The 71,593-nt window shown below is 37.2% G+C and overlaps 5 protein-coding genes, 2 non-coding genes and 1 pseudogene across 7 annotated transcripts; 6 read left to right on the top strand and 2 right to left on the bottom strand.

The window, feature by feature from the left end:
• The first annotated feature begins 8,493 nt into the window (after nucleotides 1-8,493).
• Nucleotides 8,494-10,425, top strand: LOC145143831 (uncharacterized). The gene is made up of 4 exons (XM_079074826.1): nucleotides 8,494-8,640; nucleotides 8,756-8,811; nucleotides 9,996-10,037; nucleotides 10,116-10,425. Exons 1-4 carry the CDS (start codon nucleotides 8,625-8,627, stop codon nucleotides 10,191-10,193), a joined length of 192 nt encoding a protein of 63 aa, XP_078930952.1. The 5' UTR covers nucleotides 8,494-8,624; the 3' UTR covers nucleotides 10,194-10,425.
• A 3,285-nt stretch (nucleotides 10,426-13,710) lies between these two features.
• On the top strand, nucleotides 13,711-16,115 carry LOC145104994 (mitochondrial arginine transporter BAC2-like). Its single transcript, XM_079042142.1, has 3 exons — nucleotides 13,711-13,849; nucleotides 13,941-14,189; nucleotides 15,201-16,115. The coding sequence occupies exons 2-3, from the start codon at nucleotides 13,953-13,955 to the stop codon at nucleotides 15,861-15,863; spliced, it is 900 nt and encodes a 299-aa protein (XP_078898268.1). The 5' UTR covers nucleotides 13,711-13,849; nucleotides 13,941-13,952; the 3' UTR covers nucleotides 15,864-16,115.
• Nucleotides 16,116-16,304: 189 nt separating this feature from the next.
• On the top strand, nucleotides 16,305-16,386 carry TRNAS-CGA (transfer RNA serine (anticodon CGA)). Its single transcript has one exon. It is a non-coding gene; the product is annotated as a tRNA-Ser (tRNA).
• Nucleotides 16,387-21,523: 5,137 nt separating this feature from the next.
• Nucleotides 21,524-24,006, top strand: LOC145104997 (rop guanine nucleotide exchange factor 12-like). Its single transcript, XM_079042147.1, has 7 exons — nucleotides 21,524-21,760; nucleotides 21,849-21,965; nucleotides 22,089-22,240; nucleotides 22,310-22,384; nucleotides 22,599-22,868; nucleotides 22,972-23,292; nucleotides 23,378-24,006. The coding sequence occupies exons 1-7, from the start codon at nucleotides 21,697-21,699 to the stop codon at nucleotides 23,792-23,794; spliced, it is 1,416 nt and encodes a 471-aa protein (XP_078898273.1). The 5' UTR covers nucleotides 21,524-21,696; the 3' UTR covers nucleotides 23,795-24,006.
• Nucleotides 24,007-25,459: 1,453 nt separating this feature from the next.
• Nucleotides 25,460-26,509, bottom strand: LOC145143847 (photosystem I reaction center subunit VI, chloroplastic-like). Its single transcript, XM_079074827.1, has 3 exons — nucleotides 26,267-26,509; nucleotides 26,000-26,126; nucleotides 25,460-25,843 (listed from the first exon to the last, which is right to left on the bottom strand). The coding sequence occupies exons 1-3, from the start codon at nucleotides 26,389-26,391 to the stop codon at nucleotides 25,664-25,666; spliced, it is 432 nt and encodes a 143-aa protein (XP_078930953.1). The 5' UTR covers nucleotides 26,392-26,509; the 3' UTR covers nucleotides 25,460-25,663.
• Nucleotides 26,510-27,099: 590 nt separating this feature from the next.
• On the bottom strand, nucleotides 27,100-27,172 carry TRNAA-UGC (transfer RNA alanine (anticodon UGC)). The gene has a single exon. It is a non-coding gene; the product is annotated as a tRNA-Ala (tRNA).
• Nucleotides 27,173-27,254: 82 nt separating this feature from the next.
• On the top strand, nucleotides 27,255-29,571 carry LOC145143863 (CURVATURE THYLAKOID protein). The gene is made up of 7 exons (XM_079074828.1): nucleotides 27,255-27,388; nucleotides 27,486-27,594; nucleotides 28,554-28,648; nucleotides 28,783-28,869; nucleotides 29,025-29,087; nucleotides 29,170-29,207; nucleotides 29,401-29,571. Exons 2-7 carry the CDS (start codon nucleotides 27,492-27,494, stop codon nucleotides 29,453-29,455), a joined length of 441 nt encoding a protein of 146 aa, XP_078930954.1. The 5' UTR covers nucleotides 27,255-27,388; nucleotides 27,486-27,491; the 3' UTR covers nucleotides 29,456-29,571.
• Nucleotides 29,572-31,512: 1,941 nt separating this feature from the next.
• Nucleotides 31,513-33,669, top strand: LOC145143879 (pentatricopeptide repeat-containing protein At2g01510, mitochondrial pseudogene; annotated as a pseudogene).
• Nucleotides 33,670-71,593: the final 37,924 nt, after the last annotated feature.

The following is a 71,593-nucleotide window of genomic DNA, read 5'->3' on the forward strand; positions in this document are numbered from 1 at the left end:
TGGGGGAGAATTGTAACGCCCCATTCCTGGTACGCATCAGCTCATTTAATATATTAATTTTGTAAAAGCTACTTGACGAGTTGGTAGCCCTACCTCGTTGAGTAGATTCCAGATTGGACGCGAGGATTTAAATGGTCTACTCGGCGAGTCGAAGCCTTGACTCGACGAGTAGGTCTGTTAGGAGGAAACCCTATTTTCGGGGTTTTGCACCCTATTTAAGCCACTTAACCCTTTTGGGCCTCCCTTACCAGCCTCCATGTCCTCCAAAACCCTAATTCATTGTGAGCTTCATCCTTGACAGATTATTGAGGTTTTGAGTGTGTTTTTGTGATATAGAAGAGAGTTGGAAGAGCTTGGAGCCATCAAGCTTATGCAGAAGATCAAGATCCAGGATTTCATCCATCTTTGGAAACCTTCTGAGGTAAAAAGCTCTTAGCTTGATAACCCATAGCTTAGATCTCTTTTAGTGTTAATTTATGGGACTTTTTGATCCATTTGAGAAGGATAAGTTACTCTCCATGGGTTGTATGCCAAGCAATCCCTTTTTCCTGTGATATTTAGCCTCTAGAACCATAAAAGAGGTCGTGAACCCGTTTTTGTCCAAGCAATGGTCATGTTCATGGAAGTAGGTTGCTATAACTTGAGTTTGGGTCCATTTGAGGTGTGCAAAGCCGTCAAGTCTCCAACTTTATAGAAATGGACCATGGAAACGATCTGGATCTGTATTTTGGAGCCTTAGAAGTGTGAAATTAGTTGTTTAGGTTAGATCTGCAAGGGACTCGACGAGTTCATATGGGAACTCGGCGAGTCCGATCAAGGATCCTCGATGATGTTCATGAAACTCGACGACTTGTCAAGGAACTCGTCGAGTTGGATCATCTTGTCCCTTTTCTGACTATGCTAGGACTCGGCAAGTCAGGGGACGACTCAACGAGTCAGTTCGTCTAGTCGCGATGATGGGTAGCCTGGGAACTCGACGAGTCATAGGGTGACACGGCGAGCCGAGTCGCGATTTTGGGGTTTCTGAGTTCTAGAACTCGACGAGTCAATAGGCTGGCTCGACGAGTTAGGTCAACCTGGAAGGTTGACTTTGACCAAAACATTGACTTTGACCAGGGGTAAAATGATCATTTTACCCTAAGTAAGATTTGTCAGATTTCTGACTAAGTATTATTATATAGTGTAGCCGAGGAGTTGTGGGAGCAGCCAACAGAGATTCCTCACGCTCGAGTTCAACATTCAGTTTGAGAGGTGAGTCTTCTCCTATAGGAACGAGTCTAAGGCACCAAGGTTGGACCGTTTATGTGTGATTGTATGTGTCGGGGTTAGCCCGATGTAGATTTTTTATGTTTCGGACTTCGGTCTGATGTCGGGGCAAACCCGAGGAAGTTAGTATGCTTGATATCTTTGTGATTCTTGCATGTGTGTGATTATGTGTTTCGGACTTTGGTCCGATGTCGGGGCAAGCCCGAGGAATGTTAGCTTTCATGTTATGTTTATGTTTATGTTTATGTTATGCTTGTTGATATGATATGTATACCAGACTTCGGTCCGATGCAGGGGCTAGGCCCAAGTTATGTCGAACTTCGGTCCAATGCCGGGCGGGGCCCGATGTCGGATTCGTCCGATGCCGGATGAGGCCCGATGTAGTGGGCTATGCGCAGTATGTGATTATGTGTATTGTATGTGGTAGCTTGGGGAACTCACTAAGCTTCGTGTTTACAGTTTTCAGTTTTGGTTTCAGGTACTTCCACTAGCAAAGGGAAGGGCCCGGGATGATCGCAAGGCACACACCACAACTTCAACCTGGGATGTTGAGACGATGATATTTTTCTTATATGGTTTTGATATAGAATTTTGACACGATGTTTTGAGATACACGACTTATGGTTTTCTTTATGATGATGGATGACTTATGCTTTTATTATAAATGATTTTAAAAAGAAATTTTTGGTTTGTATTTTTGGGATATTACATATATGGTCACTAACCTTACCCACTCCTTTAAGTCCTCAACCTCCTTTCTGATAGTGTGATAGATTGCCAAATCCCAACCCATTCCTTTCCCTTTCTACATGTATAATCTCTCCATCACAAACACCCTTATGTCCTCTAGCATAGTGATAAGTGGTTTGTGTCTAGCTTCTTCAATAACAACATTGAAGCTCTCATAAACAACATTTTCCATTGCATCACATCCTATGGGTTTTGTATACTACAACATCCTATGGTGCACATACAACCCTAAATGCTTTGGATCTATGTTTTCTCTAATTATACATGCAATATTGTTTCCAAAGCATAAAGCCTACAACTAGCATACAATTGACATAAACAACATAAAAGTGAGTTATAGAATTACCTCTTTGTTGTAGCTTGTAGTTTTTGGCCTTTAAGAACTTAGCACCCCAAGTGTGATGCCTCAAACGGTTCACAACACACCTTAGACAAAGGAGAACTTGAGAGAAATGTTGCTAACTCCAAAATCGGCTCTAATGAACTCCAAGAACTCTAGTGCCCGATTTTGGGTGCTAAGGGAGTCCTTTTATAGTGTGGTAAAGTTTAGGGTTACATCCATCCAAACCCTAATGCCCATGACCTTTCATATTACTTAGGCTCCATGGGTTAAACCTCCATGGACTATCTATGGACTACCATATTGGTTTAGCCCATCCTAAATAACAATTGGCCCACACTATAAGAATCACTGATTTACCAAATCAATCCCCCATATATTTAATTAGTCTCTTTTGATCACATAATTAATTCCAAATTAATTCTTGATCAATACTAATTAAATAATATGATTTCATATTAATATATTAGAACTTATAATATATTAACAAATCATAAGTAACTTCTTACTCAAGTATCCATCCTATCAAATTGTCCTGGTGATATGCAACCCGAAATGGACCATGCTACTCTCGGGTCAAATACATACCAATTATAGTTATGGGCTTAGACACCTAATCCAACAATTCCCACATTAAAAAATGCCTTTGACCAATAGTTGGGGTCCCTTTAAATGATATAATCATATGCCCTCACATCAAAGCTCTTGATCTCTTCCATTGCAAGCTCTTGATCTCTTCCATTGCTAATTGGGTATATTGTTTGGTAGTGACAGCTCGGGAAGCTGGCGGGGCAACAACTAAGGATTTCTTGCGGGAAGCTTCTGCAGTGCGAGGTGAGTCTCCTCACCATACCAATGGGTCTAAGGCACCAAGGCCGGCCCATTATGCATTTTGTGATATGCTAGTTGATTTCGTGTTATGTGGTATGCTATTTGGACTATTTGATATGCAATGTGCTAGTTGTTTTTGTGTATTGTGTATGGAAGACCTCGGGGGGTTCCCGAGGCACTTGGGTGTAAGACCTTATATGTTTGTATGCATGGCTTGTGTGATTGATAAGGTTTATGTAGTTGTTACAGCTGGTATGGATTATGTGATTATGTGGATTATGTAGGGTATGCTCTGGGGAACTCACTAATCTTCGTGCTTATAGTTTTGTTTATTGGTTTCAGGTATCATCGATTTGGAAAAGAAGGGCTCGGGTTGATCGCAGTGCACACACCTATGTTTTCCGCATTGAATGATTTTGGGATGAACTCTGATAAATGTTATTAATTAAAAATGTTTTGGAATGATTGGAATAAATGATATCTATGTTTGGGTTATATTAAAAATGAAATTTTTACCCCTGATTTTTGGGTCGTTACACTACACCCATCTAACCAGCCATTAACCACTCATTTAATACTCATATAAAACCTTTCAAACACCACATTTGAATCATTTTGAGGCTGCACATACACTTCAACATGAGATCCTGGTTTGGACCTTCTAATTTAAGTTTCATAATCCTACAACTTGAAATAATGATCCTTCAAGCTACCCTCAATTTCAGACAATGCAAATCTTTTTTCATTCCTACACAGTCCAACACTAACATTTTTGTTGAATAACTTGGATACCATGTTGGATCTATATGCCCAAGAATCATTATTGAGTGACATTGCTAATAACATATGATCCTATAGGGTCACACCTTAATCAAGTTGGTACTTATTGAATATTTATTATATATTTGATATTAATAAATAAATTCAACTCTTGTATTTAATTAGAGAAAATTATTGTTCTATGAAAACAATAATTTAAGAAGTAGAAAAATAGTCTTAATATGATAAGGTATCATAAAATAAGTGATGTACAAAGTTTTGGACATTTTGGTTAACCATGATTAAATCAAAGGCTTACTCTACCATAGTTAAAAGTCTAGTAGACAATTTTTGTTCTCTTTAGGGGACATGGCCGAAAATCAAGGCAAGGAGGTTGAAAAGTCAACCTCCAACATTCTTGTCCCCCATGCTTAGATTATGTCCATTGTTGATTTATGCTTTATAATACTTTAGAGTATTATAATCAAAATGGCTTACTTTACATGGGTTATAAATAGAAGGGTCTTTACATGGAGAGCATATAAGTTTTTGGTCTTCTTTCTTCTCTTGAAGCTCATGGCCGAAACTCTCTCTTCTTTTCTTCATCTCTCTCTCTTTTGAAGTTAGTGTGGTGGCTTAGAAGACCTCTTGATTTGTTCCCTTTAGTGCTTAATTGAGTTAAGCACTTAAAGGCTTTAGACACTCAAGAATATAAGAAGGAACTAGCATTCCAAGTGCTTTACTCTTGATGGTGGATACTTGTAGAGAAAATCATGCACTTTAATCTTTTGTTATCTTCATCAACACCCCAAAACCAAGTGGGTTCAAAGGCTTCAAAGGTTATCTCTAAAACATCCTATGGTTGGTTTTATTTCATTCTAACCTCTATAAATGGATCCATGATGGTGCGGTTTTGTTATGAACTAAAAATAAACTTGTTATTTTTAAAGTCTTCCGTTGCCAGTTTTTATGAAAAACAAACTTTTATTTCATATCATGAGAAATTTCAAACCTTACAACAGTACTATTCGTCTAGCAGATGGTAAAATTTTGAAGATCACTGTTATTGGAGATGTAGCTTTAAAAACTTCAGTGAGTACTACCTGGATTTTGAAGGATGTGAAATACATTCCTGACCTGAAGAAAATGTTGGTATTAGTAGGACAGATGGATGAAGAGGGACATGATGTAAAGTTTAGAAAAGGTAATTGAAGGTTATCAAAGGGAACTTGGCCATTGCTCAAGGAAAGAAGAATGGAACTCTATATATGTTGGAGGTGACCTCAAGAGAAACAAATACAACTGTTGGAGATGGGGAGTCATCTACTTTATGGCACCAAATACTTAGCCATATGAGTAAGGAGGGAATGAAGATGCTTGTTTCAAAGGGAAAAATCCCACAGCTGAAGAATGTGACAACCGACTTATGTGAACCATGTATACTCGGTAAACAGAAAAGAGTTACTTTCGTGAAGACGGGTCAACCACCAAAATCAGAAAAGCTTAAGCTGATACATTCTGATGTCTTCGGTCCCACATCAGTTTCATCAACAGGAGGTTCCTGGTATTAAGTTCCCTTTATAGATGATGCTACAAGAAAGGTATGGTTTTACTTTCTGAAAAATAAATCTGACGTTTTCTGTACTTTTAAAAGGTTCAAAGCTGCTATAGAGAATGAGACAAATCTAAAGATAAAATGTCTAAAGTAAGATAATTAGGGCAAATACAGCAGCAAGGAGTTTACCGATTATTGTGTAGAACGCGGAATCAGAATGTTGAAGGATGTTCTAGAAACACCTCAGGAAAACGATGTTGCGGAGAGGATGAACAAAACATTAAACGAGAGAGCTAAAAGCATGAGGTTACATGCAGGGATGCAAAAAATGTTATGGGCAGATGCAGTGAGCATAACTGCTTACCTTATAACTTGTGGACCCTCAGTACCCATTGGGTTTAAAATTCCAAAAAAGGAATGGGAGAAAAGAGAAGTATCTCTATCTCTCACCTTAAAGTATTTGGTTCTAATGCTTATATCAAGGTTAAAGATGCAGAAAAAGACAAGCTTGAAGCCAAAGCTAAGAAATGTATCTTTATCTGGTATGGGCTGGATGATATGGGCTATAGATGTTGGGATAACCAAACCATGAAAATGATCAGGAGCAAAGATGTCACTTTTAATGAAAATGCCCTATATAAAGATGATCTAGCTACAACTCCAAGAAAAAGAAAAAAAGTCAGAAGGCGGTGTTCGAAGAATTAACAGATGCTGATGTTTTACAACCTGAAACATGTGAAGGCTCACAAAATAGTGGGAGTACTAAAGAGACAGTAAATACTGAAGTCAGTAGGAGTTCTGAAGAAGATAAAGACTCAAAAACTGAAATCCCAAATCAGTCAGGAAACGAAGCCCCAAATCAAACAGATGTTGAAACTCCTAATCTCAGAAAATCGACCTGAGATCGAAGACCCACTAGCAAATATTCTTCATTAGTTAACTAGCTGTTACCGACAGAGAATGGAGAGTTGGAGTCTTATCCAGAGGTACTAAAACTGAATGACTCTATAAAATGGAAGAAAACCATGAAGAAGGAGTTGGATTCACATGACAAGAACCATACCTGGTCCTTGGTCAAATTACCAGCAGGAAATAGAGCTTTGCAAAATAACTGGGTGTTTCAGAATCAATGATGAAGCTGATGGCAACAAGAGGTATAAATCCAGACTAGTTGTAAAGGTTTCCAACATAAATGAAATCTTCTCACTAGTTGTGAATATGACTACTATTCGACTGGTCTTGAGTATTGTGGTTGCTAAAAATTTACATTTGGAATAGTTGGATGTTAAGACTGCATTCTAACATGGTGACCTCGAGGAAGATATTTGCATGTCCCAACTAGAAGGTTTCTTGGTGAATGGTAAGGAGAATTTGGTATGTAAACAGAAGAAGAGTTTATATGGACTAACACAAGCCCCAACGCAGTGGTATTTAAAATTCGACAGCTTCATGCAGAAAAATGGGTACAAGAGGTGTGAGATGGATCATTATTGTTATTTGAAGAAGGTCAGGTCCTATTACATTATTCTTTTATTATATGTTGATTATATGTTGGTTGTTGGATTAGACATATAGGAAATCAACAAACTGAAGCAACAACTCTCCAGAGAGTTCGAGATGAAGGACTTGGGAGCTGCTAAATAAATTCTCAGTATGATCATAGTCATAGATAGAGTTGCTGGAACTTTGAAGCTTTCACAACAGAAGTACACCCGAAAGGTTCTAAAGAAGTTCAACTTAACTGATGCAAAACTAAGAAGTACACCTTTGGGAAGTTAGATAAAACTTCCTAAGAAACAGTCCTCAAAGACGGATGAAGACAGAAAAGAAATGGCCAAAATCCCGTATGCATCAGCAGTTGGCAGCTTGATGTATGCTATGGTGTACACCAGACCAGACATTGCACATGTAGTGGGAGTTGTGAGCAGATTTATGTTAAATTCAGGTAAAAAGCATTGGGAAGGAGTCAAGTGGCTGCTGCGTTACTTGAAAGGTACTTCTGAAGCCGCTTTATGTTTCAGCAGAAATAAAGTGATTTTGGAAGGATTCGATGATCAAGCCTCCAAGTGGGAGATTGTTAGACATGGAGACTTATCATCAGATCTGAAATTTAAAGACTAAAATTTTGGGCGGGTCAATTTTTTCTAGGGCTTCTTTTCTTTGTGTTTTTCAGTCGGACTTGGCCTTTTAGATGTTTAGGTCAGATCTTGTCGTTTATATACTTATGAACGGTCGTATCTGTAGCATGGTAGCAGAAAAAACGTGTGTGGAATAAAATCTCTCTCTTTCTCTCTCTCTCTCTGGTTCGACAGTGGATGTAGTCTACCACAAGATAGTGGGAACCACTTAAATCTTTGTGTTTTGTGTGCTTTGATTTTGATGTTCGTTTCTGTTTTTTCTCGTATTACTCTGATCTGTTTTATTTATCGTTTCTTAACCTAACATTAGGCACAAAAGTACCATTGAAGTGTACATCGACTATTGGAAATTCTTGATTTTCATACATGGAATTAGAGTGATGTTTTGAGAGAACGGGAGGGTGAGTAATAAGATAGTGATCGAGAAGGGTGGGTGAGTAATTGGACCCTAATTGTTGTTCTTCTTAAATGGGGGGGGGGGGGGGGTGAAAGAGGGTAATTCCATGTAATAGCCATGTAAGTAATTTGATTTTTCTTAAACTCCCATAAAATACGAAATGACCGGCTCAACCGGTGTCAACCAATAATAAAGATTAAATTTACACACGAAAGCAAGTTTAAGGAGTAAATATAGAAAAAAAAAGTCAAAAAATAAATATGTACAAATCCAATAATATCTTGTCTTTTTAACTTATTATTCCTTTTTAAAATTTATGAGTGTAACCCTAGTCAAAATATATTTGTATTAATAATTTTAAAACGAGAAAAACAAACCCACAGGCCAAATCTGTCAAGTTCCTCTTATTTTTAAAATGTTTTTTTTTTTTTTTTATTCAGACTACTGGGGTAAATGTGCGAAATCGTACCTGTCTCGACTATAAATATGGTCGAGGGGTTTTCGAACGCATCAGAAGTTAGCGTTCAGGTTAGGTTATTTCATTTCCCAGTCTGCGTGTTTCTTTACAGCATCAAACCCTAACCGATCATGTCGTCCAAGCAAGGTACTCCGTAGTTTACCTTCTTCGTAATCTTAGTTTTCGCAAGCCAGGATGATTCGATCTGCCAGTTTCTTGCAATAACTGCAACCTCTAATTCAAAACTTGTTGTTTTGGGCAGGAGGAAAAGCAAAGCCATTGAAGCAACCCAAGTCTGAGAAGAAAGAATACGACGAGGTATTTTTTACCAACTTTATTGATTGATTCTTTCGTCCCTATATTTGTTTTGTATTTCTGTATCGTAAGTTGATTCTTGTTGATTGATGTTTTTACTTGTGATAGACAATTGTTGATTTGATAAATTGCTAGATCGTAGTCCAACTTTATGGTCTTCCTCTTCTTTCTATACTGCTTTTTTGGGTGAATTTTTTTATCTATCTTTTTTTTTTTTTTTTTTTTTTTTTTTTTTCTAATAGACATGCTCAATTGTACTGAACTCCTTGCAGAAGCCTTTTTCTTAAAGTTTTACTTTTCTTTTTCTTGTTCATTTACCATAGATCTTCATTATTAGACTATTAGCTGATATTGAGGTTCAGCTGACTTGATTTTCTTGCAACATATATAATCAAAGTTTAAAGCTGTGAACGTCAATATAATCTTTTGCTGTAATTGGTTCATTATCTGGAAAGGAGACCAAAAGCTATATATCTTAAATCCAATATATTGATTTAAAAACATGGGACTCAAATTAAACAAGAAGAGCACCTTTACTCTCTAATGCCACAATCACTCGTCTGTGCAAAAGACTCCTAATTCTCATCATCCAGACTAGCCCTAAGAAAGCTGTACATTTTGTTGGGGAATCTAAACGAAATAGGGTTATTGAAATCTGGATAACAAACAGGAATCGTGTAAACACTTTCCTTGTTTGATATTTCGACCCTAAATGCCTTGGGTGTCACGAAATCCAAACTGGGATAATTCCTGATGTAACAATTCTGATTTTAGGCACAAAATCAGAATCAATTTTGAGAAGAAGATGAAGAAGAAAGCGTTTCCAGTTTTCTGTGTTTCAAAGGAGTCGTTATTTTCCCGGATTTATCCACTCAACGGATAAACGAGAACAGTTTGCATCTTTCAGAAAGACAAATTAGTCCTTGAATTTGCATCTTTAAAGAATGACAGATTAGTCCTTGTACTGTTCTAACAATGTTTAGTAAATACAAGTGTGCACTCCCACACCTCCTAACTTGACACAGAAGATTAGGGTTCGGTACTAACAATGTTTAGTAAATACAAGTGTGCACTCCCACACCTCCTAACTTGTATTATAACTAAAACATTATTCTTGAAACACTTGTTAAGTCCATTACACTAAAATATATTTGGTAATAAAATCACCAACACATTTTGGGTTGCAGGTAGATAAGGCCAACATTCAAAAGAAGAAGGACGAGGAAAAGGTGAGATTATTATGTATTCTATATGTTTTATTTGAAGTGCTGAAAAGTAGGTTGCTAAACTTTTAATGTGCACTGTAGGCACTTAAGGAGCTTAGAGCCAAAGCTCAAAAGGGAGCACTGGGAGGTACTGGTCTGAAGAAAAGTGGGAAGAAATGAGCTGAAGTTGCTGCATATACTACTACTACTACTACTATGTTGTGATTTGTGAATCCTGCTTCTAATATCTTAGCTGAATGTGTTTGGTAAATTCAGTATAAACCTTTTGCAGTTTGCTTGTAATAATCATGGTGATATTTGGTCTAGATGTTGTTTAGGTTGTATGCTGAATCTGTCATAATCTGGATCTGGTTATGTTTTGTTTGGTTATGAGTTCTAATTTTTTTAAAAAGGCAGGCTTTTGGGTGAAGGTTAAAAAGTTAAGTTCTTTTAAAACTCAATCCCATGGTTAAACCTAACTGGAATTGTGTTGTCTTCATGTGTAAATCATGAAAACATCATTTTCCAGGTGTTAGAATGTCCATCTAAAGTGTTTATCGTATGCTGTAGTCACAATGAGGAAAACATCATGTTTTTGGTGTTAGAACAAGAATTATCTGTAGTCGCAATGAGGAAAACATCATGTTTTTGGTGTTAGAACAAGAATTATGTATCTAAAGTGTTTATTATATATGTGAGACTCATGTATTACATGGGTTAAATAAAAAAATTAAATATCAAAGTGTAAGCATAAGTATTTTTTGAAATTAAATTTTAAAATAAGGAAGGAAAAAACATATTTATTGTAGTTTGTGATCATATTTATTATATTTAATACTGTAACTATATGCATTATGTGACTTTTTAATTTTAAAATTTAAAAAACCTAGAAATTGACATGTGAATATTATTTATTTCAAAAATACTACAAAATGACAAGTATCAAAACTTATAATAGATTGAATTCTTCAAGGATTTTTTGGTCATAATAATCAGTTTTGAGTGCTTATTAGTAAAAAATGACTGAATTCTTCAAGGATCTTAGAGCCAAAGCTCAAAACGTATACAGAAAGTTCGATATTGAAAATTACTTCAACGTGCTTATTAGTAAAAAATTACTTGAGGCGAAAATAATCAGATTTGGAAAATTGTATAAAAACGTATACAGAAAGTTCGATATTGAAATGAATGTTAAATTACCAAATAATATATAACATTAGTTAACTATTTGATTTAATTTTAATTCTTCAAGTTGTACCAAATACTTAAAAGCCACATGTCCAAATTTACTAATAACATTTATAGTATTTGAAAATAAGATAAATGTTACTAAAGACAGTTACGTTTTTTTTTTTTTTTTTTTTTTTTTTTTTTTTTTTTTTTTTGTGTGTCAAAAGACCTTTTATGCTGCAAACATTTCTTCTTGCACTTTAGAAAACTACAAACTTGCATGCGACATGCCAACTTTTTTTGGAACAGACATGGTCCAATCACCTCTCACATCTTCTAGGCTTAAAAAACATGGTTAGGTTGAGAAAAAAACACACAACGTTAAATTTTGAAAGTTATCACTTTTTAGTGTGGTTTCTTCGAAAGTTTGGATGATTTTATTAAAGACACAATATTTTAAGTATTTTTTAATTAGATCCACAAAAAGTTATAATCGTTATTCCTTGCTATGTTATAAACTTAGAAAAAACTAGTTTTATGAATGTTTTTTATCAAATTTTGCAAGTTATACTTTTTATAATTTTTCTAGAAAATCCTTTTACAAAGAAATATTATCATTACATGTTTTGTATTTCATAATTTTATAAGGAAAGATGGTTTGAATGATGAGTTCTTTATTCAGTATTATAAAACTATAATTATTTAAATTTTAGTGTTAATTTTTTTAAGTTTAAAAAACCAGTTTTTTTAAATTTCATTATATTTTAAGAACGTGCAAACTTTAAAATCAAACAATCTTCTTCTTGCAGAGTACAGACGTTTGACTGACCTCTTTTTCTGTAGATATCTGCAGATGTGGTCCGCAATCTGTAGATCTTTTACCTTTTAAAAAACAAATAACACCTTATTTTTTCCAAAAAGCAAATACCGGGAAAATTATCTCTTAAGTAAGAGCTCGTTTTGAATTAAAAGTCAGTCTTGGAGTACATAAAATACAATTCTCATCATTATATATACCTACTATATTTTTTTTCTCATAATTAAATAATAATTAAACCAAAAAAAACACAGGTCAACACAACTCATTTTAATGTGTGTCAACCCACATCTCAGTTAAGGCCATCAGGTATACCTATACCTAAAGTCTCGTGGTTATGAGCTAGAGAAGGACAACGAATGTTCACATTACCCTGGGGGTGGCGTTGTGCTTACATGGCACCACAACCATTGGTTGTTGTGGTTTGCACTATGAGAGGCGACAGTGTACACACACACACACACACACTCTCTCTATCTATATCTTGCGTCTCACTCATTTCTTCTCTCTACGTTTGTGTTAGGAGTACACCAAAGCTGGTATGGTGCTTCCCTTATTAGATGCTAGATCCGCTAATGCATGTGTACTTCACGACTAGAGATGTTATTCGGGTCGGAACCGGACCGAACCGACCCGAACCCGAATAAACTGAAAACCAAATAAGGGTAATTGCATGAACCGAAAACCGAACCGATTAACCAATACGGGTTCGGTTCGGTTCGAGTATTAATCAGTTCGGTTCGGTTATTACCCGAATAACCCGAATAACACTTACAAGATGATTAAGGACCTAATATAACCGAAAAAACTAAATACACCGTATTAGGATTCTATAACCCGAATAATAGAATAACAATGTACTTTTATAAATCAACGTAAAATATTCAAAGACTAACATAACACAATAACATATTGAAAGAATAGCATTTACATAGTAGATTAAAATAATGATAATTAATTTCTTACTTGAGTTTCTTGAGTTGGAGCCTAATTTTTCATGACTAGACAAAGTAAGAATTTGTGAATCCTTAAAGACAATAGGAAGTGTCGATTTTTGAAAGTCTGAAACAAGAGAAAGGATCGACAAAAGTGATTTCGAGTTTGGAAATAGTTGAGAAGATTGGTCGATTTTAAAACGACGAGAACAAACATAGGGTTTTTTTTTGTTATGAACGACGAGGACAGAAGTGTAAATCATGATTTTGATTTCTGTTGATAAGAGAAAGGGGACGAGGAATGCTTATTCGGGTCGGGTATTTAGAACCAAATAAACTCTTATTTGGGTAACCCGAGAACCGAATAAACATAATATAGATACCCGAAACCTGAATCGAATTGCTTATTCGGGCCTAATACGGTTCGGTTCGGTTCGGGTTTTTGGGCCAATTTCTCATCCCTCATCCCTACTCACGACCTAATAAGTTTCGCCTCTTATTAAAGCCTATTCACTTCAACTCAAAATTATTTGAACTCGTTACAGAAGTAATCGAAATTTACAACCTAATCCAAAACCTCATGCTATGACCCAAGTTTGCAACCATTTTGACTTATTTTTATTTCCTTTTTACCTTATGTTTATTACAATTTACAAGCCACTTCTTGGTGTATGGGCAGGCTTTTCTTTCGGAGTCCCCCACATCTACAAACACCCACTTTCTTAGCTTCTCTCTCTTTATTTCATAACATAAAGCAAACAAATTGTGCCCATAATTCAATTTCTAATATATTTCTTACATTTTTCATATAAAAAAGTTCCTAAATGCTCGGAAAACCACACCAAGCTATATAGTTTCCACATCGTCCTTCCATTAGGATTCGCATTAGTTGAGCAGGGCAAACCCGAATGGAGGTTTATTGATTACATACATCGTTGACATTTTTTGTGTTGTATAATCGAGCCTGATTTCTTGAATGTATGTGTATATATATTGTACCTATAGAAGATTCGGTAGATGGATTTTTGGCCGGAGTTTCTTGCAAGCAGTTGGGGCAAAGAGTTTCTGGCCGGTGGATTTGGGGGAATCGCCGGAATTATCGCCGGATACCCTCTTGACACCGTTAGAGTCAGACAACAAAACTGTCAAGAGGTGGGTTCTGCGTTTAGCATCCTCAAAAATATTGCAGCTAAAGAAGGCCCACTTGCCCTTTTTAGAGGCATGGGTGCGCCTCTTGCCACTGTTACCTTTCAGGTTTTGTATTTCCATTTCCATTTCCCCCATTTTCATATTTCATGAGCTATTTCATATGTAGTCTGTTAAATACCATGAGACAATGTTTGTTTGTTTGTTTATTTCTTTCAATTCTAGCAACAAAATGGTGTTTTAAACGAAATATACAACCACGTTTCGTTCTAGTACCATTCTACCAACCAAGATATGCAACATTGTAATTTGGAACCCGTTACCAGATGAAATTATATTGATTAAATGTTTTATATATTTACCATTTACATGGATTATGTAATCATGTGTTAACCTATTTAAGTAGAACGTTTATTGCATATGTTGTATAAAAAGCAACTTTGTTGCATAAATTTAAGAAAGTACAATATTGTTGCATAAATACACATCTAATCTAATCTTTTCAATAAAAGATTCGGAAACAACATCTACAATGTTCTTGCAAAATCTCAAACACGTGAACAAGTTGAAAATCCATAAGTGGATTCACCATCTTTACTAATTTCATGCTTTGGGGGAGTTCTAAACTTCTAATTAAAGGGTGCTTAAATGTGTGTCTAAACTCTAAAGTGAGTTATAATTAGTTTTAAGTGTTTGATAAAAGTGATTAAGATTCACAAATTTTTCCAAAAGCATCAAGTTTTAATAACATATACGAAGTTATGTTAGATTATCTACTTATTCTAAGATTGAATAAACTAATTATGTGAATAACATATACGAAGTTATTTTTCCAACAATCACTTTGAAGTTTGAACACACATTGAAACATTCGTGACCTTATTGATACAAATATTTTAGATTCATAACGAAAGTGGATTAGTACCTTTTTGGGTGAACTTTCTTTTTGCAATCCCATTTACATCAAATTAGTCCCAATTTAGTTTTAATGTGTTGTACTTTCATGTCATATCATGTCATGTCATGTACTGTCTCACATATAAGAAATGCAGTCTAACCGATCATACTTGTCATATTTGACGACTTGAAAATTTTCGAATAACAATCTTTAAAATGCAGAATGCAGTGGTCTTTCAAAGCAATGCCACCCTGTCGCGAGCATTGGACTCCTATAGATCCCCCGCAGTACCTCCTTCATATGGAAGTGTTGCATTAGGAGGCACTGGAGCCGGTGCCATACAAAGCTTCGTGGTAACTCCTATTGAACTAGTAAAAATCCGACTACAACTACACGAACAATCAGAAAGTGGTCCACTAAGCGTCGCTAAAAACATCATGAGAACCGAAGGCTGGAAAGGTCTATTCCGAGGGTTAACCATCACGATCATAAGAGACTCACCTTCATACGGTGTCTATTTTTGGTCATACGAATACGCGAGAGAGAAATTCCACCCGGGCTGCCGGAAAAGTAGTCAAGAGAGCTTCAAAACAATGATTTTTGCCGGAGGTCTCGCCGGAGTTGCTAGTTGGCTATGTTGTTATCCCGTAGATGTGGTTAAAACTAGACTTCAAGCTCAAACACCGAGTTCTCCGGTGAAGTATAATGGAATTGTAGATTGTTTTCGGAAGAGTGTAAGAAAAGATGGTATGGGTGTGTTGATTCGTGGATTTGGAAGTACGGTATGTCGAGCTTTTATTGTGAACGGGGCTATTTTCACGGCTTATGAATCGGCTTTGCGAGTCTTGAATACTACTGATGATAACATTAACAACAATAACTAAGCGGTTTTTTAGAAATACACGGAAACCCGCATTCGAATGATGGAAATTTGACACCTGAAATTGAAATCCTAGAGCATAAGAAGCTCTAGTCATCAGGAGGATTAGTTGTTGTTCATTGCAAGTTAGTGTGTAACATATGTATATATAGATAACAAATGTAAAGAAATGTTAACTTGAGATAATTGTGGTAAGGTCATAGTTATACCCAAGTTATGATTGATCCAAGAATTTTACTATATGTTCATTGATCAATGAATTGAAGTCAAGATTCGGGAGATGATGGCCCCCATATATCACAATTTTGATTTTTCAGATTTTCATTATTTTATATAAAATCTAACCAATAAAGTGAAACAAACTTACTATCAGTTTCATTATCTTATACATTCGTTAAAATAGATTGTATTTATTATAGACAAAGCTTAGAAATAATCCAAATTGGTCAATATGTCCGAGTGGTTAAGGAGACAGACTCGAAATCTGTTGGGCTTTGCCTGCGCAGGTTCGAATCCTGCTGTTGACGTTTTTTTTTCTATTGACTGAATAGTTGGTTTATGAACTAAAACTCGTACACCTTATGCTTATGGATCTACCAAATTTCCGAATCGTGGACCTAACCACGTACCAATTTGAAGTTCTTTTTGATTGTCCTAAGATTAATAGCATCGGAACCCTTTTTAGTGGGGTTTTTATAACAAAGATAAATAACTTATTATTTCTTTACAACATAAGAACTTTTAAATTTGCTTTTTATATTGTGTCAGTTATAATTTGTTGAAAACATATAAAACCCACACAACAATTAAAAGAAATATTGATAAAAGTTTGTTAACTAACAAGATCATTGTAAAAACTTTGGCTTGAAAGATATTCTCCAATAACTTTCCTTTTTGGTTTAAAAAACTTTTGATATGCAATATATCTCTTTTTGGTAATCTTTTTAGAGGTATGAAATGTTAAGAATTACTCACCATTCAAATTGGTCGATCAACTTGTAATCAAAGAATTTGTTAGAACATTGGACGAGGCTCTTCATAGAAATCATTACAATCAGAAAAATACGGAAAAGTAGCAACATCCCAATTGATTTGCAAAAGACTAAGAAAATCATTAAATAAATTTGCTAATTTCCCTACATAAGCGTTTGAGTGGAATTGAAAATTTGTGTTTACCGAACATTTACCAATAGAGAGAGATGGAGGCTCTTATGTGTGGACCGCGTGACCTAGCCCCTCCTGCTTTGTGTGAACGCATAAAAGCGTCTAAGGCCCACTCACGACATGTAAGTAATTTTGGGTGAATTTTTAGCCTTAGGCGAGACTACACGTGTTGGGATGTTAGACCCAACAAATAAAATGGGTAATAAAAAACACAGGTTGTTGCACAAAAGTGTATTACAAGGCCAACAGAGTCGACCCTAAAGGACACGTGCTAGTGGTATATGTCTCTTTGCGGAAGATATATGTATCCAAACAATTAAATAAAAGGGGTTTTTGTTTAACAACTAAAAACAGGAAAAAAATACCATAAATATTTTTAAAAAAGTTCATAGGTAAAAGTGATTTAGTTATGACTCTTCTAATTATGCAGAGTAATTTGAAAGCTGTATCAAGTATCGCTTTATCTAAGTTGGTACTGAAAGATACTAGCAAGGTCTAATATATTTTATTTACCAAGTTTTCTAATCAAAACAAGCTCTTTGAATTAAAATTAATATTTCTAACCTAATCTAAACAAGCTTTTGGAATTAAGATTAAAGATTGCATTAAGTTTTATGTAAAATATTCTCAGAAATATTCATTCCTCCTTTGTGATTTTTGCTTTCAAATCCCATCCAATGTCCAACTTTGTAAAATATTTCTAACGTGTATTAGGTTACACAATTCATGTTTCTTTAATCTTTGTGCTTTTTGCTTTCAAAGCCTATCCAATGTCCAACTTCCCATCAACATAATCTAGCTTCAATCTTGCTACAAGCCTCCATGAGTCCTCCAAGCTTACTTCCAATCCAATGGATCTTTAAATTAAATCAAATAGTGAGTGGTATGAGGCTTTCCATGAAATACACGAGTTGTCGATTGCAAAAGTTTATGCATAAAATACTATGAAAAATGGATAAACAAGCATGCAAAAAGGATGCATAAAATGCATCTAACAACACGTCTCAACCTTTGATCCCATTTGGGAGCTTTTGTGTGTGTGTTCTTGGTGTTCAAGTGTGTGTAATTGCAATTAAAGGATGATGTGTGTTATTGGTGTTCAAGTGTGTATAATTTCAATTCAAGGATGATCCAATATCAAATCATGTGGTTTTTTCCATCTAATTCAATAATTATATGTAACAATTAATTACCTCAGTTTTTAATGGATTTAATTTGTATATGTTGTATAATTAGCATGTTGCAAGTTTAGTTTAATATCCAGGCTTATGAATTTGGAATGGGAGTTGGATAAATGGAAGTAAACTTGAATCATGGAATTAATTTGAATATTTTTTTATTAAAAATAACTTTCTACAAGACAAACTTAGTTGTGAAGCACCTTAGCACCTTTTTAGAACAACAAACTCATACACTCCATATGTACTCATAAACTCCTCTTTTTGTCTTGAACCTTCAACCTATGGCTGAATGTATCTTTCAACAGATACTATACTGGTGGGCTAAAAACCCTTTGGTGCCTTATCCCTTAAAATGTGCGATTACAACATTGAAAAGTAATATTAAAGGGACAAGAACTAGATTAGTGTTAAGTTATTAACATAGAATGGTAGTGTTGGAAGAAATGTACGAAATTTGTCAAGAAGTAACTTCATGGTTGAATTCTAAACACATGTTAATGTTTCAAAAAGGGGGAAATGTTATGATAGTGAATTGGTTTTGTGCCTAAGTTGCTAATTTTACCAAATGTTTAAGTTATGATTCATATATATGTAGTTAAACTTATGAAATATTTGGAACTAAAGGAAAAACAAGTTGAAACTTGGAGATTGAGGTTAACATGACTTTAACCTCCTAAGATAAGTACTTGGTGACCTTTTCTCCAACATGGAAATATATCAAATTGTTTACAAGTTAGATTAAACATAATATCGAGATGCAATGTATAAATGTGGTCACGGTGAGTTTCAATTGATAAGATATCCATTTAGGGTGGGAGAGAGTATGAAAAAAATAAAAAATAATCTCAGGTTTGTTAGATTTTGCGTATAATAATATCAATATACTTGGATAAGTTCTAGGATAATGATTGCGATCACTTTCCAAAATCTATGATTTCGACTCTATAGCCCGAGGTAGGCATGAGCAAACGGACCGAACCGGCCGGAACCGGCCCGACCCAGACCCGAACCGGGAACCGGCTTCGTCCAAAATCAAGAACCGAACTGGCCCGGCGGTTCTACCGGTTCCGGTTCCGGCTCCGGTTTTTGCCGGTTTTCGGTTTTGGAACCGGTATGATTTGACACGCTTCCTTGCGAGGCTTGTAACTCATTCAAATTTTAACCAAATCAAGCGTTTTTATAGTCTAAACTTAACTACAAAACCTAAAATACGTGTAGGAAAAAGATTCAGGTCAAAAAAACTTAAATTGAGTGACTTATGCACATTTGAACAACAAAGTCAGATTACTTTTAATTGCTGTAACATAAAAAAATTTTGATTTGACACCCTTCCTTGCAGGTCATGTAACTCATTCAATTTCTAACCAAATCAAACATTTTTATAGTCTAAACTTAACTACAAATCCTAATATACATGTAGGAAAAAGATTCAGGTCAAAAAAAGTTAAATTGAGTGAGTTATGCACATTTGAACAACAAAATCAGATAACATTTAATTGCTGAAACATAAAAAAAATTCTGATTTGACACCCTTCTTTGCGGGGCTTGTAACTCATTCAATTTTTAACCAAATCAAGCGTTTTTATAGTCTAAACTTAACTAAAAATTCTAATCTACATGTAAGAAAAAGATTCAGGTCAAAAAAAGTTAAATTGAGTGAGTTATGTACATTTGAACAACAAAGTCAGATTACATTTAATTGCTGAAACATAAAAAAAGTTCTGATTTGACATCCTTCTTTGCGGGGCTTGTAACTCGTTCAATTTTTAACCAAATCAAGCGTTTTTATAGTCTAAACTTAACTACAAATCATAATCTACATGTAGGAAAAAGATTCAGGTCAAAAAAAGTTAAATTGAGTGAGTTATGCAACTTTCAAAATTTGAGTGAGTTATCCGGTCCGGTTCCCGGTTTTGGGCCGGTTCCAACGACCGGTTCTTACCGGGTCCCGGTTCCAAAAATTGACGAAATTATAGTACCGGTACCGGCCCGACCGGTTCCATCGGGTTTCGGTTCCGGGACCGGTTCCGGCTGGTTCCCCGGTCCATATGTTCATCCCTAGCCCGAGGTATCACGAAATTAGATTTGGGATAATCCAAGAATGACAATTTAGAAGTGATGTCACTTATAAATATGAAACACAGAAAATACTTTGTTGTTTTGTGTTCTTGTGAGATAAAGAAAATTTGATGATAAATTGAGTATAGATCATCCAACCTTTTTCTGGAACATTTTCTATGTTCTTATACAAGAGAGAAAAGATGTTAAATGATGGTTACATCCATTTTGGCGCCAAAAATGGTGGTTAGAAAGATATAACCGATTCTTACATCATAGTGATGTCACCACTTATTTTGTCGGGAAAATGCATGCTCGAAGTCTTTCATGATATAGAAATTCATTTAGGTTTCGGAAAATTGCATGTCTGGAACCACCGTCAGGGGCTCTGCCCCTTGGACCATGCGATGCCCCTTGGAACCCCATACCTAGGGGCGCTGCCCCGGGAACCCCATATTCTCGAGTTCATATTTATCACTTTGAGTATGCACCCCGCATCTCCAGTCTCGGTGACTATATATAAATCAGTCTATCTCGATATTAATAATAACTACATTAAAGTATGTTGATAACACTAAAATCACCAACAAGACGTACGTGGTTTGAGAAGATGATCGAACTTGTAATGTTCATCTCAATGGTGTGGATTAGGTGGGGTGGTTGTAATTATTAAAAAAAATCCAGAAAATATGATATAATGATTTATAATTTTTTTATAGATAAAAAAACCGTAACAAATAATTATCATAGAATGGTTAGAGAGAAAAATAAATAATACCGAAACTTTAATTTACCCCAAGATGGAAAATATCAAGGTTCTAAAAAGCTTGTCATGTCTCAAAGGCTTGCATCTGCCGTCAAGCTTTACAAAACGCCGCCTTAACTCATATATGTGTATAAAAATAAATAATAATTGAAAATACATATAAAAATATTAATTATATAGAAAATTGCTGCCTTAAATCACGCTTTACAAACGTCATGGCTCGCCAAGGTTCGGAAAAACTTGAGGTTTGACATTGCCGACAAATCACGCCTTATGTTTTAGATCGTTGGAAAATATTCTCATAGGGATGGTTAGAGAAAAATAAACACCCTAAATTTTATCTCCGTTGAAATGTGAAACTTTTTATCGAGGTTAATGAGAATATTTTCCTTCTTAGAATTTAGTTTCCATAAAATTTTGACTTCATCTTTCAATTCTCTTTCTAACATGCACCCCACGTTCCCTTCATCCCTCTACTAACAACCATTTTTTCATCTTTCCAAGCGCATTGGCTTTCTCTCCCTCCATTTTCATCTGTAATTGGAAACAAAACAATAATATCAATCTCCATTCCGATTTACCATTATTTTGTTACTTTTTCTGTTTTTGTTCGATTCATCTTGATTTCCTGCTCGAATTTGGCAATAGTTCGAGCACTTCAGGAAGGAATGGAAGATGATAGAGCAGACGTGAATCCGGATTCAATTCCGGAACTTGAGATGATATATGCCGGTGATTACATGTTTCGAGTTTATTTCGAATTTGAAGCTCTAATTTTATGTTTTTTTGTGTTTGATTTTGGCGTCGTGAACTTTTTCAGACATGGAATTGATGAAGGAGAGGTTCGCGAAGTTGCTATTAGGCGAGGATATGTCAGGTGGAGGAAAAGGTGTTTGCTCGGCTTTGGCATTGTCGAATGCCATCACGAATCTAGCAGGTAAGGGTTTTTTTTTTCCTCGTTTTTGATAATTTGATTTCATCTTTTCGTGTTTTCATGGAGGAATTATGCGAAACGATCGTATTCAAATACATAAGAGTTTCTCAATTTTTTGTTTTACAGCTTCTGTATTTGGTGAAATATCGCGTTTAGAACCAATGCCCCCTGATAGTAAAGCAAGGTGGCGGAAAGAAATCGATTGGATGTTATCCGTCACCGATCACATAGTTGAATTTGTGCCTTCGAAGCAAAATACTAATGGCATAATGATGGAGGTATCAATCTCTTTTGTATGTTGTCTGCCAATTCTCAAAAGCTGTTAAACAGTCATATAATTTGCACAGATAATGGTTACAAGGCAACGAAGTGATGTGCACACCAATATTCCTGCCCTAAAGAAGCTTGATGCCATGCTCATGGTAAGATTTGGGCTCTCTTATTAAACTCCCCCATCATAGAAAGGAAGTAATTGAAAAAAACGATAAACAAAGGAAAAAGTATACATTTTTTTCAGCAATTGTTAGGATCTTTGTCATATATTTGTGAAGAAGCTTAACCCTATTATACGTGGTAAGTGCTGTATACATATAGGGAAGTCTAATATGCTTTTAATGTTTATGTCTGTTGATACAGGAATGTTTAGATAATTTTAAAGATCAGAATGAATTTACTTATGCATCAAAAGACGATGCTGGAGCAAAATCACAGAAGAAAAGGGAAGAAGAGAAATGGTGGTTGCCTACTCCAAAGGTTCCCCCAAATGGTTTATCTGATGTCACAAGAAAATGGTTGCAGTTTCAGAAAGACTCAGTGAACCAAGTACTCAAAGCAGCCATGGCTATGAACTCTCACACGCTTACCGAAATGGAAATACCAGAAAGTTACATTGATGGTCTCCCCAAGGTAAGTTTTAAAGTAGAATATATTTACAGTTTTACACTAACAAATACAATCAAAATTAAGGGAATTACATTACATCCAGTTGAGTTGATGCATTTTGTGGCAGAATGGAAGGGCAAGTTTGGGAGACACGATTTATAAAAATATAACGGTTGATCACTTTGATCCAGACCATTTTCTTTCAGCCATGGATTTATCTTCAGAGCATAAAATTCTTGATCTGAAGAACAGAATTGAGGCTTCTGTTGTGATATGGAGGAGAAAGATGACAAATAAAGATGGAAAATCTGGATGGGGTTCAGGTGTGAGTATTGAGAAAAGAGAACAGTTTGAAGATAGAGCAGAAACAATATTACTAATACTCAAACATCGTTACCCTGGTATTCCTCAATCTGCACTAGATGTCAGCAAAATCGAAAACAATCGAGTAAGAAACTTTCGTACCCCTTTGTAATCATATTGAAATGCATAATTATCTATAAAATGATAAAGTCTGATTGATGTTATAATAGGATGTGGGACACGCTGTTCTGGAGAGCTATTCAAGAATACTGGAAAGCTTAGCACACAAAGTAATGTCACGAATTGAAGATGTAATGCATGCAGATAATCTTGCACAAAATCCATCAGGTGATCCAAAAAGAAACCCTCTAAAAGATTCAGCATCAATGGCATCCGGAAAATTCCCAAGTGCAAAAGAAGAGTTAGAAAAACTCAATCTCTCAGATGCTCCAACCTCAATGACATTATCCGATTTCATGGGATGGACTTTAGACAACGAAAAAGAATCAAAACAAGAATTGTCAAATGGCACGGAAACAACAACAGAACAATTGGCAAAACAACCTTCTGCTACAAATAGCAAGAAGCTTTCGTATCTAGAGAAACTTGATACTTTAGGCGGAAGAAGTCCATCAGCACGCCAGTAATTAACTGACTAACGGGAATTGAAAATTAGAGGAGTAAAAGTTAAAAAAAAGTTTTTATAGAAATGAAGTTTCATGTGTAAATATTCTCAGACCTACCTACCTACATAGAGTCTGTAAAATTTTCATGTGTAAATATAGGAAGTACATAAGATGTAAGTTATGAAAAGCACTTTTAATTAAGTGCTGAATCTTGTACAACATGCTATATTAACTTTTTCAACTTAGTCAAAATATATGGACTCTGGTTATGCTATAGAATCCTTTCAACTTTCCTCTACAAATCATTAAAAGTGGGTAGACCCCGACGTATTTCCACAACATGCTATTAACTTTTTTTTTTAATTTATTTTAAAAAACCATCGGCCCTTTGAGGTGGATAGTATACGGACACAGATAATGTAGTTTTGAGTTTGTTTCGTGTAAAGAACCTTTAGGTCTCATTTGTTATGTGGCACATGACACATCACTGAAGAGACACAGACTTGTACTGTGTTTGGCTTGACACGTGATAGAAGAGACAAACTTGTATTGTGTTTGTCATGCATTTGGACCGAGACTCAGTAATGTCAATGGGATAAAACTTGCAATTTTTTGTCCCACCAAAAGTGTGATAGAGACTCACTTTAGATCTCTCATATATGCAAAAGACGTAATATCCTTGGAAAACTTGTCCAATCCGGTTTAATCTCACAGTCACGTTTAGTCTTGTCCAGTGTTGCAAAAGTCGGCCTAGGCGGCTAATTAATCGGAATCGGGTAGGGACTGAGGCATCTAATTAGGAATCGGCCAAAAAACTCGGAATCGGTCAAACTCGGTCAAAAATCAGTCAAAAACGGTTAAAATCTGTCAAATTCGGAATCGGTAAAAATCGGAAATTTCGAATTTTTTTAGAAAAAAATCTATAATTGTTATTAATATTCATCTATTTTGTTATAATTTTTAATAAACTTGTTATATTTGTTACATATATAATTTTCTTTAAATTAATTTCATATAATTTATCCAATCCGAGTACTCCACGCCTAGAGACTGAATACTCGCTAGGCGCTAGTCGGCCGCTCTGGGAATGTCTAACGAGTTTTACAACATTGGTCTTGTCCCGTGTAACAAACACAACCTTATAAAGGACCCCAACTACATACGGGGTTATCAGAAATTGTCAAATGCAAACAATAGCGACACTCTTTTTCATTAATTTGTTTATTATACCATCATACTTTCATTCATTTGTTTATTATAGTAAAATGCTTTCATTTCTTCATATTACAACATTTTACTTTGATAAATTTATCCGGTTACAACAATGTCATCTAAATACAAGACAATCTTCCTTGTTATAATTAGGTGGATTTTTTGAAGTATAACGACGTAATAAGAAAAAAATGAAATTACAATATTACAATTAGGTTGAACAATGTCTTATAAGAAAAAAAATGCAAAAAATACAATGCTGTAATAAAAAGAAACGAAAGTAGAGTGCTATAATACACAAATTAATGAAAGTACATTGATATTTATTGCATTTGGCCTTATTATATAATCTTGACAAGTCTATTTATGGATTAGTTGCAACATGGAAAATGCACAAAATTCAAACAATCACAACTTTTGAACCAAAAATAGTTACACAAACCATAACTAATCATTTCTCAAACGACCATAACATGGAAAATTGATGAGATCTTATAAGCTGAAATCAAGTTGTGAACCAAAAATAGTTACAGTCACAAACCATAACTAGTCATTTCTCAAACGACCATAACATGGAAAATTGATGAGATCTTATAAGCAGAAATCAGACATACTTACAAGCTATATAGCAAGGATACATTTAAATCATACTAACAAGACTTGAGATTGTTGATCCAATTAGATCTTGCCACGTGGACCGAGCTTTGGTTTTTGTTGTGGGCCCTTCACGATCGGTAGGACATCTCCGGTTGCAGTGGAGCTGAAGTAAGCAAGAGTCGAACCACCTCCCAATATCAAGAATTTAAGCAACAATCCTCTCTTGGTAAAAGGCGCAGCGAATGTCTCAAAGAACTTGCTCTGCGACCAAAAAGGGTATAATAGTCATTTACTCGTCAAAATAAAGAAACAATCTTATTAATTTAGAACTTACACCATCAATTCAACCCTTTACCCATACAGTTTCAAAACATAGGAATGGAGATAACAAGTTCACTGAGGCATTATATCGAATACCTGGAGGGAATTGTAAGGTGAGGGGGCATCAGAGCCATACACATCCCATTGACCAGTGGTGTTGCCCAAATCTTCCAAATCAAAGTACACACTTTTGTCGCCGTATTTAGCTACCACAGCACCAGCTCTGCATATATTCAAGATTTTCCCACAATAACAAGAACAATTAGGAAATCGCCGATTTCAACCAGACATTTCATTACAAATTGTGGAGTAAAATACTGATTTAAAACACAAGAATAAGTATTTATCAAAGAGTAACAGCACCTGTTTGAAGTGGGTCTGAAACTCGCGCGAGAAGGCTTGAGGGTAAGCTTAGTCCCGGTGAGTGAACTGCCTCCGAGGCCTTTGACGGTGGCTGCGGCGGGTGCGCAGGTTGTAAGAGATGCCATTGTTGGACAAAATTTAGTGCTCAAAACAGTGTTTCTACTAAATTGTCGTTGTTGTTGTTGTCAAACGAATTGATTAATCAGGTTATAGTCAATGAGATGAAGAAACAGGGGATGTGTGGGGCTTTTGATCATCTTGCATGAATAATGGGTTGCCATTTGGCAAATGTTTTTGAAAGGAGAAAGATATGTTCTTTAGTTAACCAATCCGGAGTTGACATGTGGATTGGACTTGGATAAGCCTATCTCGTATACGATTATCTATTATCCAGTCTGACAAGTGACAACTTTAGATTTTGTGTTAACGCCGAAATTCGATCTTTTGGGGTAGGCTTTGTTCTTTTGCTAATTTATAATTTTACAAGTAATAGTAATGGAATTAAACCTTTCATCACCATGATTTTATATGGTAATGGACAATTCATCTAGTGATTGTTAAATTTTTTTATAGTTTACTTATTAAATGAATTGATTCAGATTACAAATTATTTTTTAAGAAATTAAAAAGAAACAATAAATTCAGCTAAAAATATTAAAATTGGTCGAACATCATCTAAAATGTATACTTTTAATATATAAAACCTTAATGCAATTTAACACAACTAAACATGTATACATTCTTATAGCAACGATTTACATGAAAAAAGATATAATGTATACATTTGTATAAAACACATTTATATGAAAAAAGATATAAACATAAATTAAAATTGGAGATGCGGGGGATCGAACCCCGTGCCTCTCGCATGCAAAGCGAGCGCTCTACCATTTGAGCTACATCCCCGATTTGGTAAGAACCTTCAAGTATATTATAAATATTCTATGAGTAACTGCGTCTATCCCTGGGGCCTGCAGATAATTTGTGGTGATGAAGGGGAGCTCTCTCTTCCCACCCATATACACATGCTTTCGCTGTCTTCTATTTCGAGGTAAGTACAGTTGCAGGCTATCAACAAAGGAACCAAAGAGCTTAATATCTTGAGACCCTTTCAATCATCTTGTAATTCTATTACCAATTTTCTTCATTTTTTCTGATAAAGTTTGCTTGATTCTGAAGGTGAATAACCTTAATTTACTTTTCATATTCATGGTTTCAGGCACACATGGCTTGTTTGATCTCCAATATGCCTCTTCCTCCTCTACTCACCATTAACAAACAATCCTTATGCTCACCTCTGCATAAGCACACTGTTTCTGCCATTGGAGGTACATTTCCCCCTTTTTTTTTGTTTTCCCAATCCAATTATGAGTTTTTAATCGATTGCTCAATCTTGGTCAGTTGCATTTTGAGGGGTTTAATTGATTTTTAAATTTCGTATTAAATCAATTTATTATTCTCAGTTCCTGAAGTTCAATCATTCTTTGTTTTCCCATGTCCATGATGAGCTCTGATCTGAGTTGATTACATGTTCATGGGGTTTTCATTAATGTTATAATTTATCAGTGAATGAGTTGATTTAAGTTCTCTTCTTGATTAATTTGCCTTCGATTATCGATGGTAACAAGTTATGTTTGATTCTATACTTAATTCCAAGTGTGCAAATTATTGTATATTTCATTTTAGAGTCTTCATGTATCAAGGAGTAAGGGTATTTGGATTATTGAATGTGTGTTTATTGTAACAGAAGAATCAAAATTCAATAGTAAGATAATCAGTTAGTTTTATGTTTATCTATTTACTTGCTTTAGAAAATCATATTCATATTGGCCTTTTACCAAACACTCAAAACTGACTATTTTGACTCCAATGAAGCCACAAATCCAAACAGCCCTTTACTCCTTCCCTCCCCAAAAGTCAACTTCTGACTCTTAAAGAATTCAAATCTAGCCTTATTCATTGTCAAAATTGGCATATGTTCATTAGTGTTTTTAATCTCCAAATTGTTTCCATTATATCGATTCAACTCTAATAGAAACAATCTTGTGGAATTTGAATTTATAAAATAGTTCATTTGACCCTCAAAAGTAAAGTGGAGGCACATTTATGAAGAAATGATGGAAAGAAACATAAGTTCTAGGCACAATATAAACCCAATTGATCAGGCAACCATGTATTGCAACTTGCAAATGGAAAACCACCAAACTTTATGACGATGATATGGCGTGCTTTTATAACTTTTATATCTCATTATTCATGCTTGTTTTATACCATTATTTGACTACAGGGCAACAAACGCGTGTTGCTGTTATTGCAATGGCTACGAGTGGGAGCACAGAGTCTTCTACCTCTTTAAGCATCATTGAGTCTGTCCAAAATTTTGTAAGTATCTGCTGCTTTTTCCAACTGCAAACTTTTTTCCCTGTATTTGGTTGGCTGTTTAAGAGTTTGGCATGAACAATTTCTTTCTTCTTATTTTAGTCTTAAATGCTTGCGTATGTGTTACATTTGAACAGTGGGATACACCAGAAGATCGAATTGCTCTTATTGGATTGGGATTTGCATCCGTTGTTGCTTTGTGGGTCTCGCTTAATGTAGTCACGGTATATGCTTACTCTCTCGGTAGATCTTTAACTAAGGAGCTGTTTCTTTTTTACTTAATGAGCTTAATGGGTTAAGCACTTAATCTGGACAACTATATATGTTATCTCCTATTAACAAATATTGTGACTCTCTACTTGTCATGTGATGTGAGTAGGCTATAGACAAACTTCCGGTCCTCCCAGGCGTATTTGAGCTAATTGGCATTTCGTTCTCAACAGTAAGTACTCTTATTCCACATGTAATGTCGACTTTCCTAATTTGCAATCTTTTTTCATATATTAACATTTTCACTTTTTCAGTGGTTCGTCTATCGTTATCTGTTATTCAAACCCGACAGGTAAAATATATTCTTTTTCATAAGTTTAGGAAAAATAAAATGTGATTTTTTTTAAAAAGTTTTGAGGATCGGGTTCGATCATACCAAAACACTAATGCACCAGATGCCATGAGAACTCTACATTTAAACATGTTTGGTTAGTTGAGAGTAAAAGTAAAAGATGCTTTAATAATTTTGTCTCATTGCTTTACAGGGAAGAGCTGATTCAGATCATCAACAAGTCGTTATCTGATGTTATCAGTCAATGATTTATGACGAACTCAAAGTTGTAAATGTAACAAGTTCAACTCTAGGCCACGATATGTTTATGTAACAGCAATGAATACTTTTCTTGTCGTGTGAATAAACTTCGAGTTGTTTTTTACTGGTTTTCATAAATTACATATATAGCTTTTATAAATGAGCTTATATATCAATGTGATTGTAATATCTAAATATCATGTCATCTTGTTAATAAGTCTGTTAAATTTGTTAAATCCGCATACAACTATCATGTGAGCAAGATGATATGATAGAGATGTTGTATTTGATGTTTTGTGTAAATAAAGTTATCTAACTCTACAGAAAGAGATATATTGAACATTTTTTTTTGACAAAATTTCAATGCTCGCATTAATGGGCGAATAGTAGGATTTTTAGATGTTTTATGTAAAAAAAAAAAAAAACAAAAAAACCCAAGTTGAGCTTTCCGAATAACACTATTAATGAACTAAATATTAAGTATATTATTATTTTATGTAAAACAAAAAAATTACATTAATTAATAGGAAATTTAGTAAACTAACCATTATAAATGAGGTTTAAAAAAAATAACTATATTTTTTCAGTTTTTGAAAAATAATCACTTTCTCCGGGATACTGTTCATATTTCGGAGTTTTTTTTTCAAAGAATTTTTTTATTTTATTTTGGGATTTCAAATAATACATTCGAAATGTTTAATGTTACCATTTCTTAATAAAATGTCTAATTTCATATACTAATATCGTATATAGTTCACATTAGTATGTATTTTTAACTTTTTGTTAAATTTAAGTAAAAAACGAATTTTTTTCTCGAAATTTCAGATTTGTTCTTCGGATTTCAGACTTGTTTTTTAAATTCCAGATTTCTTTTTCAAAATTCAGAATCCGGAATGCCATTCCGGAATTAGTCAAAAAATGTTTTCTCTTTGTCCTAATATATCCCATTCCGGACAAAGTGATTATTTTTGCAAAAAGTAAAAAATAAAGGGAAAATGACTTAAAATGGTAATGAAGTTTAAAAAATGTACAAAAAAGACCATTGTTTTTTCAGTACACAAAATACCAATGAAGTACACATGTGTTCAAATAAAGTCTTGTGGGTAACCTGTTACTGCAAGTAACAGAAAAATGTCTTAAAAAAGTAACAAAGTTTCAAAATTGTTCAAAAAATACCATTATTTTTTTAGTATAAAAAATACCATTGAAATTTCCAAAATGTTCAAAAAAAAAAAAAAAACCATTGTTGTTTTTTCATAGCACCTTTTGTTAACTTTGTTGTTTCCGGATTATATAGAACACAGTCATCGGAGATTAGTCACCGTCGTACCAGTTCACACCAGTTGTGTACTATCTTTCATCCTATCACTCGATCGGTTTGTATCTAAATCCATATTTAGGAATTCTCATGAGATAACGTCACACTCGTTTCCTTTGTGTCTCTTGTGCCGTAACACTAATGAACGGCTAACATTGATGTATAATATGTGCATCTATATAACGTATATATGTTTTAGGTTTGCACAATTGTTGTGAACTGATATGACGGTTCATGATCTCCGGTAATTGTGTTCTACATAATCCGACAACAACACAGTTAACAAAAAGTGTGATATTTTTTAAACATTTTGGAAACGTCGTTACACTTTTAAGTCATTTGTCCATTTACCTGAAGTGTCTGGTTACCACAATGTTTTAGTTGAACATATGTTTACTTCGTTGGTATTATGTGTACAAATAGTAACATTAATGATATTTTTTGTACTAAAAAAACAATAATGATATTTTTTGAACATTTGAAAACCGGGTAACCTACAATAGCCGGTAAAATGGTATTTTGTGTACTAAAAAAAACAATGGTCTTTTTTGTACATTTTTATAACTTCGTTACCTTTTTAAGTCATTTTCCCAAAAATAAAATATAAAAAATAAATAAATTGATTTTTTTTTTCAAATACACATTAAAAAGTTAGATTACTTAATTTCCCTAAAAAAAAAAAAAGGTGTTGCAGTGTACATGATAAAGTATACAATTACCTAAACTAAATCTGATGTAAATGTGCTCGCTAGTCGCTATTGCATGCATTGTTGAAACAGAAGCCAAATGCTGATTCGAGTTCAAGCGACAGCAAAAGTCAAGAGATGGAGTTTTTCACATGACAAATTCCTGTTTTCCTCTCTCACCACCATTGCTGATTCTGATTCTTCATCGGGTTCACGACAACAATGTCGATCATCATATCACTCACGAACAACATCGACAACCCATCATCGCCATCTTCCTCCGAAGCTCCACCTGACCAATCGTTCTCCATTAGATTACCAACATATCCTAAAAACATTCATTGCTCGAAGGGCGATTCAGCCAGGTAGACAGCTTCATGCACATCTTTGCTTAATTGGTCTTGGAAACGACACAATTTTAGGTACTAAACTCGTTGATTTATACTGTTCGTGCAACCATTTGTCTAATGCCCACCTACTATTCGATAGAATTTCTCAACGAAATGTCTTTCTTTGGAACGTTTTGATTCGTGGGTATGCTTGGAACGGCCCTTACGATGCTGCGATTTCGCTGTATTATGAAATGATCAATAAGGGCGTTATTCCTGATAATTTTACATTCCCGTTTGTTCTCAAAGCATGTTCTAATCTTAGTGCGATCGATACGGGGCGGGATGTTCATGACCATGTGATGAGAACGGGATGGGAAACGGATGTTTTTGTGGGTGCAGCTTTAATCGATATGTATGCAAAATGTGGAAAAGTCAATAATGCACGCCAGGTGTTTGATAAAATACTCCAAAGAGATGTTGTCATATGGAACTCCATGCTTGCTGCATACGCTCAAAACAGTCACCCTGAAGACTGCTTGGTTTTGTGCAGTGAAATGGCCTCAAACATGGTGAGACCAACTGTCGCGACTCTTGTCACCACCATCTCCGCCGCTGCTGACATGGCAGCCCTCCCACAAGGAAGAGAGCTTCATGGGTATAGCTGGAGACAAGGGTTTTACTTTCAAGATAAAGTAAAAACCGCACTTGTTGATATGTATGCCAAAAGTGGATACGTGAAGGTAGCCAGAGTTCTCTTCAATCAATTATCAGAAAAACGTATTGCTTCTTGGAACGCCATGATTACAGGGTACGCAATGCATGGACATGCAACTGAAGCGCTAAATTTGTTCGAAAAAATGACATGTGAAGCCAATCCCGATCACATAACTTTTGTTGGTGTTCTCTCCGCTTGTAACCATGGAGGTTTGCTACAAAAAGGACGAGAATATTTTGAATCAATGATCCACAATTACAAAATACAACCAACCGTTCAACACTATTCATGTATCATCGATCTAATCGGCCATTATGGCCGATTAGACGAAGCGTATAACATGATTAGGAATATGTCGGTCACCCCAGATGCCGGCGTCTGGGGTGCACTGCTCAATTCCTGTAAAATCCATGGAAATGTCGAGCTCGGTGAACTTGCATTAGAGAAGTTGACCGAGCTTGAACCAGATGAACCTGGAAACTACGTGATCATGTCAAATATTTACGCGCAAGCCGGACAGTATTCGGGGGTGGAAAAGCTTCGGGAGCTAATGACAAAGCGGGAACTTAAAAAAGACGTCGCGTGTAGTTGGATTGAAGTCAACAATAAAGTCAACGCGTTTCTTTCGGGTGATATGAGTCATCCTATGTCCGATGAGATAGATGCGGAACTAAAAAGGGTTGAAAAGTTGATGAGTGAAGCCGGATATGTTCCTAACACTGCACCCGTGTTTCATGATGTGGATGATGATGAGAAGATAAGGATGGTGTGTAGGCATAGTGAGAGGCTAGCGATTGTGTTTGGGTTGATTAGTACTCCACCTCGGAGTAGACTTTTGATCACGAAAAATCTTCGGGTTTGTGAGGATTGTCATGTTGCAATTAAGTTTATATCCAAGATTACTGAGAGGGAGATTGTGTGTAGAGATTTAAATCGGTACCATCATTTCAAAGATGGCGTGTGTTCTTGTGGAGATTATTGGTGAGTTGGTGGTGGACCTATGATTTTTACAAGTTTAATGATTATTTTGAAATTAAGCGGAAAGTGTTTGTTTTGTGAAAATCGTATGTGCAAGAGAATTGTTACGTTTCGTTTGACATACAATTTGATAAAAGTGTGCAACTTAATAAAATTGTTCGGTTGTTTCTTGGTGCTTTAAATTCCATCATGAAAATTAGTGTTAGATTTTGTAGGATAGACTTGTATTGCCATTTAGTTACTTTGTTCGTGTAAACTTTAATGTGTATAAAAGAAGCTTTTAACCTCTCTATCAACTACAAAAACCATTCTAATTTTTTGATTTCTTCAAATGGTATTGGAATCGTAACCTTCATCTTGTCGGAACTGTAGTTGACAACATCAGATTTCTCCCCGATCCAGTCAGTCACCTGACCTGCCACAACATGTAACACCACATTTACGGAGGATGATCTTATCCCCTAATTCTAGATGAGACGAACTCATGCTCACTCGAGGAATGGTGGATGACACTAGATCCACCAAATATATTCAGCTGAAGTCATTTTGAGCACTACTTCCAACCAATAGGACCATGTAAGATTGACATTATTGACATGTCATTGTATACCATGGCCTATAAATACAACACTCTAAAAAGTTCGAACATATCACTCAAAAAAATCGTCTTCCTAATTCTCAATATCGTATCCCCCATGTTACCGACTTATTCATCAAAGTGTATCGTCGGTTCTCGCCCCAAGATATGGTGATACCACGATAAGAAGATTGGAATTTCCCTAAGATACTTATGTATGTAACAAATGTTTCTAAAAAAAGACAAAAAAAAAGTTGTACATTATACTAGGTCATAGGGTGTTACAAGTTGACCATAGTAGTGGACCTCGTCTAATCTAAGTAGTTACCTGAACCCGTCACTAGCGTGGCATTCCTATCTTGCCTTTTATGAACTAGTAATTCCAAAAACCACGACATACGGGTCTAATGGTTAGCTTTAACAAATCGTTCATCATTCACACCGACTGACATTCGATTATGCTCAACCCACCAAGTAGGAATGTCACAACATACATTATGTCACAAGTATACCTTGTACCTAGTAATTTGGACCAATCTAGAAGACAAACCTTATTTTTTGTGCCAACAATATAAACACTAGTCACAAACAAGGTCTTAAGAGGCAACTCACACTCTTTGCTATCATATTCTTCTTTCCCACCTATACATATACTAACTTGAGCATCGAAGTGTAACCCCAAGCTCACCCTAGATTAGGACCGCCTTTTAGGTTTTTATAGTGATCCTAGGTTTGAAAAAAGGAGATTAGCAATATACATACCCATGTTCTCACCCATTTGGAGGTAATGTTTCATCACCCGATATGACATGATGAGGATTGTTCTACCTCCTCTATGGGGTCGTTGGTTGACTAGGGTTAGCCATAGTTGATTCCAAAATGATGTAAGTGTTGCGATTAATTAATATGGTGCATCGTTACAAGTATACTAATCCTGGGAAGGATTTGAAGTTATACTCCCAATACGATAACTTGTTGCGAATTGGATGGAGGAGGATGTCATGATGCAAAATATATTGCGACTATGTCGACCGAAAATGTTCTAAAAAACTCGTCAATAGTTTCCCCAAGGTGCACCATAGCTCCAAGGCTCGTATGCAGTGTCACGCCATAAAAATCGCTTTAATTCATATGTATTTATGTATAATTATAAATTATATACAAAATTACTACCTTAATAATGCCTTAAAAACATTAGGGCCTCGTTAGGGCTCATAAAGCTTGAGGTTCGACCTTACCACCATATTAGGCCTCACATTGTTTAGAACTTTGGCGAGTAATGAAGACCATATCATCTGTTTAGACTACCTATCAAGATCGATGGAGCCACAAGAGCCATAGTAAAAGTTGTTCGCGTATACAATGTAATATTACCGAGTGAAGGGAGGGATTGACGATGAAGGAGACCATAGCAGTTTAGACCACTCGAAAGGATCTATTCTAGTTTCTTAGAGGAGCCCATGGCAAAATGAAAACCAATTGATATGTTTATGCGGGGAATGTAGTCTAAGGCTCTTATATAAGGACCTTGGGATGCTACTCCCGGATGCGCGAAAGGAACCAAACTCCAAGTTTATGAGATATGGTGATGATTTGTATCTGTATATTTATAAAAAAATGTAACATCCGCAAAATGAGACTAGAAGTTTTTGCCCTTTTTAGAGAAATTTTTTTTTTAGGAAAATAAAATAAAAATAAATAAGTGATAAAATAATAAAAAGACTAAATTATAAAAATGGTCATGCGATTTATCGAAAATTGTCACTTTGGTCTAAAAAGTTTTGGACTAGCACCACTAGTCCAAAATATGATTTTTGTTATGGTTTGGGTCATTTTCTTAAAATACTGAAAATGACTGATTTATCCTTTTAATTTTATTTATAAATTTTCTTTTTATTGCATCAATTAAAAAAAAATACTATCCTACCACACAAAACCCACAAAACCCAAATGTAACAAGGTTTCCATAAATCTACACATAAACACGTACACCTGTTGTGATATCTTCCCCGGACTTAACGTCGCCTTTCGTCGTCTCAATGGAGTTAAGCCTGGGAATCACAACACAAAGAAAAGGTCGTCAGTTGTCGTCCGGGATGGGCTCCCGGAACGAAGCTCCGACAGTCAAGTTAGTGTCTGGTCGAGAGAATATGGGTTTAACTAAAAAGTGAGTAAGTGGCGTGAAAGATCTAGTATGCTTGTAACATCCGAGTTTTATAAGGTATTAATTATATTATTATAAGACTAATGAATTGAATTGGTTTGGGCTTGGACCATTGGATCCTTGAGATTGGGCTGAGAAGTGTCGTACGCGGGGTGTACTATGCCATGTACGCTCAGCATACTCATGAGAAGAAGGCGCAGATGCCATGCACGTACGCCCAGCGTACCAAAGGGTATGCGCAGTGTACGCATGCAGACTCTAAAACCCTAAAATTTAGGGTTTGATCCTTATATAAAGAACCTTATGCCCTTAGTCCAGCCTCCCTCTCACCCTTAGACAGCCACCACCAAAACCCTAACCCATATTTGTGTGTTCTTGTGATTTGGTAGCCATTTGAGACCATTTTGGTGTTGCTTTGGTGTTTTGGAAGAGAAAGAAGCTTGAAGAAGGAGCAAGGATTCGAAGGGAACTTGTAGATACAGGGGATTAGCACCATTTCTGACTCATTTGAGGTATCAAGCTTCAAACTTGACCATTGCATGCTTAGTTATAATGTTGGGGTGTTTTATGGGTTATTTTGACTCAATTGTTGGGGTTTCTTGTATCTTGATAGTTTCAGACCATAAGAGCTGTCCTTTTGAGCTCTTTGAAGCACTTAGAGTCATAAAACTCGGACCTTGATGGTTAAGCCACAACCATGCAATTGTTTGATGGTCACAAAGTTTGTTTAAGGACTAAAATCATGTTTTGACCCTCATCCATGCATGCAAGCACATAAAGTTTGTGACTTTATGGATTAGGATATCTTAAAGGACCTGGATTTATGTTCTGGACGTGAGGACTTAATGGATTAAGTCACAAATGGAGTCCCAAGGAAGCTGGCCAGTACGTTGGACGTACACCATGGTACGTTGCGCGTACTGGGTCAACTTCCCGTTTTCGGTCAAGGCCAGCGTACGTTGGGCGTACGTGCCAGGTACGCCGCGCGTACGCATGCAGAGTGGCGAACTTGGGTTTTTGGGCCTTAGAAATTTGGGCCTGGATGGTTGGGCCTCATGGCCCACTGTGGAATAGAGTCTCTTGACCTAGAACTGAGATTTAAAGTATTGGGCCTCTTGGGCCATAATGGGCCATTCGAAATTATCTATTTTTGGCTAAAGAGTTATTGGGCTTGTGATACGGTCCATTTGAGGAGTTGGACCCAATTTAGAAAATTGGGCCATTATTGGGTCTTTAATGGGCCATTAGTGGACTTGGAAAGATAAGATGGAATTGGGCGTTGGATATGGTCCAAATTAGACCAAAGGGTAAAATGGTCATTTTTCCCTAAGAAGTATTATGGATTTTGACTAAGTGTTGTTATGATGATGATAGTCGGGGAGTCGTTGGAGCAGCCGTTGGGGATTTCTTAATGTGAGATTCGACACTCAGCTTTGCGAGGTGAGTTACCTTCCAGTAGAAGTGGGTCTAAGGCACCAATGTCGGCCCACTAGTAGGTGAATATATGTGACAACCCGAAATCTTTATCTGTAAATTAAATTCATCCAATAAAAGTTAGACTCGTTTCTGTTATCGCTTTATTGTATTCAGGGTCAGTTTGAGAGTCTTTAAGCCTACTACACTCAAGGGTTGAATGTTGGGAAGCGTTATCTTGGAATCTGTAGTTTGCAGTCGAGCCTGGAACACCTTCAAAGGGATTTCACGGCCGCAAACTAGGTTCACGGCTGCAAACTAGGTTCACGGCCGTGAACCCATGCTTGGGCCGTGAACCACCCTCCATATATATATATATATATATATATATATATATATATATATATATATATATATATATATATATATATATATATATATATATGTGTGTGTGTGTGTGTGTGTGTGTGTGTGTGTGTGATTCACACATTTTCTACTCATTTCTTCAAGCTCAAGCCGTGAACATCCCCATTCTCTCTTAACTATCTTCAACCGTGAACACTCTTAAAGGCCTCAAAACATAAGTATTCCATCCCCTTACTTGTTCATGCTTAGAAACCCCTTGATTCTAGCCTTGATTCATCACTTTTTCATCACCATCTTCATGTTCTTCAAGAGTTCACGACCGTGAACCCTTCATAGGGACGTGAACCCTTCTTCATGGGCCGTGAACCCTTCATAATGGGCCGAAAACCCTTCAAGTATTCATGTGTTCTTGGGCCGTGAACACATCTTGGGTCGTGAACCCTTCATGTGTTCATGGGCCGTGAACACCTCTTGGGCCGTGAACCCATGGAGGTTTAGCCGTGAACACTTTCTTGTCCCTCATTCTTGACTCTAACACTTCATTGTGAGTGTTTCCTACATCCTAAGGGTGTTTCCTGTGATTGTTAGTGGTTTTAGACACTAATTGTAGGCCTATACATGTTAATATGTGCTTAATAGGACCGTATTGTGCTCGGGACTTCATTTAGCATAACAAGCATCCTGTTCTTGTTATTCATCCAAGTCACTCCTAATCAAGTGAGTTCATACCCCTATTCCTTTACAGTTTTAACGTTTTCAGGGAGGGAATACAAGCCAAACATCTTTGATCTTGTGAAATGATACAAAAAGGATTTTCAATACACTTAGAACTGATACAATTGACACAACCACACAGTTTTCATACGTTTATCAAATATTTAGATATTTCATCCCTTTTGTATATTGTTGAGCATAAGGGAGGTTTTCAATACAATCATAGAGTTTTTCAGTTTTCAACATGAATACAGTAATGAACATATAAACTATAATGGGTATAGTTTGTGGGAATAACTATTGTATCAAGGTACAAACATAGATTCAATGTGATCAAACATATAAACTATATAGAGTATGGTTTATGAGACATATATTCAGCTAGTAAATTTAAGAATTCATTTTATTCTACATGTAATCGTTAGTATAGCATTTGTGAGTGAGCATTCTTCGCGTACTTAGTTAAGTACCTACAAAAGTCCTGAGATTATAACCAGAGTCTCCTTGCGGGAGAACGTGAGTTTTTGTATAGATCTATACGAGATTGACAACCCCGCACCATAACTGTTAGCTACAGTTTGGCCGGCAGGCCTGGGTGAAAAAGTCATTTCGATTCCGATGCCTGAAGAACGTCGTTCAGGCAATTCAATGGTCAAGTATGGTTATAACAACTCATAAATTTGGTACTAAGAATATACGATTAATGTATGAATGGTAATAACTTCAATTAGTTTTATTATAAAGTAATAGAACTACTATATATATTAAAGTTTCAGAGTTTTCCGAACTTACTATACTGTGACAGATCCCCTCTGTGCTGGGCTGAGGTGGGTGAAGATCCCTATGGCCGTAAGTGCAGATCCCCTATGTGCTGGGCTGAGGTGGGTGACACGCAGCTAGCCAGGGGTCAAGTTCCCGACAGTACTCTCACTGGTTCTGAGATCATCCGAGAGACAACTGAAAAGATGACAAAAGAGCTACGCCGATAAGAGACGAAAACCCTTGGAGTTCCAGGTTGGTGACCGCGTCCTCCTGAAGGTCTCACCCTGGAAAGGCATGATATGCTTTGGGAAGCGTGGAAAGCTAAACCCAAGGTACATTGGACCGTTTGAAATCCTTGATAGGATCGGTCTCGTAGCATACAAACTCCAATTACCGCGAGAGCTTAGCAACATCCATCCTGTTTTCCACGTATCGAACCTAAAGAAGTGTCTGTCCGATGGGACACTTGTGATGCCTCTCGATGAGATTAAAATCAACGAAAACCTCAACTTCGTGGAAGAACCGGTCGAAATCATGGACAGAGAGATCAAACGAACGAAACAAAGTCGCATCCCGCTAATGAAGATTCGCTGGAATGCCAAGCGGGGACCAGAATTCACTTGGGAGCGCGAAGATCAGATGAAACAGAAATATCCGCATCTCTTTCCTAATCCATGATTTGTATTCTATGTTCGAATTTCGGGGCGAAATTCCCTTTAACGGGGGGATGATGTGACAACCCGAAACTTTGTCCGTTTCCGTTACGCGATTTACGTTAATAAAAGTTCGAATTCGTTAACTTTTCCGACAAACTTCTTGGTTTAGAAAATAATCTAGTTATATATAATTAAATTATTTACGAGTCAGAACCAAAAATCGCGCGGAAACCCGAATATCTCGAAAAATCAATCAAATCTGGCCTAAGTGAGTTTACAACCGTAAACTCGTTTACGACCGTAAACTCGTTTACGACCGTATACCTGTTTACGGTCAGTAAAGAGTGGACCCCCCACCACCGACCACAAAACCCCTATAAATACGAGACCTTCACCTTCATTTGAACATTTCTGGCCAAAAACTCTCTCCTTGTCTCTCTAAGAAACTTGACCGTAAACACCTAAAAACCTCTTCAAACTTCGGGAAACATCGAGAAACACCGTTTGGAGTCACTTCGGAACGTCTGGAAATGCTTATCTCTTCGAAATCAGCACCATCGTTCTTGAGTTTACGGTCCGTCTTCAAAGATCGTAAACCCTGTTCTTGAGTTTACGGTCCAAGCCTTCAAAGACCGTAAACTCTGTTCTTGAGTTTACGGCCGTAAACTCACCAAGCCTTCAGAAACCGTAAACCCCAGTTTACGACCGTAAACCCCGTTCACGGCCGTAAACTGTCTGTTGACCGTAAACCCTAGTTTACGACCGTAAACACCTTTTAAGTAGTGCTTTTGGCTGAAAACCCACTTTCATCGATTCGATCAAGTCCCGGTAACATTCCTCAACCAAATACAAGTGTTCCTCTAACACGTTATCTAACGAAATCGCTAATTTAGATACATATATGTATTTATTTGATAATAGGATTCCGTTAAGTGTCACGTGCAACAACTCGAGGATCTTCATTTCAGTCAGCGATTTCACGTAAGAACTGTGAGTTCATACCCCTACATTTTTCCGTATTTTTAATGTTTTTAGGGGGGGGGGGGGGGAATACAAGCTAAACATAAATGCTTTCAAAACTTATGCAAATCTCATACTTTAACCCTTTTGTACCGTGTTGAGCATAAGGGACGTTTTCACTAAAATTTACATAGTTTTCCGGACACGCTATTCACTATACATGCAAACTATAATCGGTATAGTTTGGGATTTTCTAAACATAACGAGTACATAAACTTTCACTACTAAACATATGCACTAAGACTGAAATAGTTTACAGTTACATCACTACTTTATCATGGTTTTCATAACTGTAATTATCACTATATACGGTATACATACGGATTTTCACTACGATAGAACGCTACTCCACTACATGTAAACTAGATTGTACGATACTGTGAGGCGCTACTTCACTACTGTATCCTTAGGTGTACAGGGATAAATCCTACCATAGTATAACCAGAGTCTCCTGGAGGGAGAGTGTGAGATTTGTGAATAGATCTATTCGGGACTGACAATCCCACATCTGGACTACTAGCTACAGTTAGGCGGGCACGCCTGAGATGTGCAAATATCATTTAACTCGACGCCTGAAGAACGTTGGAAAGGTCTCTAGTCATATCAAGCATGGTTATACGACTCACATTATGTATAATTCACCTTTAGTTTACAACCTGGCACTCTTCAATAGTTTTATTTTTACTAAATAGGACTGATATACACTACGTATACTGGCTAAAGCCAAGGTTTTCAAACAGAACCGATTATGCAATGGTTTCACATACAAAATACTTATACTTCATGATTAGTTCTAGCTAGTCACATGAGGTAGTATTTTCGCATATCACTACAGTTTTCAGTAACGAACATTCATGGTTTTATACGAAATCGATAACGCTACCCTTTTTACTAAAGAAAATATCGGATTTTCTTGGAAACATACAGATATTCATGGTTTATTACAGAACTGATAACACTACGTTTCCACTAAGGAAAATATCGGATTTTCTTGAAACTATACAAATATATTCCGAACTCATCAACGATTTTCACTACAAACCACCGCTTATGAACTCACCAGCTTTATGCTGATACTCTTTCAAACTGCTTGTATTCTCAAGAAATCAGTAGACAGGTACTTGCTGGATTTTCGAGGAACTGGAGCAATAAGAGTTTTATGTTTATACTATACAAAGCTATTGGATGTAATTCAAACAAAGTTTCAACTGATGTAAACATTTTTATTTAAGTATTCACTGTAATGGTTGTGTTGCTATGATTTCTGTTATTCATTGGTTGTGATGCTACACATGACGTCCTCCGCCCCGGAACGTTTCCGTCATCGGTTTCGGGGTGTGACATATACATACTGGTGATAGTCAGAGTTTTTCATGTAAAAAGGGGTTTCTCATTCAAACAAACAATGTACAACACATTCAATGGTAACTAGACATATGAACTAATACATTATGAGATTCAGCAACAAAATACACATGTTAGAAAATAATGGATTTTCTTGGAAACATACAAACACTTTCATTGATTCATTAACCGATTTTCCTTACAAAAACATGCTTATGAACTCACCAGCTTTATGTTGATACTCTTTCAAAACTGCTTGTATTCTCAGGAAATCTGTAGACAAGTACCTCACATAGATTTTTGAGAAGACGGAGCGTATAGAGTCACGTCTTTTACTTTTGCTATATTTTTGGTGTATATAAATATGAAACAAACAGATGTAAATGTTTTACTTAATCAATGTAATGGTTGTGTTTACTTTGATTACTATGATGCAATTGTTGTGATACTATACATGAAGTCATCCACCCCGAACGTTTTCGCTGTTCCGGTTTGGGGGTGTGACAGATTGGTATCAGAGCTCTTGTTTATAGTGAACTAAGTATACCGAACCTTACATGGTATACAACTATAAACATTAAAGGGGCCGAAGTGCTTTGTAACTAAAAGTATACTCTGAAAATATAAGTATTTTTACAAAAAGTATACAAGCATACATACGTACAAGAAGCCATAACATGGTAAGAACCACATAAAAGTATTTAGGGCGAGTTGGACACTACGGTTAAACCCGGACAGTTATGTAGTCATATGTGGGGCCAATATAACCTGATCAACTATATTTGTCCGAGATATGACCAACATGTGTTTGGGAGTGACTGTGGTGTTGCGACAAGTCTAAAACTCACCAAATCCTATACTAAAGAAAAACACATAGTTAAAATACTATAGGAGTATTTTATGGTACTATATCACTGCACAGAGTCATCACTATTGGTACAAATCCTTATAACGAAAGACCTGCAGTTCCTTGTTATTGTTAGTAGCTATCATTATAGGTCTTTATTATCGTTGTAGGATTAAGATATATCTTGCTCAAAAATATTTGATTCATGATCATATAGGAGGCTTATTGTCATTCTTTCCCTTGTATCTTTTAGAGAAAGATGCCTCCCATGAAGAGACCCAACAAACAGAACAACAATCCTCCGGCGCCGCCTCCTCCTTAGTTCGATCCTGCGTTGTTCCAGGCAGCAGTTACGGCCGCTGTGGCTGCTGCAATGTCGCAAATAAACCCGAGTGGCTCAGGCAGATCAGGAGGTGGACCCGATCCCCAAAACCTTGGTGGAGGTCAGGGACACCAGAAGGAGTGTTCCTATAAAGACTTCACGAATGCAAAACCCAAATCTTTCGACGGCAATGGAGGAGTCATTGCCCTAACCCGATGGTTTGAGAAGATCGAATCAATTTTCAAAATTTGTGCTTGTTCTGAGGCCAGCAAAGCGAAGTTTGCCGCCTGCACCTTCACTGATAGAGCATTGACTTGGTGGAATAGTCGGGTCAAATCCCTAACTCAGCCAGTGGCAAATGCAATGGGATGGGAGAGTTTAAAGGAACTCATGATTGCTGAGTACTGCCCAAGGGGCGAGATGCAGAAATTGGAACACGAGCTTTGGAACCTGAAGATGAAGGGTTCCGACATTGCCTCCTATACAGCTAGATTCTACGATTTGGCTCTTCTCTGTCCGGGGATGGTCACCCCGGAAAGCAAGAAAATAGAGAGATACATTTGGGGATTGACGCCCCCAATTCAAGGAAATGTCTTGGCTGCTAAACCCTCCACTTTTGACAGCGCCAAGTGTTTAGCACAAACTCTTATAGATCACGGGGTTAATCTTGATGCAGTAACAACCGTTCCCGAACCATCAAAGGAGAGTGGTGGGAAGAAGAAATTTTGGAACAAGCGTGAGGGCTAGTCTTCGCAGGAGCCCTCCAAGAAACAACAGGTAGTGACAGTTCATGCCGCTACTACCCCTGCTGCTGTACCCACTACTCCAACAACTCCCAGACGTTACGCTGGAAATTTGCCCTTGTGCAACAAATGCAACTTCCATCATTTGGGAGTTTGTAGAGAGATTCAATGCGACAAATGTGGCCGAAAGGGGCACACGACTCGATTTTGCAAGACACCAGCTCAACCGACCAATCAAGCTTCTGGAGCGGGCATGGGCCAAGCCTGTTATGGCTGTGGGGAGGTTGGGCACTTCAAGAGAAATTGCCCCAAGGCAACAACAGGTGGTAACACAGGGAAGGTGCTAGCGATGGGCCAGGAGGAGGCAGTTGTTGATCCCACTGTTGTTACGGGTACGTTCCTCCTCGACAACTCTTATGCATGCATTTTTTTTATTCTGGTGTGGAGAGAAGTTTTGTCAGTCATGCATTTAAACATCTACTCAAGTGTAAATCCCAACCTTTAACTGAAACATTCACCGTCGAGATGGCTAACGAAAAGAAAGAGAGTACTAACAACGTATTCATAGGCTGTACACTTACCTTAAACGATCATTCTTTTCCAATTGACCTCATGCCAGTTTCCATAAAAAGCTTCGATGTCATCATTGGCATGGATTGGTTGAGCCCCAATCGTGCTGATATTCCTTGTTACGAAAAAGCCATACGACTTAATCTGCCATCCGGCGAAACCCTTATTATATATGGTGATAAACTCAGCTCGAACCTCCGTATCATTTCATGCATCAAGGCTCAGAAATATCTGCGAAAGGAGTGCCATGCATTCCTAGCCCATGTCGTTAACGAGAAATAGGAAGTTGAAGACCTCGAGAGCATCCCCGATGTCTGCAACTTTCCTGATGTTTTCCCCGAAGATCTTCCCGGAATCCTCCCGAGCGCCAAGTCAAGTTCCGCATCAACTTAATTCCCGGAGCTACTCCTATAGCTAAATCCCCATACCGTCTAGAGCCAACATAAATACAAGAGTTATCCAGCCAGCTCAATGAGCTGCTCAACAAGGGATTCATAAGACCAAGTTCCTCACCTTGGGGAGCCTCGATTCTATTTGTGAAAAAGAAGGATGGATCCTTTCGGATGTGCATAGACGATCGTGAACTGAACAAACTTACCATCAAAAACCGTTATCCCCTACCTAGAATCGACGACCTCTTCGACCAACTTCAAGGAGTCAGCTACTTCTCCAAGATAGACCTAAGATCAGGGTACCACCAGTTGTGTGTCCATGAGAATGATGTTCCCAAGACAACATTCCGAACGCGCTATGGACACTATGAATTTGTAGTAATGCCCTTTGGTCTAACTAACGCACCCGCAGTATTCATGGATCTGATGAATCGGGTGTGCCGCCCTTTCCTAGACAAGTTTGTGATGGTATTCATTGATGATATACTTGTCTATTCTCGAAGTGAGAATGATCACAAATAGCACTTGAGGTTAGTGCTGGAAACATTAAGGGCGGAGAAACTATACGCAAAATTCGCTAAGTGCGAATTCTGGATCAGAAAAGTAACATTCCTCGGTCACGTGGTTAGCGAGGAAGGCATACACATGGACCCTTCCAAATTCAAAGCGATTGAGAATTGGTCAGCACCGAAGACACCCACAGAAATCCGTCAATTCTTGGGTCTCGCTGGCTATTATCGCATATTTATCCAGAACTTCTCCAGGATTGCTAAGCCCCTAACCACCCTGACTCAAAAAGGTGTAACCTTTAGTTGGGGAGAAAAGCAAGACACTGCGTTCCAAACGTTGAAGCAGGCCTTATGCAGCGCACCTGTCTTATCCCTGCCAGAAGAGACGGAGGACTTCGTTTTCTACTACGATGCATCTAATCAGGGCTTAGGCTGTGTGCTCATGCAACGAGCAAATGTTATTGCCTATGCCTCGAGACAGCTGAAAGCACATAAAGTTAATTATACAACTCACGATTTAGAGTTGGGAGCAGTGGTCTTTGCGTTAAAGATTTGGAGACATTATCTATACGGAACCAAGTATACTGTCTTCACCGACCATAAAATCCTACAACATATTTTCGACCAGAAGGAGCTGAACATGAGGCAACGGCGATGGGTAGAGCTGCTCAGTGATTATGAGTGCGAAATACACTATCATCCCGACAAGCCCAATGTGGTAGCGGATGACCTCAGCCGGAAAGAATATTCAGATCGTAGAGTGAAGGCACTGACAATGACTATCCATTCCCATCTATCCGCTCAAATCAGAGAGGCTCAGCTGGAAGCCTTAAAACCAGAAAACATGTCGGATGAAGCTTTGAGGGGAATGGAAAAGAACCTGGAGATCAAAGGTGATGGAGTCTACTATTTCATGAACTGAATCTGGACCCCAAAGTTCGGCGGCTACAGGGAGGTTGTCATGAACGAAGCTCACAAGACTAGATACTCCATTCACCCAGGTTCGGATAAGATGTACCTAGATCTAAAACAGCTCTATTGGTGGCCGAACATGAAAGCAGAATTCGCTACCTTCGTGGGCAAGTGCCTGACTTGCGCCAAGGTGAAGGTAGAATACCAAAAGCCCTCAGGTCTACTTCAGCAGCCAGAAATACCTGAGTGGAAGTGGGAAAGGATTACGATGGATTTCATCACTAAGTTGCCCAAATCTTCGAGCGGGCACGACACCATCTGGGTAGTTGTCGATCGATTGACTAAATCTGCCCACTTCCTGCCAATCAAAGAAAACTTCAAAATGGAGAGAATGACACGAATCTACATTCGAGAGATAGTCTACTTACATGGTGTGCCTGTGTCCATTATCTCCGATCGGGATAGCAGGTTTACCTCGAGATTTTGGCAGTCACTGCAGAAGGCTCTTGGAACTAAGCTGGATATGAGCACAGCTTACCATCCACAGACAGATGGGCAGAGTGAGAGAACCATTCAAACATTGGAAGACATGTTGAGAGCATACGTCATTGACTTTGGCACGTCATGGGACACACATTTGCCCTTGGTCGAATTTCCCTACAACAACAGCTATCATACCAGCATCAAGGTTGCGCCGTTCGAAGCCCTCTATGGCCGTAAGTGCAGATCCCCTCTGTGATGGGCTGAGGTGGACATTGTTGGATTAATGTCTAAGTCCATAACTATAATTGGTAAGACTTGACCCGACCCGGCATGGTCCATTTGGGTTGCATGGCATCATGCATTTGGATAGACTATAATGAGAGAAATAACACTTAAGGTTGGTTAATATATTATAAGTTCTAATATATTAATAAGGTTATTTAATTAGTATTGATCAAGAATTAATTTGGAATTAATTAAGTGATCAAAAGGAGACTAATTAAATATATGGGTTGATTGTGTAAATCATTCATTCTTATATATGTGGGCTTGTGATCCAAGATTCCTTATGTTGGACTAAGTCCATGGGGTGACCCATGGATACTCCATGGAGGTTACAATCCATGGAGCATAAGGAATGGGTAAAGTTATGAGTTACATGGTGTAACCCTAATAGCCACCATATAAAAGAATCCCATGGCTCAAGAAATCGTGCACTAATGTGTGAGTGTGAGGGCTAGACGATTTCAAGGAGTGTTCAAGTTTCTCTCAAGTTATTCCAAGTGTATTTGGTGTTGTGTGAACCATTTGAGGTGTCACACTTGGGGCACTAAGCACTCAAGCTTCATGAAGACATTCTACATCAAAGAGGTATGTATTCTATCTTGTTATATTTATTATTTTGTATGCTAGATTAGGATAATACCTTGGATGTTCATAATTGTATGTATAATAGAGAAAACATAGATCCAAGGTATTTAGGGTTGCATGTACACTTAGGAGTGTTAGAATGCTCATAACCCAACAATGGTATCAGAGCCTAGGCTTGTTTTCTTGTTATACTTGCAAAAGTAGCTGAAAAATCAAGTTGGATGCATATATTCGATTGTTTTGGCTGGAATTGGACTAGGAACATTACCCTAAGATGTTTTTGGACTTATAATATTGTTTTTGATGTGGTAATGTTCATGCTAATCCAATTTCTAAGATAATTGTCATAATTTCAAGATTTGTATTAGTTTGTATGTTCATGCTAATTTCTTGAAGATTGATGATTTGAATTATCTTGTTCTTATGAGGTTCTTAGATTAATAGAAAAGTTGTGTGAAATAGTTGTTTTCAATCCATTTTAATCTAAGAGTTGATTCCAAAGTGTGTTTTTGTAACTTGTCCTCAAGTTATATGAAAAGTCACATTTAAGAATCATAAAACTCATAAAAGTTGGCAAAGGTTACAAAATGAAGAGTCTCTTCATTAAATTAAAAAAAAAAGTGTAACCTTAATTAGTTCCATAAGTTACAATAAAAAAAAAGTTATTTTTTTTTATTAATTAGTTTAAAGTCTTCCATAACTTGTCCTCAAGTTATGGAACTTGAAGAGTTTTTTTTTTAATTAAAACTACTTTAAACTCATAAGTTATGGAATTAATTAGTTTTGAATAGTTTCAAAACTTGCCCTCAAGTTTTGGAATTTGAAAAGTTTTCACTTATGAATACTTTAATTCCAAGTTAGCCCTTAGAATTTTAAAAGTTAAAATTCAACCCTTATACTTTATAATATTATAAGTTAATAATATTTATATATATGTATAAGAGTAAAGTCAGTCTTACCGTTAGTAGGCCTCATTCACGAAGTCGGTCTATAAGGGGGGTATAAGGTTACTGCCTATAAAATGGCAGTTTAATGGGTGTCCACTCTCACCCACCGCTTCCTTGACTGGTGGAGGGTCGTTAGCCGAACGGGTAGGACAAGGACTATAATTCTCCTTTCATTAAAAGTATTAATGATAAATACTAAGTAACTAAACTCTTATTAATACCCAATCTTAGTTACTTAGGAAAATGTGAATTTGGTGCTAACCCATGAAATTACACTTTGCACTTTGCTTAAGTCGTTAGTGGAGCGTGTGTGGTTAACCGGCACACTAACCTGGACTTAACAAGGTAGGCAAAGGGTAACTTAATATTTATCATAGTATCGGTGGAGCGTGTGTGGTTAACCGGCACACTGATTAAGGGGTAAATATTAAGGGTACCAAGTATATTTGCATGGTTATTCACACCTTGTTTTGTGATCCTCGGCATGCCAGTCACAAAACCTGAAGGGCACACTCGAGATTGAAACATGCCTTTGAACGGTTCAATGAATCTCAAAGATCTAGGACTTTCAAATCCAATTAAAACCTAATAAATTATTTCGTTTTTCATGGTGGAAATTGGTGAATCGTCATTCACCTACCTTCAAATATTTTATAGTTTGGATTACGGCATCCCTCTTCTAAGTTATAAAATAGTTTGTTGGGTCCTAGCCTTAATATTTCATATTGGGTGTCATATTAAGGACTTTAAATCAATTATCTTGAATATCTCCCAAAAAGATGTCTGGTCTAGACATTTATGATCTTCCCAAATCTCTTGAAACAAGCTTTCCTAAATGAAGATGATGTCCCATGGATATCATACTTCTTTCACCTCCTCCAATTATTCTCCCTAACCCACAAGTTCCTAAAAAGTTTAAGGTCACTCAAGCCCTATTGGCAAGGCAAGGTCTAGGTGTGATCACATCTTGGAGATGTAGTCACATATTGACAAGCCGGGAGAGTTGGGTGTCAAAGTCTTGAGAAAGTTGGTGGCTCAACTACTTTCTAAGTCACATAGTGAGTTCTTTTGGGAATCCTATGAAACAGACTAAGACAAGACCCTTAATGATCTTATCTATTTGCTAAGATCAACTTCCTAAAACGCTATGGACATTGACAATGATGACATTGGATATCCAGTAAAGCTCTCTCTTCCCAATGGAAAGGGATCGGCCATAGTCAACTCGGTTGACCCAATGGTAAAGAGAGAGGCGAAGTCTGAGATAGTCCCATTATCAAGGGTCCATAGGTAACTATTGCCAAAGGAATGGGCATTGGTTACGAAGCTGCCAAATTTACCTAAGGATGTTAAAGTCAATAAGTTTGGCTCGACTTCAGGTAAAGTCCATTGTCTAACTCTATTAAGTACATGCTGATTCTGATCGCGAAGATGGATTTCAATCGCATGGTTCGGTGATCAGAATTTTGGGCTATTACTTAAGAGTTATGATATTTATATTGCTTAGGAATAGATAACAACAAGGTTTTCATATGGATTGTAAGGATAAGTTTTTCCTCATAGTTTTAAAATAAAAGAAAAAGGTTTTGATTTTATTTATTTTAAGTATCCTTACAATGGCATTTGTGAAAAGTTGTTGCTTATAAGATTCCATTGATAGCAATATTGGAAAAATGGATTTGATTCTTTCGGTTGTGGTAGTGTCTAATATTACCAAATAAGGAAAGATTCTCATCACCCAAGGTTCAATTGGACCGAAACTTGGAATCATGCAAGTTGTATAGTATGATGAATGAGAACTTTCAGCTTGGAAAATTAAGACTAATTCCTTATGTGAATAAGGAAAGGACTAAGGGATCGAGTACACATTCTTGTGCACTGGTCAAGTCCAGCACAAAAGATCAAGAAGACTATTCGTCATGATTTACTTAAGTTCAGTAAATATGGTTATACTTATAAGTTTAAGTATAAGTCTGTAGCATTGGAGAAGTTTCAATGTGAGACAGAACGAATAAGAAGAATCAAAGTATGGCAGAAAGATAAAAGTTTCTCAAATCTGAAAGATGGGAGAGTACTTTAGTATCATGTTTATGATCATCTTAATGATTAAGATACCATATCACAATTGGTCCTCTAAAGTCATCTTAAGGCATTCTTATGACTAAGAAGAGGAGTCATGAATTGTTGAAATGGTTAAATCAAAAAGATGAGTCATACTTCGTTCCAAAACAATTCTTAGAGTCATACTCCAAGATTGTAACTTGAGTGACATATCTTAAAGAGGGTTTGTTAACACTAGTCAAATGTAAGAGTAAAAGGTTATCTACTCTTGTACATTTGAAATTGGTAAGTTGTGATGTTTTGGATAAAACAGAGACCAACTTAGGCCAATTGTGTAAAGTGTTAGTCTTGATAAAGAATCCGCACTATCTCTTGAATATTTGACAAGGGAGTCTTATATGTCAAGAGGACAGTGGGAGTCTTAAAGCTCTTGAAAGTTTCAAGACTTAATCAAGAATAAAACCTAAAGTCCTTCACTAGCACACGACTTGAGGTTTATAACCTATCGTGTTGAAATTTTTGTGCCTATTCAAGTTGGCTTTGCATAGGAGTTCTGAGAGTTCTCAATTGGTTGCACAACTACTTGGAAGCAATGGCAGGCACCTGAGCTGCCAAATGGCAAGAATTTAAGATTGCACAAGTTTAATCAATATGAGTTTGGATTTGTCACTAACCTTGTCTTGTGATTATGGTCTTGACAAATTCACATGGATAAGAACACATACACTATTAAATCTAAGTGTCATAAGGTTTCTCTCCGATTCATGAAAATGATGGTGAGGAAACACTTTCACTAAGTAGATTTTAGCTAGATAGCAATTGTGATATTTGCATTCTCAAAGTCGTTAGTGGAGCGTGTGTGGTTTACCGGCACACTAACATGGACTTGTGAGAAGTGGCAAAGGTCTAAACAATTGAGACTATGATTACGGCATCCCTTTTCATAGTTCTAAAATTGTTTAGACACACATGTGAGCTATCTAAGAGAGGTGTATGATTTTGATAAAGTTTTATCAAAACAATATAGTATCAGAAATCTGAACTTTGGTAAGAAAGTCAGCTGATTTCTGAGTACATGTCAAAGCTAGTGGGAGCATAAGTGTTATGGTAATAATCATCATGTTAGTGGGAGCATGATAATTATGACAAAGGTTGCAAGTTAGCAATGTTAATTATAGAAAACAAAAGTTTCAATTCGTGAGGTTGCAGGGGTTGAAAAAGTTGTTTTGCTATAATTAAGGGAGAGGAAATTATACTTCATTTCAATTCTAAAAAGCTTAGATTGAGATTTTAATCGTATTTAATCAAGGATATATATATGAATTTCATGTTGGAATGGCTCAACATAAGGAAATTCTATATATGGGTCCATTATTTGCGTTCTAAAATTCGATTATGATTACGGCATCCCTTTATCATAATCTGAATTTTGAGAACTTGGCAAATTGAAATGGAAATATTATAGCAAAAGACTGGTTTAGTCTTTATGTGAGACATCATGAATCGTGTCCCATATGCTTCGGATATATGATCGATTACATGTGCTATATTCATCCTTTCTAAAATTTTCCAAATGTCTGGGGCATTATGAAGGGAAAAGGTCTAGAATTGGATATGACTAAAATGATTAAGCAATTGTCGAGGACAATCTAAGGTTTACCAAATATTGGTTGCTCAAGGACAGTTGGAAGTATAATGTTAATTCTGGAAGGACCATATTGACATAATCTGTAAGGAGGCAACTCTTGTTCAGAAGTGATAGTCAAAATGGAATATGGTAATGTTTCAAAGTTAGAAATTATTCAATCTGTGTAAGATTAGGAAACTTAATGAAAGAAGGATGTTTCCAAGGAGCTGATCTCCTTTGGAATGCTCTGTAATGATTGTTGTCAAGTCTTTCTGACTTCGTGCATAATCATTAAGAGGATCAATGCATATAAGTTTAGAATCTAACAGATTTCAGTAAATGACATGAATTTGGAATTCTTGCATTTGCAGTAAGGATTTGGGACTGTGAAAAGAGGATCATTGGAGTGATGTTCAATTGATCTATTTTACAAAGTAAAGATCATAGACAAACATAGTATGCATACTTGGTGTATGGCATGACTAGTGTTTAGAAAACATAGTGTACATGCTTGGAGCATGGGATAACTATTGTTTTAAATTCAAGTATAAAGTTGATAAAACCGAAACAATGAATAATGAGTAATCAGTATGGTGATAAATAAAAGTGTTTATTTATATTCATAGGGTTTGATACCATATTTGATTCATTTATTCTTGTGTTTCACTTTGCATGTTTTGACTTCCAGAATAACTAAGTCGCTCTTCCTGAATGATTAAGTTATTCAAACCATCCACAGTCGGTCATATGTTGGAAGTAGATATGAATCAAGACTGTCATGGGTTGGTTTGTAGAGGTCCAAGTTGGTGGACAAAGTGGTGCTACAACACTCATGAGTGCTCATAAGTTCTAAGTATTAGATTCAACCCGCGCTCATTTGAATCACTTCATGGATTTTATCACGAGTGATCATGAGACGATAATATCTTATATTCTTCAAACCTAGAGATATGAGTTGTTACTATGAGTTGGTTATACATTGATTGCACGAAAATGCATTGGTAACTCGATGTTATAAAACGTGCCTTTGTGTATGATTCAACAAGTAGTAGAACAAGCCATATGAGTCGAAGTTTATCCATTCCTTTTACCTTCGGGATAAAAGCGATATCTGTGGGCCCCTCGATGATTTAAAGATGATACATGTGAGTGCTTGGCCAAGCCAGGACTGATTTGATTTGTTCAATCAGTCAGTCATCATGAATCGGAAATCGGGAAACAACAAATGGACAGAGAGAATGATTGATAATCCATGTCTCAGTCCATATGATATCTAGAATGGAGGAATATATGATCCCTTATCTAATGGACAAGTCATTGACAAAGGTCAGAGTTCATCGACAAGGTCAGAGTTCGACAGAAGCTTTTGAGAGCTACGATTGCTGATCGGTTCCTGAAGTCATACGCAATAATAGTTTTAGACTTATCCAAGTGGGAGATTGTAAATCAAATTCATCCAATAAAAGTCAGACTCGTTTCTCTTATCGCTTTATTGTATTCAGGGTCAGTTTGAGAGTCTTTAAGCCTACTACACTCAAGGGTTGAATGTTGGGAAGTGTTATCTTGGAATCTGTAGTTTGCAATCGAGCATGGAACACCTTCAAAGGGAGTTCACGGACGCAAACTAGGTTCACGGCCGTGAATCCATGCTTGGGCCGTGAACCACCCTCCATATATATATATATATATATATATATATATATATATATATATATATATATATATGTGTGTGTGTGTGTGTGTGTGTGATTCACACATTTTCTCCTCATTTCTTCAAGATCAAGCTGAGAACATCCCCATTCTCTCTCAACTAACTTCAATCGTGAACACTCTTAAAGGCCTCAAAACGTAAGTATTCCATCCCCTTACTTGTTCATGCTTAGAAACCCCTTGATTCTAGCCTTGATTCATCACTTTTTCATCACCATCTTAATGGTCTTCAAGAGTTCACGGCCGTGAACCCTTCATAGGGCCGTGAACCCTTCTTCATGGGCCGTGAACCCTTCATAATGGGCCAAAAATCCTTCAAGTATTCATGTGTTCTTGGGCCGTTAACACATCTTGGGTGTGAACCCTTCATGTGTTCATGGGTCGTGAACACCTCTTGGGCCGTGAACCCATGGAGGTTTGGCCGTGAACACTTTCTTGTCCCTCATTCTTGACTCTAACACTTCATTATGAGTGTTTCCTACATCCTAAGGGTGTTTCATGTGATTGTTAGTGGTTTTAGACACTAATTGTAGGCCTATACATGTTAATATGTGCTTCATAGGACCGTATTGTGCTCGGGACTTCATTTAGCATAACAAGCATCCTGTTCTTGTTATTCATCCAAGTCACTCCTAATCAAGTGAGTTCATACCCCTATTCCTTTACAGTTTTAACGTTTTCAGGGAGGGAATACAAGCCAAACATCTTTGATCTTTTGAAATGATACAAAAAGGATTTTCAATACACTTAGAACTGATACAATTGACACAACCACACAGTTTTTATACGTTTATCAAATATTTAGATATTTCATCCCTTTTGTATATTGCTGAGCATAAGGGAGGTTTTCAATACAATCATAGAGTTTTTCAGTTTTCAACATGAATACAGTAATGAACATATAAACTATAATAGGTATAGTTTGTGGGAATAACTATTGTATCAAGGTACAAACATAGATTCAATGTGATCAAACATATAAACTATATAGAGTATGGTTTATGAGACATATATTCAGCTAGTAAATTTAAGAATTCATTTTATTCTACATGTAATCGTTAGTATAACATTTTGTGAGTGTGTGACATCCCCATTTTCACGGCCAGAAAAGACCGATTTTGTTTATGCTTGTTTGAAAATCAGAGTAACATTTTAAATAAAAGTGTTGCGGAATTTGTCCCAAAACAAAATATAATAAAGATTTATCAAAAGCATTTCCAAAGAAATGTATTTCATTAAAAGACTCGGGATGTCATGTTCGATACAGATCAAAAGCATAAATAGTACAACATAAGCCTTACTACATTATTTCGTATCTACAGGCCTATATCCGTAATCCTTCATCCAAAACATCACATCTATGCTCGACCGCCACTACCTATAATACATGAAACTGAGTGGGTCAGGCTTGGGAGCCTGGTGAGCACATAGGGTTTTCAACCCACAATAAATAAGTTATTTAATTTCATCAACCAACAATAACTCGATTACCTGTTCCCGTTATCCTCACTTTACGTCCCTAAAACACCTTTCATAAGGGACCTAGCCTAAGGATCATTATCGGGATGGACACTACTGCTAAGGGGGTTCCTCAGCAATAAATGTGCTAAAGGCAACCATGAGGGGGATGGAGTACACCGGTGAACACATCGTTCACAAACGCCTACAGGTTGCGAGCCTGCTAGAGTTCCACTGGACTGTCTAGAAGAGTCTGTGGTCGTCATCTATACTCCGCTAGATGACTGGATCACCAAAAATATCGAGGTCTCTCATCATTTTATCACACATCGTCTTATTACATCTACCCATGTTTTACCCCAACATTTTTGTAGATATAAAATACATATACAGTTTAAATCATTTAAAACATGTATAAAAAATCTTTCATCAGCATAGACAGCAAGTATCCAGATAATATGCACACATAGCACGTAGTTTATAATAAATACTTCATATCTATGTATAAGATGAAATGGACTATGCACTCACCTGAAAGGTGGTGACTCTGCACTTGAATAGCGCTTCGTTATCTCAAAATAATTTTCCCTCGACAAAACCTAGTATCAATACCACTAGGGTTTAGTCTAACGTTAACCGCGACTAATTAATAGTCTAGCTATTATTATTATTATTATAGTGTTAAACAACACTCTATATAACTCATAATAATAGCCCAAATAATTATTTTAAGGACCTAATAACATTACTATAATTATTTAAAAGCTATATTAAAAATTTCATAGGCGTAGCTCACTTACAGCGGATTTTAAAGAAAACCGGGCTTCGCTTGGAGCAGCGTTTCCGAACCGAAAGACCCTTTTTCTCGGGACTCCGGGAGCCTCGGGGCTTCCTTCGGGTGCTAGGGAGGTTCCCTAGGGTTTAGGGGGGTTAAAACCCTTAGAGAGAGAAAGTAGTTTAGAGAGAGAAGGAGAATGGTGTGAAAAATCCGAGAAATCTCGCAGCTATTTATAGGCTGCTGGCTTCGGACGAACGCTGGGTGTTCAGCAGCTACGCGGCGCGTAGCTTCGGATGGGGCTGCCAGGTGGATCCAGCTGTCTCGAACTTCGGACTCGGATGGATAAGAACCGAGGTACGTTGGGCATACCCGGCCTCGGACGCGGGGCGTAGAGCAAAGGCGACGTGTCTTCATCTGGTGCGAGGCCGTGGGGAGCAAGGGAATGCTAGGATCGTGCCACGTCATCACAGTTTCGCAAATTGCACACTTAACTTCTAAAAATCATAACTTTCACATACGAGCTCCGTTTCCGACGTTCTTTATATCCACGCGTAGGTGGAGACGTACTCTACAATTTTCGTTTAGACTCCGTTGGCTAATTTTGACTTTATTTTAAAAGTTAAATTATTAACAGGTCGGGACAGGATTGGTCCGTTAAAATCTCATAACTTCTTCATCCGACGTCCGTTTTCGTCTGTCTTTTTATCGTTATGCTACTATTAACGAGATCTTCGATTCTCGTTTAGGTTGTGTTGGCTAAAACCGCTCGATCTAATATTCGAACTTCGGGTTGTACATTGTTATGTCGAAACTTCGAAAAATCATAACTTCCTCATACGAAGTCAGATTTGGGCGTTCTTTTTATGGACGCTCTCGGTTTAACGTATTCTACGACTTTCGTTTAGATCGCTAAGGCTAAAACTCGCTCTATCGTAAATTCACTATTTACGCTTCCCGGTATCGTGCCGGTTCCGTCGCGAAACTTCGACGGGTCATAACTTCTTCGTTATAACTCGGATTTCGGCGTTCTTTATATCCCCGGAATCCTTGTTTCGACCACTACAACTTTATGTAAAGATATCGTGTTTATCTCACACTTTAATTTTGACGCTTATTTTTATCCTTTATTAATTATACCTTTATAATTAAATTATAAGCACACAAATACACATAATTCACATAGTATTCAAATATTTCATCTTTATTACTTCAAAAAGAGTTACAATAGTTGACCTAGACTATTACATCGTCTACAAATGCTTAGCCCCAAAACCCGGGCGTTACAATTCTCTCCCCCTTAGGATGATTCCGTCCCGGAATCATGCATCAGCAAACAGATGTGGGTATCGACTCATCATGTCACTTTCTGTTTCCCATGTGAGATTCGGCCCATTCGAATGTTTCCATCGGACTAGCACTAGGTCGACCATCTTGCGTCGTAACTTCTTAGTCTTACGGTCAACAATTGCCTCGGGCTCTTCGATTAGCCTCTTGTTTTCATCCATTCTTAACTCTGAGATCGGAATTATGTCGGGAACTTCTCCTGTGAATTTCCTCAGATAACACACATGGAAGGTGTTATGAATACCATCGAGTTCTTCGGGCAATTCCAGCTTGTAAGCTTGGTTCCCAATCTTCTGAAGAACTTTGAACGGTCCAATAAATCTTGGACTCAACTTTCCTTGTTTTCCGAATCTTATAAGTCCCTTCCACGGTGAGACTTTAAGCAAAACCAAATCCCCAACTTCGAAGGTCATCGGTCGTCTCTTCTTATCAGCATAGCTCTTCTGACGATCCTGAGCTGCTAACATCCTTTCCCTGATCACCTTCAGCTTCTCAGCAGTCTCATGGACTATCTCGGGGCCCATAAACTGCTTTTCTCCAGCCTCAAGCCAACAAGATGGCGTACGACACTTCTGTCCGTACCAAGCTTGATAAGGTGTCATCTTGATGCTCGAGTGGAAACTGTTGTTGTAGGAAAATTCTACTAGAGGTAAGTGCTCGTCCCAGTTCCCTTGGAACTCGAGGGTACATGCTCTCAGCACATCTTCCAGTGTCTGAATCGTTCTTTCGCTCTGACCATCAGTCTGCAGATGGTAAGCTCTACTCAAACACAACTTCGTACCCAATTGCTCTTGTAGACTTCTCCAAAACCTTGACGTGAAACGACTATCACGATCTGATACAATCGTTAGAGGAACACCGTGAAGTCTCACAATTTCCTTCACGTAAGCATTTGCAAGCTTATCCATAGACCACCTTTCGTTGGCAGCTATGAAGTGTGCAATCTTTGTGAAACGATTCACGACCACCCAAATCATGTCGTGACCATTCTTCGTCCTGGGTAGTTTAGTCACAAAATCCATGGTGATGTCTTCCCATTTACTCATGGGCACAGGTAAGGGTTCTAAACTCCCATATGGTTTCTGATGTTGTGCCTTGACTCTTTCACAAGTTACACACTCGGCCACATACTTTGAAACATCGAGCTTCATCGTCGGCCACCAGTAGTAGGGTTTTAGGTCCCTATACATTTTTGTGCTGCCGGGATGAATTGAGTACATGGTCTTGTGCGCTTCTTCCATCAGAAGTTCTCTTACTCCTCCTATCTTAGGTACCCAAATCCGATCTTGGAATACCTTCAGTCCTTGACGGTTTGTACCGAATACCAACGTCTTTCCCAAACGTTCTTCCTTTCGGTCATTCTTTTCTGAAGCTTCTTCTTGAGCTTTCTTGATACTTTCCATAATTGTCCAGCCAACTTCAATTCTCAACGCTCTTGGCCTTTTCCTTTCAAGATTGACTTTCCGACTGAGAGCATTAGCAACAACATTTGCTTTACCGGGGTGGTAAAGTATCTCACAGTCGTAGTCCTTGAGTAATTCTAGCCAGCGTCGTTGCCTCATGTTCAATTCTTTCTGATTAAAGAGATACTGGAGACTCTTATGATCAGTGAAAAGCTTGCACTCCGTGCCATTGAGGTAATGCCTCCATATCTTTAAGGCAAATACTACCGCTGCCAACTCCAAATCATGAGTGGGGTAGTTCTTTTCGTGCTCCTTCAATTGTCGAGATGCATATGCTATCACCTTTTCTCTTTGGGTCAGAACACAACCCAACCCGACTCCAGATGTGTCACTATAGACCGCGAAGTCTTCAACTCCATCGGGTAGAGAAAGAATCGGTGCTTCACATAATTTCTTCTTTAGCTTCTCGAATGCTTCTTCATGCTTCTCACTCCATGTATAAGTAGCTCCGTTGTGGGTCAAAGCTGTCAATGAAGCAGCTATCGAAGAAAAGCCTTGGATAAATCGTCGGTAGTATCCGGCTAATCCTAGAAAGCTTCGAATCTTTGTTGGACTTTTTGGTCGTTCCCACTTTATCACAGCTTCGATCTTTGTTGGGTCAACCATTATTCCCTCCTAGTTAACCACATGACCCAAGAATTGTACTTCTCGGATCCAAAAATCGCACTTGGAGAACTTTGCATACAACTTCTCCTTCTTCAAGACTTCCAACACTTCTCGTAGATGCTTGTCATGCTCCTCTTGGCTTTTCGAGTAGATCAGAATGTCGTCGATGAACACTATCACGGATTTATCGATGAATGGTTTACAAACCCGGTTCATCAAATCCATGAATGCTGCTGGAGCGTTGGTTAGTCCAAACGACATAATCAAGAACTCATAGTGTCCATATCTTGTTCTGGATGCAGTCTTCTCGATATCCTGCTCTCTTACCTTCAGCTGATAATAACCTGACCTAAGATCGATCTTTGAGAAATAGCTCGAACCTTGCAGCTGGTCGAATAGGTCATCAATCCTCGGCAATGGGTATTTGTTCTTCACCGTTGCCTTGTTCAGCTCTCTATAATCTATGCACATCCTCATGCTTCCGTCTTTCGTCTTCACGAATAGCACCGAAGCTCCCCAGGGTGATGAACTAGGTCGAATGAAACCGTTGTCCAACAACTCCTGAAGTTGCATCATAAGCTCCTTCATCTCCGTCGGTGCTAATCGGTACGATGCCTTTGCTATCGGTGTTGTACCTGGTAACAAGTCTATCCGAAATTCCACTTGTCTATCAGGTGGTAATCCGGGAAGATCTTTGGGAAAGACTTCCGGATAATCACACATAACCGGTATATTCTGCACCTCTTTCTTTTCCTTCTTAGCATCGATTACGAATGCCAAGTATGATGCACATCCCTTGGACAAACATTTTCTGGCTTTCATCAGGGAGATGATTCCAGAATTTACTCGGCGTTTGTCCCCGTACACCATAAATGACTCTTTTCCGGGTGGGTTTACCCTTACTATCTTCTTTCGGCATTGAATCTCAGCATCGTTGGCGCTAAGCCAATCCATTCTTAGAACGATGTCGAAACCGTTCAATTCTATGGGTAACAGCTCCTCGTGGAATTCATTTCCGTTTATGTCGATGACTATGTTCTTAATACGATCACTAACAGGTACGAACTTGCCACTGGAAACTTCCACAATTAGGGTATTATCAAGTTTTTCTACAGGCAATGCTAATTTTCCTCCAAATCTATGTGATACAAGGGAATAGTTTGCTCCGGAATCAAATAGTATATTGGCAGGCAATCCATTTACAAGAAAGGTACCTGAAGCGACGTCTGCTGCCTCCTTTGCAGCCTCGAGCGTCATCTGGAAGGCTCTTGCCTTCGGCTTCGGTGGAATGTTAGGTCTTCCCGCCACCTTCTTCTTCGAGCAGTCCCTCGAAATGTGCCCTTCCTCGCCACACCCATAACAGACTTTCTTGGTAGGGTGCATTCATTGGCATAGTGCCCGGTCTTTCCACACTTAAAGCAGCTGACTTCTCCGTCGCATTTTCCGGAGTGCTTCTTCATGCACTTGTCACACCACTTTGCTTCGGCTCCTCCTCCCTTCGAACCGGACTTCGAGAATTTACTTTTCTTGTTGGACCTTGAAGATCCATCGAATTTCCTTTTCTCACCAACCTCGGCCCTCTCCAGACCCCTTTCCTTTTGCTGGGTTTCCACATTCTTAGCTGCTCGAATAACTGATTTCAGAGTGGTTGCCATCTTGACTGTCGGGCCAAAGTCGGCTGGCAGTCCATTTGCGAACTTCTCAATTTTGGAGAGTTCGGTTGGCACTAGGTATGGAAACAACTTCATCTTTTCCGTGAATGCAGTAGCGTAGTCGTCAACACTCATTCTCCCCTTCTTCAGGTTTTGGAACTCATTGTTCAGATCAATCAGATCTATTTCTGAACAGTACTGCGCCTTTAGTTGTTCCAAGAACTCATCCCATGACATCTTTAGGGCTTCTCCTCGCGGCATTGTATCCGCCAATAGCTTCCACCAGCTCAAGACTCTAATTTTCAGTTGTCTTACTGCGAAGACGGTCTTCTGCTTCTCGCTACAGCTGCAGCTCTCGAACACCATCTCCATTTCGGAGATCCAATCCATAATCTCAACAGGCTTTGGGCTTCCTGAAAGACTTGGTTTCGCACCCAAGAAATTCTTATACATCTGCCCATCATTGTCGTTTCCCTTTTCCGGGTCATTCCTTCGTTCTCCTTGAGTCCCAACTTGACTCACATGGCGGCTATAGTTGTTGGATTAATGTCTAAGTCCATAACTATAATTGGTAAGACTTGACCCGACCCGGCATGGTCCATTTGGGTTGCATGGCATCATGCATTTGGATAGACTATAATGAGAGAAATAACACTTAAGGTTGGTTAATATATTATAAGTTCTAATATATTAATAAGGTTATTTAATTAGTATTGATCAAGAATTAATTTGGAATTAATTAAGTGATCAAAAGGAGACTAATTAAATATATGGGTTGATTGTGTAAATCATTCATTCTTATATATGTGGGCTTGTGATCCAAGATTTCTTATGTTGGACTAAGTCCATGGGGTGACCCATGGATACTCCATGGAGGTTAAAACCCATGGAGCATAAGGAATGGGTAAAGTTATGAGTTACATGGTGTAACCCTAATAGCCACCATATAAAAGAATCCCATGGCTCAAGAAATCGTGCACTAATGTGTGAATATGAGGGCTAGACGATTTCAAGGAGTGTTCCATTTCTCTCAAGTCATTCCATGTGCATTTGGTGTTGTGTGAACCATTTGAGGTGTCACACTTGGGGCACTAGGCACTCAAGCTTCATGGAGACAAGCTACATCAAACAAAGGTATGTATTCTATCCATTTGATTATCCAAGTATCAAGTATTGTATGCTAGATAGGGTAATACCATGGAAAGTTCATAATTGCATGTATAATAGAGAAAACATAGATCCAAGGTATTTAGGGTTGCATGTACACTTAGGAGTGTTAGAATGCGCAAAACCCAACATTGGTATCAGAGCCTAGGCTTGTTTTCTTGTTATACTTGCAAAATCTGCTTAAAAATCGAAGTTTTTTGCTGTCTGAACAGCAGACTCGCCGAGTCCATAAAGGGACTCGACGAGTCCATGCCTTAAAAGTGTTCAAAACGATCCAACTCGTCGAGTTGGTTCATGCACTCGACGAGTTGGACCCCCTGACAGCATATCTTCGAGTTTTTTGGCTAGAAATGGACTAGGACCATTACCATAAGCTGTTTTTGGACATATAAACTTATTTTTTATGTGGTAATGTTCATACTAATCCAATTTCAAAGATAATTGTCAGTAGATTCATGTTTTGTATTAGTTTAAGTGTTATGCTAATTACATGAAAAAGTTTGATTCCAATTATCTTGTTCATATGAGTTGCTTAGATTAATAGAAAAGGTTGATTGATTATGTGTCTTTGATCCATTTTAATCTAAGAGTGGATTCTAAAATGTGTTTGTGTAACTTGTCCTCAAGTTACATGAAAAGTCACATTAAAGTTTCTTAAAACTCATAAAAGTTGGCAATGGTTACAAAATGAAGAGTCTTGTCCTCATTAAATGGTTTTATGACTCCATAACTTGTCCTCAAGTTATGGAGGTTCAAGACTCACTTCATTAAATAATAAAAATATGTAACTTTAATTAGTTCCATAAGTTACAAAAGAAGAAGAGTTACATTCTTTAATAGTTTAAAGTCTTCCATAACTTGTCCTCAAGTTATGGAACTTGAAGAGTTTTCTTATTTAAAACTACTTTAAACTCATAAGTTATGGAATTAATTAGTTTTGAATATTTTCAAAGCTTGCCCTCAAGTTTCGGAATTTGTAAAGTTTCTCTCATGAATACTTTAATTCCAAGTTAAGCCCTTAGAATTTCAAAAGTTAAAATTCAACCCTTATACTTTATAATATTATAAGTTAATAAAATATATATATATATATATATATATATATATATATATATATATATATATATATATGTGTGTGTGTGTGTGTGTATAAGAGCAAGTCAGTCTTACCATTAGTAGGCCTCATTCACGAAGCCGGTCTATAAGGGGGTATAAGGTTGTTGCCTATAAAATGGCAGCTTAATAGGTGTCCACTCTCACCCACCGCTTCCTTGACTAGTGGAGGGTCGTTAGCCGAACAGGTAGGACAAGGACTATAATTCTCCCTTCATTAAAAGTATTAATGATAAATACTAAGTAACTAAACCTTTTATTAATTCCCAATCTTAGTTACTTAGGAAAATGTGAATAAGGTGCTAATCCATGAAATTACACTTTGCACTTTGTTTAAACCGTTAGTGGAGCGTGTGTGGTTAACCGACACTCTAACCTGGATTTAACAAAGTAGGCAAAGGGTAACTTAATATTTATCATAGTATCGGTGGAGCTCGTGTGGTTAACCGGCACATCGATTGAGGGGTAAATATTAAGGGTACCAAGTATATTTGCATGGTTACTTCACACCTTGTTTTGTGATCCTCGGCATCCCAGTCACAAAACCTGAAGGGCACACTCGAGATTGAAACATGCCATTGAAAAGTTCAATGAATCTCAAAAGAATCTAGGAGTTTCAAAACCAATTAAAACCTAATAATACATTTCGTTTATCGTGGTGGAAATTGGTGAATCGTCATTCACCTACCTTCAAATATTTTATAGCCTGGATTACGGCATCCCTCTTCCAAGTTATAAAATATTGTGTTGGGTCCTAGCCTTAGTATTTCATAATGGGTGTTATATTAAGGACTTTAAATCAACTATCTTGAATATCTCCCAAAAGTTGTCTAGCTCAGACATCTATGATCTTCCCAAATCTCTTGGAACTTTACTTCCTCCACCTCCTCCAATTATTCTCCCTAACCCACAAGTTCAAGGTCACTCAAGCCCTAATGGCAATCAAGGTCTATGTGTGATCACATCTTAGAGATGAAGTCACATATTGACAAGCCGGGAGAGTTGGGTGTCAAAGTCTTAAGAAAGTTGGATGCTCAATCACTTTCTAAGTCACATAGTAAGTTCCTTATGGACTACCATGTAAAGGACTATGACATGACCCATAATGATCTTATCTTTTTGCTTTGGGGTGCTTAATCAGCAATGATTTGGAGCACTGGCAGAGCAAATCTGATTAGTAGATCAACTTCCCAAAACCTTCAATGGACATTGACAATGGTAACATTGGATACCCAGAAAAAGCATTCTCTTCCCAATGGAAATGGATTGGCCATAGTCAACCCGGTTGACCAAATGGTAAAGAGAAAGGCAAGTCTGTGATAGTCCAGTACACCATTCCCAAAGAGTCCATATGTTTCTCTTGCCAAAAGGAAGGGGCATTGATTGCGAAGCTGCCTATTTACCTGAAAGATCATAAGGTTGATCAAGTCAAGAAGTTTGACTCTTCTTCAGGTAAAAGTCCACTATCTAACTCTGTTAAGTTTCTATTATGAGATTCTCATTACATGATGTGACTGGGTCACATGTTGATGCTTTAAGAATCAAAGAAAAGTGAAGAAACTAAAAGGAAGTACATGTTGATTCTGATCACGAAGATGGATTTCGATCGCATGGTTTGGTGATCAGAATTTTTGAAGCTGTTACTTAGGAGTTATGATATATTGCTTAGGAATAGATAACGACAAGTTTTTCATATGCATTTGCACTGTAAGGATAAGTTTTTTCCGCAAAGTTTTGAAATAAAATAAAAGGTTTTAATTTTATATTTATTTTAAATATCCTTACACGTGGCATTTGTGAAAAATGGTTGTTTATATGATTCCATTGATAGCAATATTTGAAAAAAAAATGGACTTGATTCTTTCGTTTGTGGTAGTGTCATAATTTACCAAATAAGGAAAGATTCTCATTCCCAAGGCTTCAGTTGGATAGAAACTTGGAATCATGCAAGTTGAATAGTATGATGAATGAGAATTTTCATATTTGGAAAATTAAGACTAATTCCTTGTTCACATGTATATGTGAGTCAAGTGAAGGACTAAGGGATCAAGTACACGTTCTGGTGCACTGATCAAGTCCACCACAAAGATCGATAAGACTATTCGTCATGATTTACTAAAGTTTAGTAAATATGGTTATACTTATAAGTTTAAGTATAATTCTGAAGCATTGGAAAAGTCTCGATGTATGGCAGAACGAATGAGAAGAATCAAATTAGGCAGAAAGATAAAAGTTTCTCAAATCTGAAAAGATGGGAGAGTACTTTAGTATCATGTTTTGTGATCATCTTAATGATTAAAGAACCATATCACAATTGGTCTTCTAAGGACATCTTAGTGCATTTTTATGGCTAAGAAGAGGAGTAATGAATTGTTGAAATGGTTAAATCAAGAAGATGAGTCATACCTCGTTCCAAAACAATTCTTATAGTCATACTCCAAGATTGTAACTTGAGTGACATATCTTAAAGAAGGTTTATTAACACTTGTCAAATGTAAGAGTAAAAGTTTTCTACTTTTACATTTGAAGTTGGTAAGTTGTGATGTTTTGGATAAAACAAAGACCAACTAAGGCCAATTATGTGAAGTGTTTGTCTTGATTAGAATCCACACTATCTCTTGAATATTTGACAAGAAAGTCTTATAGGTCAAGAAGACAGTGGGAGTATAAAAGATCATGAAATAGTTTCAAGAACTAATCAAGAATAAAACCTATATTTCATCACTAGCACACGACTAGAGGTTTATAACCTATCGTGTTGACATTTCTGTGCCCATTCCAGTTAAAGTTGGCTTTGCATATGAGTTCTGAGAGTTCTCAGTTGGTTGCATAACAACTTGGAAGCAATGGCAGGCCCTTGAGCTGCCAGGTGGTAAGAAATTAAGATTGAGTTCAGTCCATATGTGTTTGGATTTGCCATTATCCTTGTCTTGTGACTATGGTTTTGACGATTCACATGGATAAGAACACATACACCATAAAATCTAAGGGTCATAAGGTTTCTCTCCGATTCATGAAAATGATGGTGAGGAAACACTTCCTCCAAGTAGATTTGAAGCAGATGGCAAAAGGTCTAAACAATTGAGACTATGATTACGGCATCCCTTTTCATAGTTCTGAAATTGTTTAGACACACATGCATGCTATCTAAGGAAAGGTGTATGATTTTGATAAAGTCTTATCAAGGCAATCTCGTCTCAGAAATCTGAACTTTGGTAAGAAAGTCAGTAAAGTATTGACTTCTAGAAGTCCAGCTGATTTCTGACTACGTGTCAAAGCTAGTGGGAGCATAAGTATTATGCTAATAATCATCATGTTAGTGGGAGCATGATAATTTTTGTTAGTGTTGCAAGTTAGCAATGTTAATTATAGAAAACAAAAGTTTCAATTCGTGAGGCTGCAGGGATTGAAAAAGTTGTTTTGCTATAATTAAGGGAGAGGATATACTTCATTTCAGTTCTAAAGGCTTAGATTGAGACCTTAATCATCTTTAGTCAAGAATATATATATGAATTTCATGTTGGATTGGTTCAACTTAAGGAAATTCTATATATTGCGTTCTCAAAATTCGATTATGATTACGACATCCCTATTCATAGTAAAATTTTGAAAACATGGCAAATAAAAATATTGTAGCAAAAGACTGGTCTAGAATCATGTCTTTATGTGAGACATCATGAATCGTGTACCATTTGCTTTGGGTACAGGATCGATTGCATGTGCTATAATATTTGTCATTTCTAAATTTTTCCAAATGCCCAGAGGCATTAAGAAGGGAAAAGGTCTAGAATTGGATATGACTAAAATGATTAAGCAATTGTCGAGGACAATCTGAGGTTTACCAAAGATTGGTTGCTCAGGGACAGTTGGAAGTATAGTGCTAATTTTGGAAGGACCATATTGACATATTCTGAAAAGAGGCATCTCTTATTCAGAAGTGATAGTCAAAATGAGAATATGGAGTTGTCTCCATAGGTGGAAGTTATCTGTGTAAGATTAGAAAACTTAATGCAAGAAGCATGTCCAAAGCAATGTACTTTGAATATGAGACTTAGTTTCCATGGAGTTGATCTCCATTGGAATACCTTATAATGACTGTTGACAAGTCTTTGTGACGTTGTACATATTCATTACAGGAGGGTCAGTGCATATAAGTTTAAAATCTAAACAGATTTCGATAAATGATAGGAATTTGAAATTCTCACATTTTTCGATAAGGATTTGGGAGTGTGAAATTAGAATCATTGAAATTATGTTCAATTGGTTTATTTCACAAAGTAAGGATCATAGACAAACATAGAGTGCATACTTGGTGTATGGCAAAGCTATTGTTTAAGAAAAACATAGTGTACATGCTTGGAGCATGGGACAACTAGTGTTTTTAATTCAAGTATAAAGTTGATAAAACCGAAACAATGAATAATGAGTAATCAGTATGGTGATAAATAAAAGTGTTTATTTATATTCATAGGGTTTGATACCATATTTGATTCATTTATTCTTGTGTTTCACTTTGCATGTTTTGACTTCCAGAATAACTAAGTCGCTCTTCCTGAATGATTAAGTTATTCAAACCATCTACAGTCGGTCATATGTTGGAAGTAGATATGAATCAAGACTGTCATGGGTTGGTTTGTAGAGGTCCAAGTTGGTGGACAAAGTGGTGCTACAACACTCATGAGTGCTCATAAGTTCTGAGTATTGGATTCAACCCGCGCTCATTTGAATCACTTCATGGATTTTATCACGAGTGATCATGAGACGATAATATCTTATATTCTTCAAACCTAGAGATATGAGTTGTTACTATGAGTTGGTTGTACATTGATTGCACGGAAACGCATTCGGTAACTCGATGTTATAAAACGTGCCTTTGTGTATGATTCAACAAGTGGTAGAACAAGCCATATGAGTCGAAGTTTATCCATTCCTTTTACCTTCGGGATAAAAGCGATATCTGTGGGCCCCTCGATGATTTAAAGATGATACATGTGAGTGCTTGGCCAAGCCAGGACTGATTTGATTTGTTCAATCAGTCAGTCATCATGAATCGGAAATCGGGAAACAACAAATGGACGGAGAGAATGATTGATAATCCATGTCTCAGTCCATATGATATCTAGAATGGAGGAATATATGATCCCTTATCTAATGGACAAGTCATTGACAAAGGTCAGAGTTCATCGACAAGGTCAGAGTTCGACAGAAGCTTTTGAGAGTTACGATTGCTGATCGGTTCCTGAAGTCATACGCAATAATAGTTTTAGACTTATCCAAGTGGGAGACTGTTGGATTAATGTCTAAGTCCATAACTATAATTGATAAGACTTGACCCGACCCGGCATGGTCCATTTGGGTTGCATGGCATCATGCATTTGGATAGACTATAATTAGAGAAATAACACTTAAGGTTGGTTAATAGATTATAAGTTCTAATATATTAATAAGGTTATTTAATTAGTATTGATCAAGAATTAATTTGGAATTAATTAAGTGATCAAAAGGAGACTAATTAAATATATGGGTTGATTGTGTAAATCATTCATTCTTATATATGTGGGCTTGTGATCCAAGATTTCTTATGTTGGACTAAGTCCATGGGGTGACCCATGGATACTCCATGGAGGTTAAAATCCATGGAGCATAAGGAATGGGTAAAGTTATGAGTTACATGGTGTAACCCTAATAGCCACCATATAAAAGAATCCAATGGCTCAAGAAATCGTGCACTAATGTGTGAATATGAGGGCTAGACGATTTCAAGGAGTGTTCCGTTTCTCTCAAGTCATTCCATGTGCATTTGGTGTTGTGTGAACCATTTGAGGTGTCACACTTGGGGCACTAGGCACTCAAGCTTCATGGAGACAAGCTACATCAAACAAAGGTATGTATTCTATCCATTTGATTACCCAAGTATCAAGTATTGTATGCTAGATAGGGTAATACCATGGAAAGTTCATAATTGCATGTATAATAGAGAAAACATAGATCCAAGGTATTTAGGGTTGCATGTACACTTAGGAGTGTTAGAATGCACAAAACCCATCAATAGTTCCCTTCCTCCGATTGCTCGGGACTCAGCTCGGGTTGCTCAACGGGCATGGTAGGTTCGTCCCTATTCAACATCTGCCTCATTTCTTCCCTTTGTTCTGCTAACATAGCCCGAATCATGGCTTGTACTCCAGCCATGGTGATTGGCTCGGGTGCAACTTCTACTACAACAGGTATTTGCTGAATCACTGGGGGTTGATTCCTATTCCCATTTGCATTCCCAGCTCCACTGCGGGTTCTTGCCATCTTGATCTATACACCGAATAAGGTGAATTTAGATCTTTATTCAGGATAGACGTTTAAATCATCCTTATCTCTCCGAAACGTTTACATGCTAGCTCTAATATCGTAGTCGTACGTTTAGAATCCTGAACACATAAGGTTTCCAGATCCGGTCGGCAACTGACCATAGATCCGAACAAGTAACATCATATAAGGCATCAATCATTTTGCACATAAAGCATATTAGGCATACTTTCCTAACTAAGCTAGTGCTCACATCTCACAATCATCGCTTAGCATTCTAAGTTTAAGTCTAGAAATCCTACAAATTCCTAGTTCGCTTAAACTAATGCTCTGATACCAACTGTGACATCCCCATTTTCACGGCCAGAAAAGACCGATTTTGTTTATGCTTGTTTGAAAATCAGAGTAACATTTTAAATAAAAGTGTTGTGGAATTTGTCCCAAAACAAAATATGATAAAGATTTATGAAAAGCATTTCCAAAGAAATGTATTTCATTAAAAGACTTGGGATGTCATGTTCGATACAGATCAAAAGCATAAACAATACAACATAAGCCTTACTACATTATTTCATATCTACAGGCCTATATCCGTAATCCCTCATCCAAAACATCACATCTATGCTCGACCGCCACTACCTGTAATACATGAAACTGAGTAGGTCAGGCTTGGGAGCCTGGTGAGCACATAGGGTTTTCAACCCACAATAAATAAGTTATTTAATTTCATCAACCAACAATAACCCGATTACCCGTTCCCGTTATCCTCACTTTACGTCCCTAAAACACCTATCATAAGGGACCTAGCCTAAGGATCATTATCGTGATGGACACTACTGATAAGGGGGTTACTCAACTATAAATGTCCTAAAGGCAACCATGAGGGGGATGGAGTACACCGGTGAACACATCGTTCACAAACACCTACAGGTTGCGAGCCTGCTAGAGTTCCACTGGACTGTCTAGAAGAGTCTGTGGTCGTCATCTATACTCCGCTAGATGACTGGATCACCAACAACATCGAGGCCTCTCATCATTTTATCACACATCGTCTTATTACATCTACCCATGTTTTACCCCAACATTTTTGTAGATATAAAATACATATACAGTTTAAATCATTTAAAACATGTATAAAAAATCTTTCATCAGCATAGACAGCAAGTATTCAGATAATATGCACACATAGCACGTAGTTTATAATAAATACTTCATATCTATGTATAAGAT

This window comes from Lactuca virosa, chromosome 1, assembly GCF_052849685.1.
Source record: "Lactuca virosa cultivar CGN04683 chromosome 1, Lactuca_virosa_CGN04683_v6, whole genome shotgun sequence".
Lineage (NCBI taxonomy): Eukaryota > Viridiplantae > Streptophyta > Magnoliopsida > Asterales > Asteraceae > Lactuca > Lactuca virosa.

What these genes read in the sequence shown, in the direction of transcription:
- LOC145143831 (XM_079074826.1), top strand. An exon ending in AGAAGAAAGAATACGACGAG is followed by an intron (nt 8,812 to 9,995) that starts GTATTTTTTACC and finishes TTTGGGTTGCAG; the next exon opens with GTAGATAAGGCCAACATTCA. An exon ending in AGAAGAAGGACGAGGAAAAG is followed by an intron (nt 10,038 to 10,115) that starts GTGAGATTATTA and finishes TGTGCACTGTAG; the next exon opens with GCACTTAAGGAGCTTAGAGC.
- LOC145104994 (XM_079042142.1), top strand. Translation starts at nt 13,953, where the DNA reads ATGGATTTTTGGCCGGAGTTTCTTGCAAGCAGTTGGGGCAAAGAGTTT. An exon ending in TTGCCACTGTTACCTTTCAG is followed by an intron (nt 14,190 to 15,200) that starts GTTTTGTATTTC and finishes TTTAAAATGCAG; the next exon opens with AATGCAGTGGTCTTTCAAAG.
- LOC145104997 (XM_079042147.1), top strand. Translation starts at nt 21,697, where the DNA reads ATGGAAGATGATAGAGCAGACGTGAATCCGGATTCAATTCCGGAACTT. An exon ending in TGCCATCACGAATCTAGCAG is followed by an intron (nt 21,966 to 22,088) that starts GTAAGGGTTTTT and finishes TTTGTTTTACAG; the next exon opens with CTTCTGTATTTGGTGAAATA. An exon ending in ACATTGATGGTCTCCCCAAG is followed by an intron (nt 22,869 to 22,971) that starts GTAAGTTTTAAA and finishes ATTTTGTGGCAG; the next exon opens with AATGGAAGGGCAAGTTTGGG.
- LOC145143847 (XM_079074827.1), bottom strand. Translation starts at nt 26,391, where the DNA reads ATGGCATCTCTTACAACCTGCGCACCCGCCGCAGCCACCGTCAAAGGC. An exon ending in TTCAGACCCACTTCAAACAG is followed by an intron (nt 26,127 to 26,266) that starts GTGCTGTTACTC and finishes GAATATATGCAG; the next exon opens with AGCTGGTGCTGTGGTAGCTA. An exon ending in CACCTTACAATTCCCTCCAG is followed by an intron (nt 25,844 to 25,999) that starts GTATTCGATATA and finishes TTTTGGTCGCAG; the next exon opens with AGCAAGTTCTTTGAGACATT.
- LOC145143863 (XM_079074828.1), top strand. Translation starts at nt 27,492, where the DNA reads ATGGCTTGTTTGATCTCCAATATGCCTCTTCCTCCTCTACTCACCATT. An exon ending in CACTGTTTCTGCCATTGGAG is followed by an intron (nt 27,595 to 28,553) that starts GTACATTTCCCC and finishes ATTTGACTACAG; the next exon opens with GGCAACAAACGCGTGTTGCT. An exon ending in TTGAGTCTGTCCAAAATTTT is followed by an intron (nt 28,649 to 28,782) that starts GTAAGTATCTGC and finishes ACATTTGAACAG; the next exon opens with TGGGATACACCAGAAGATCG.